Genomic DNA, 72,089 nt, shown 5'->3' on the forward strand with positions numbered 1-72,089 from the left:
TTAGCAAATTGATGCTCATTGATATGCCACATCAATTTGATGGAGGTGTGAATAAGGAATTGATTTTCCTCCCAAATTATCTTTATTAGTTTGATTTTATAATAGGTGACACAAATCAAAACTAGAAACTGATTTGTTTTAATTAAATGTAATTACTTGTATAGAATGTAACCTCAACATATACAAGGAATAACAACAATATCAACGAGCATATATTTTCACTTGCATAAAATATCAATCGGAATGGCATATATCATATGATGTTCTTAATCCTTTGACTCACTTTCATTGTAGATTGTGTTAGTTCTTTTATTACAAGACAAGATATGTATATATATCCACGTTTAACACACATAATATGCACTAATATAATTTAATAAATAAACAAAGTTAGTTTAAGAAAGGTTATTATTAATTTATTTGGCATGTTTTGTCAGTATCCTTTTCACATTGACCCATCAGAAGAAGTATGTGGCTAATGAAAGTAGGCAACAATAATAAATGTTTTATGAAAATAAAGGAATTCTTGTTTATCGTAGAAGAAGGGGAAAAGAAGGTGTAGTGTCTCAATATCCCAATATAGATAACAAGTTGGTGTAACAATAGATCAAATGATTGTATACAAATAAGTTAATGAACAGAACTAAACGTAGGAAACATGATGTGAAAGTGAAAGGGGCTGTTCGTGTGTGTTGTTTGTGCTATACGATTTTACAAATTAAAACAAGACAAAAGAATCTCTACAACCCAAAAAATCCACATTGATATCAACTTTTTGAATGTTGAATATTGAATTTTGTGTTCAGCATTATCACTGGCATTTTCATAGGACTCAATGACAAAAGGGACCCCTAATGAAAATAGTTTTAATATAGATGAGAAAGGTAGGGGCCTAAAGTTAAGAAATAGAAATTTTGTTTCTTTTTTTGGCAATTTGTGGAATCGTCACATCACTAAAAGACATTACAAAAACCCCATCTCCTGGCTTCTCACATTTTCTGCCATGACTTTGACATGTGACTATATCATGTGTCACTCTCATTTTTCTTCTTCAAGAGCTGCACCCACTAAAACGGGGATTTCATCACAGGGCCCCTTTTTTTCACTATATTTTTTTCTGTTCAATTTATTAACCTTCTCCTGATATCATGCTTTCAAGCTTCTTTGTGGATTCATGTTTTTGTATCTTCTCATCATTCTTATTTTATTTACACTTTTTTATTATATATATATATATATATATATATATATATATAACATAAAGTTGCATTGGTCTCTTATGTTGTAGATTACTGGTAGAAACTGAAATTGTAGACACCATTTTGCATACATTGCACTTTGTTCAAGTGTCTATTGTAGTTGATTACATGCAGTCACCAACTTGATCTTGAGAGTAAACAGAGAAATGATATTTGAACAACCACTTTTAAACAACTTTTGTGACAACTTTCTCTCTCATACTCACATTATACTTTTATTCTCTCTCTTCCTTTTTCTCTCTCTATTGTTATTGTCCAATAAGAAGAGAGAAAAAAAGGTTGTCATTAAAGTTGTTTGATTTTGGTTGTCAAAATATCACTCCTCGAGTAAATAATGTGATATTCCCAAAAAAATAGGTGATGTCGATACTTGAGTTTGTTTGGTTGGGTGATAGGATAGTTCATAGTTTAACTAAGTCTGAAAAAATAGGACAACCAATTGTCATTTACTTTATTTTATTGATTGAAACCAATTGTCACTGTCTCTTGTAGATTGGTCTTATAATGGATTCAAAATTCTCACGTGGTTTTTTGTTGATCAGTATTGATAAAAAATTATTGTGAAGATTTGTTTGTTTGGTTATGGTACATTCCTCTAAAAATGAATTGGACAAAAAAATAAATATAAAAAATACGTCTAAATAAAAAGTTACAAATTCTAGCTAGTGAAAATCAATTCGAAGAGAAAATCAAATAATTTTGCATCTTTAAAATCAATTGTCTATTTTTTATTATTATTAAGTAACCTAATAGCTAAATATTCACCTTATAAGATGAATAAAAAGTCACTTGAATGTAAACAATTTATATTTGAATACTTTTATTGAAAACTGAAAATTGAGTAGAATAACCAATCAAAAACTAAAAATCAATTTAAAAAATTATGAACGGAGATTTTTTGATTAATCAACATCAATACTTATCATTTTACCATTTATTTAGAGAATTCAAACACCCTTTAAGATTACGGTATTAAACTATTGAAGAATGTTAAGGACACTCTTTTCAACACTCTTTCTCTTATTGGATAAAATCAATGTATGACCTATCACTTTAAGTCGTACCAATTTCTAAAGTGTGAGACTCATCATGATTTAAACCAGTAAAAAAATGAGTGTTAGAGAGAGTGTTGCTAGCACTGTTCTAAACTATTACCACTAAGCTGAGTCATCACACACAAAAACCAAAAACTACGGGAAATAAATTCTACTCGACAATGTTCTTACATTATTTTTAGTTTGCATTTAGAAGGTTTTTATTTTGCATGTAGAAGGTTGAAATGATAGAACGAAAATTATGTTATGAATTTTTTTTATGTTTTAAGAATTATTCAATCTTCTTTATAAGAAAAACATATTAAATCCTTTTAAGAATATATTTTCAAAAACATCCATGAAATATTATTTAAGGCTTTTATATTAGTGGAAATGGAATATAAAACACCTTGAACTAAACAGATCCAAAAATTTCTAATTTCTTTTTGACCAACGTGCAAATTAAAGGGTTATAATTTTTCCTTTCCTCATTTTAATTTTGATCAACTATAGTGAAAAGTAAAAAAATATCTACTTGGTGGTAAAGTCAAGGATTGTCTTGTTTTTTTTTAATAGCAAAATTTGAAGTCAAGGATGTATTTTTTTTAATAGCAAAATTTCATTAAATAAACAGTTGAGATCTTGACCAAAAAAAAAAAAAACAGTTGAGATAAGTACAAGTGGTATTATAGCTTCAACAAAAGATTAGGTATAAATAATACTTCCCTTCCAACAAGCCCAAAAAATTTGAGGAAAAACCATAAAATAGCTCAAGTCACCTAACCATTCACTCTATTGGAAACAAGAACTATTCATAATAAATTCAAATCGTATTAATTGGTTTTTTTTTTTTCAAGTAGTTTAGTAGTTAGAAATTCACCCTATTAAGATGAATAAGTGGTGAATTTGGGGTTTCAGCCCTGACCCTTGTATATCGCAATGTTCATACTAAATGAGTTATGCTTACGAGGACGATTTCTTAATTTCTTAATTAGATAATCTATTAAAAAATGTGTTTTCATTCTTATTAATGTCTTCACTAAAGTTTTTTTGAGGAAAATGTTTTCACTAAAGTTAACTTGTTTGTGTTGAGTCCTAATTTGTACATCTATTGTGGTGTTTTCATTTGGAAATCATATAGTGAAAAAAACGAGATCAGTATTAAAAGATATAATGTAGTTGATGTAACAAAAGAGAAATGAAATAGGACATATATATATATATATATATATATATATATATATATATATATATATATAAGTAAAGTACAAGTTAATTTATTTTTGTGACAATATATAACGTACGGGTTATATAAAGATTACTTAAAAAAAAAAGGTTATGGTGTGTGTGTGTCTATATATATATATATATATATATATATATATATATATATATATATATATATATATATATATATATATATATATATATATTATTCATATGTACCTCGAGCGAACCCTAGTATATTAAAATAAATTTCTTTTGATCTTGTCAAAAAAGAAACTTTCTTTTGATGGTATTGATTGTCTTCCCACAAATTGCAACCCATAATGTTCCTACATTGATCACTTTCATATGAGGCAAAGAAGAGATAGGGATTGTCCGATTATCATAAATGCATTGCTAATTCAAGTTTCTTCCCATATCCCTCTATGCTACCCCATCCATATATGTCTAAGATGTGATTTCCCCCAACTACTAAAGTGGATTGTAATGAAGCTCATCGGAATTAGAAGCCCACCCTTTAAGTGAGATACTTAATTAAAAAGAATCCTTGCTAGCTATGGTTGAAAAAGTTGGGGTGTAAAATGCTAGCTAGTACTTATAAAGGATTATATATCGTCTTATTAATGTCTTCACTAAAGTTTTTTCTTTGTTTTTAAATTTGAAAACAAAAATTAGTTAGTTAAAGGAAACTTTGTAGCATAAATGTTGAAAAAAAAATAGTTAGTTTTCAAGTTTCCTAAAATTTTAGTGTATATCAAGAATTATATTTAAATTTAAAATAATTGAATTGGTAAGGGTGATTTTGTCCAAAAAGTAGTTAATCGGTAGTTAGCAAACGAGTTGAATTTATATAGTATAGATGATAAATAAAAAAGGTTAAAAATAGACACACAACTTCTTTTTCTCATACCCAGAGTTGTGTGTGTGTGTCACAGTTTCTTAAGAGTCAAGTAGTCCAAACTAAGACTTTCAACTTCAAAGTTTTGAGAGAAAATATTCCCAAAAAAGTTTAAATTTAATTAGAAATTTATAATATGTTAAAATGATGGTATATATGATGGTTGGTTTAGTGAGACCTAATCAAAATCACATGTTACCTAGAGAGGTGATTAGAACACTCAAAACATAAGGTTTTATGTCGTAGTCTAAGAAATCTAGGAATGGTTCTTTTAGTTGGTTTTTGAGGTATTACAATGCATAAAATCTTGTTTAGGATTGAAAAAATAATTTGAAACACTTATAGTTTTCGGTTAATAACTTCTGACCAATTTTAATAATATCTCTTTAAAGGAAGGACTAGATGTAACAATATTTGTTGTGAACTAGTATAAAAAATTCTGCCATTTTATCAATTCCTTCTCTTTATTTATAAATGTTCTTTATGTCTTCTCTTCAATAATTTTCTAATTAAATAACTCTAGTAAAAATGAAGCAAATCTCTTCGATAAAGAACTTAGTAAAACAAAAATATTTTAAATCTGTCAACACAATTCAATACGTTTTCTTGTATTTTTTAGAGCCTTTAAGAAGCAATGACACAACCTTTATGTAATTTTTTTGTGTCACCTACCTAAATGGATTTGTGTTCATATACCAGATTCCTTATTAAGTGTTCAAAGTAATGATACCATTGTGTTATAGTTATTTCATATTTTAAATGCATTGAGAGATGCAATGTGAGGATTTATGTTTATACGAGGGAATTATCAAGGATAAGTTAGTTTCTAAAAGTGTCTTTGAAAAGAGTATCATGCATCATGATACATACGTGAGTCATACTTGAATCCTTAAAATGAGATTGAGTATATGATTGATTATGCGATTTGTCTTTAATATATTTATATCTCTAATTATCCTTGTGTTTTACTTGGATATTTGTCTACATGCTAACATGCCATTATATTATCTAATATATTCATTCATGCTTACTCTACAACACATCTTACATGTGTAGCATGTCTTAAATTGTTACCACATATGCTCTAATATTTGTATACTTTTATACTTATGTATGTCATAAATACTTCCACGTGCCCCTACTTACCTCACATTGCTAAATTTTTACTATTTGTACATGTTAATGCTTTTAAACATGACATCTTATAATTAGAACAACATTTTGAATGCATATAACATATCCATATCATAAATGTTTCACAAGTTCGCGTATGTCAACCTAGCCACTTAATGTCCTATGATCTACGTGTTGGTGTAAGCCCTAGGACCATTAATTTTATTACAACTTTGTACCTGTATCAAAATATATATATTAATAATAATAATAATAATAATAATAATAATAATAATAATAATAATAATAATAATAATAATAATAATAATAATAATAATAATAATAATAATAATAATAATAATAATAATAATAATAATAATAATAATAATAAGGCATTTCTTTCAAATGTTTGTGTTTGCAAAGTGATAAGCTCCCAAGAGTAGTTAGTTTGTTTAAAGAAACATTAAGTATGACTTAATTGTGAAACACCGTTAAACATAATGACATTATTCTTAAAATATATGTAGTCAATGCATCATAGATAGATTAATGATCAAATCTCATGGATAGACTAATGTAAAGTAGGATATCATTAAAGCATAGAGACTATTATATGGGTAGATTGATGATCAAATCTCATGGATCATGGATAAAGATTTATAAAGTCTCCACATACATTTAAATATTGGGAGTAATATTTATATTGGATCGATCCTTTATAAGAATACTACATAGATTATTGTGTAAGTGTCATAAGTTATCCCCCATAGTGATAGTGGTGTATACCACTGATAGCTGGGAAAATTGTTGGTTATTACCTTGCACTTATCCCGCATAATCTATGAGAAATAGTGTTTTCACAACCTATAGCATCTAATAAGTGAATATTTAGGAAAATAGAAGTTTAATTAGGTTTTATAGTTAATTAGTCATTTTGAACTAGTAATGCTCGTTTTACTGGTTTTATGGAAAATGTTTATGATTTGATGTGGACATATGAGAAGATACAACGTTGAAAATGAGTCTGACGATGTATGAAGATGAAACACTAGGAAAATATCTACAGATGTATCGTTGTGGAATGTGCAGTACGATTGTACAAATATAAACTGTTGGGACCCTTGTCTACTATTGCTTAGGGGCTAAGTCGATGTGCTAGCACCAATCATTATAGTAAAAGAAATAAAAAGAATATGTTAAGTACCAAGAGGATAGGACAAGGACCCCTCATTAGGAAAAATTACCAAAGGACAACACTTATAGTGGTTGGACTTGTACTATAAAAGGACAGTCACATGTTAGTGTCAAGAATCTGAATTTCGGTAGATAGAATTGAGTAGTCAAGTTTCAGCTAAGGTTAGCAACCACTAGAGTTCTCACGCCATCTCATCTTTCTCATAGATGAGAATGAGTGCTAGTTCTTAGAGAATTAGAGTTAGAATTACTTTGGTAATGCTTAAACTCACGTCTTTCCTTTTTGGAGTGTAATTGTTTTCTAACTCTTGTTTATCTATTAATTCAGTTTTTCATGTCTACATCTATTTCTTCTTTATTTTCTCTATTGGTGGCTAAGCTCATCATGAGTTAAACCCCTTAAGTGATTTATACATGATGATGTTATGATTATCTTTGTGAGGGTGTTCATATCATTATAATTTCAAACAAAAGATGAATGTAAATTAAATCCCAAACAACATCATGCTTATTGTAGTTTTCTCAAGTCTACCTTTTATGTTAGATTAAGAGACATTGTGTGAAAATACTTTCTAAGTTGAAAGGTGATTGTGAACATTCTTTCTAGGTTGAAAGGTGAAAGATTGTACTAGACCATGTAGTTATTGAAAGAAAAGTTCAAAGTATAATGGTTACTCCCTTCATCCCTTTTTATAAGACTATTTTGCAAAAATTATGGGTATTAAGAAAAGTCGTTAAAGTAATAATTTGTTACGAATGTGTGTATGTTTTATCAAATTGTCCTTTGTGCATAGATACATTTAATGTTAATTTTTAATATTTCAAGATACATTGATAGTATTAATAAGGGGTGTATTTGGAAAAGGAGTAATAAATGCATCTATAAATATAAATTTATAGATGTTCTTGTATTTAGGGACAAATCTTATTTTGTAAATGGTCTTATAATTAAGAACAGAGGTATTGTCATTTTCAAACCAGTAAGGTGTTTAGCTCATGTTGAACTTCAACAAAAACATTATAACATGGATTATGATATTAACCTATCCAAATTATGTTGGAACAAAATGTGTTTAACATTACCACCTTAAGTTTTGATGATAACAAAGTATTAAAAAGTCAGTTGGATATGCTAATATGTGTTTAAGTATGCATGACCATAGACTAAAAATTTATAAGTCTTAAATTCAATTATTGGTTCTAGAAGAACAAAAGAGAGCAATGGAATTTGCAAAGGAAGCTTATGTTGCAAGACTGAGTCTGAAGACCGTCAGAGTCTGAAGTTCATCAGAGTTTGAAGTCAAGAAACTGGTGTTAGTTAAAGTTTGTTATTTTGAATACACAAGATTGCAGAAGGAATAGAAGTCTGGAGCAACGGCTATTTCAGAGGAATTAGAAGGCATTGGATACTTTTCCACGGAAGAGCGCAGAAAAAGGACATAGTACAATTGTACAACCACTATTCCACTACCATGTCTGCAATAGTACTATTACAGCTGTGTCTACACTGGTTGTTCTCCAAACAAGGAATGAATTTCAAATTATTCCCTCCTAGGACAATAACCAAATCAAGCAATAGATCATTGGTGATGATCAAGCTTTAACAACGACTCTTTTTGATGTGCTGGCAATCATCAACGTATCTCTCACACCTCTATATAAAGGATTGAAGACTTGAATATTGTAAGAGATTGAACAACATTTTCATAGTGTCAAAACTCTGCTGAAATTGTTGCACATCAAAGTTCACTTAGAATTTTTGAACAACTTTCATATCTTAAAAATTCTAGAGTCTTAAGAGTTTGTATCTGATTTGTATTTTGAACACCACTGATTGTATATCAAGTGTTTAACCTCAAACATTTTTCTTGTAATTGTGTTTGTTTAGAAGTCTCTTGCTTTTGTGCTTGAGCATAGAAAATCTCTTGCTTATGCGCTTGAGTATTTGGAAGTCTCTTGCTTATGTGCTTGAGCAATTGTAATCAGATATTGATTTTAGTGAACTGTCCTTGGAAGTGCAAGGGGGACAAGACTACTTCTGGATTGTGGAAGGAACCTGTATAATTGCTTTGTGTCTTTCTCTTGTCTCTCTCTCTCTCTCTCTCTCTCTCTCTCTCTCTCTCTCTCTATTTTTACATTATCCGCTGCATTAGATCTGAACTTTGTTCTTGAATCTGAACTCTATCAGACTCTGAACACTGGACTTAGTTTAAAAAGAAGAAAAAGAAAACACAATTCAACCCCCCCTTGTGTTTTACTCACCTTCAAATTACATCTCAAAAGATAAAACAGAAGAAAATCTACAACAGTACTATAATGCTTCTTCTCGCAAGTAATGCTTCAACAATCTTCATGTAATAGAATAAGATGGAGGGCATGTCTTTGTAACGTAGATGATGGAGGCTAGGGCACGAAAACTAGGTTTCTTTTGTGGATCCACACTTACGCCATCCTTAGACACAACATGACCCAAGAAATGGGTGCCATTGATCTTTGCTCATAAAATTTGGAGGCATCACTTATTTGACGAGACATGTGAAATTTACACTGATCATAAAAGCCTTAAGTATATTTTTCAACAAAAAGATTTGAATTTGAGGCAGAGGCGATGGATGAAGCTTTTGAAATATAATGATTGTACAATCGTGTATCATCCTAAAAAGAAAAATGTGGTTGTTGATGCCTTTAGTAGAAAATCTATGGGTTCAATAACATCAATTATGACACCTATAATATTCTTTTTGGGTATCCTTTGATGGTAAGGTCCTCTATAAGTTGTACACTCTGCTGTCTCTCAGGTTGCTTCAACAAATTTTGCAACTTTTTCTATAGCAATTTACTCAAATTTTCCAATTGCACTTGTACCTATACACAATCAACAAACCACACATATTTCCTTCCAAAAAAAAAAAGTTAAATACTAAAGTTAAATATAACACATATTTAGCTGAGTTGCTCTCAAGATAGGTTAGATAGAGATTATCCAATTTTAATTAAAGTGTTGCAAAGAAATTGGCGAACAACATTTCCTTCTAAAGTGACGGTTTTTATTTGGCGGTTGTTGTTGGATTGTTTAGCCACTAAGGATGCTTTTATGCGGTGGGATGTTTTTTTTGAAGAAGTTATGTGGTGGGATTTATTACGAGGGAAACAAATAATTTCTTTCAGCAATGGAAATATTTGAGAATGAAACCCCGTCCAAACGTGGTTGATTCCAATATGCCTCGACAAAAAGACACGAAAAGATAGGACAACCACAAAACAGACCTCGACAAAATCCTTAACCCACTGATTCCCAACCCTCAGAGCCATAATTTGATTCCTTTTTCCTCTTCTTGATGGATTTAGTTTCTCCTAGATGAAAATGTGTAATCTTGGGATGGGGAAGAATGCATTAATCATATAAGATACCAATTGTTTTGTGCTGGAGGTAATTATCAGATATATTATTAGTTGGTATTTAATAGAGATTTTTTTTATGTTGTATTTAATAGAGATATTAGTTGTTTTGGAGGTAATCTACTAACATATATATAAAAATTGAAGTACATCAAAATTTCATAATCATTCTTATTAAAACTCGTGATTTCTTTAATTTTATGTGCATAAAGGTCATTTTACAAAATTTAATTAATTTATTTTTAAAAAAATTAATCACGGATAATGCTCATCACAAGTGTAAGCAACTTCCATGGATAACTGAAACTAATTTTTTTGCTTTTAAAAAATTAATTACAGATAATGTTCATATCTACTAACAATATATAGAAATGAAAGTACAACAAAATTTCATAATCGTCCTTATTAAAACTCATGATCTCTTTAATGTCGATATTTTGAAAATAGTCACGAGTTTTTAAAATTTTCTCATATCGATTATCACATATTGATACATAAATATTTTCTTCAGCAAATATAAGCATACAAAATCCTCAACGAGTACGGTTTAAATACTTAACTTGTTTTAAATATAACATAAAAATTTATTTAATAGACACACTACATTAATGTTGATATTTTGAAAATAGTCATGAGTTTCCAAAATTTTATCATATCGACTTTCTCATACATGTATATAAAAATTTGTTTCTCCAGATATAAAAATTTAAAATCTACAACGAGAACGGTGCAAACATTTAACAATGTTTTGCATATAAAGAAAATTTAATCAATAGAAGCACTGCATTAATGTTGATATTTTGAAAATATTAACGAGTTTTTAAAAATTATCACATCGACTATCACATATCGATACATACAAATTTTCTTCTGCATATATAAGTATATAAATTCCTCAACGAGTACGGTTTAAATATTTAACGGTGTATGACAAAAAAAAATTATTTAACGGTGTTTAAATATAAAATAAACATTTATTTAATAGACACTACATTAATGTTGATATTTTGAAAATAGTCATGTGTTTCCAAAATTTTATCATATCGCCTTTCCGCTCTTTTTATTGCGCTAACGAGTGTATATTATCAACAATATTTTATAGAAATTTTGAGTGTAAATTACAAACGATATTTTATATGAAATTTTTTCTATAAATTAAAATTATAAGTATGGATATTTTTTCCAAAATTTTTTCTACAATATTAACAATCTAATTATTTTTTATATAATTATCACAATGTGATTTTACATCATATGACCGCCTCCTATATAGAGAATCAACTACTAACTTACTGGGGGTAAGAGTTTATCATTATTTATTTTTCAAGTCTAATTGTAAAATAGTTATTAATATCATTTATTATTAAAAAATTTCCTCTTCTCTCAACCTACTTGAGTTGGTCTAGTGGTGTTGCCTTGGGACATTAAAGTGTACCTCTCTTAGAAGTGGTTTCTGATTTAGAAAAGTAGGCTATACTATCTTGATTATGAGTGGTTTACTAATCCTCTAAAATATATCCACAAAGGATAGCTTTTCATTTTGCACTTGCATAGTACTGCTTGTATTCTCATTCAATTATAAATATGTATATTTATTTTTACAAATATAAATATATATTTTTGTTCTGCTACTAAATAAAAATAAAAATATATGGACCAGAAGGAACAAATACTTATTATATATCGGGACTAAAACCAGAAAATATGTATATATATGCATGATAGAACAAAAAAGTTATTTAAGGGTTTACCAATTCAATGCTGATTTTAATGATCAATAATATATATAAGTGATCAATAATATATGTATATAAGTGATAACTCTGTGTATTACTAATGTTTTAGTTTTAGGGTGCATTATAAAAGAGATATAATATTATATAGTAACAACAATACATAGGCAATTCTGGTTGGTTTAATTAATGTCAGTGTATTGTGCTGCTCATGTCTGCAAATAAAGCATGCAATAAAATGCAGCAAATTGTACTATAAGACTAAGTGGTAAAACCATCCCTTCTTTTTGACCTTACCTTTCTTCCTCTTCCTATTCCTATTCCTATTCCTATATATCACTCCCCTCATCTTTACAATTTCCTGTCTCAAAAATCTTCTCCCTCTCCCTCTACTATAACCTATACTTACCCTTTTCCTTGCATCCTTTGAAACATGAACCATGAAGAGAAAGTTACCATGGACTTGGTTCCACCATCTGATCAACACCTCTGTTACGTTCGTTGCAACTTCTGTAACACTGTCCTAGCTGTATGTAAACTTCACCTTTAATATTATTCATATATCAACCATCCATCATTCTCAACTTGTTAACTTCTTAGTGATTCATAATCATATTATTCTTTTTAATTTTTAAAATAATATCCTATACGAAATTATAGACGAAGTTTACATTTTAATACTGTCTCTAAATTTGGTCACTAGATCAATTTTTTTTTATTAGCTACATATATGGAGTTTATGAAATATCAAATATTATAAATTTTTCTAAAATATGTAGGGTTGTGGTTTGTTATGTTATGTAGGTTGGCATACCATGCAAGAGGCTGCTAGATACTGTGACAGTGAAGTGTGGTCACTGCAGCAACCTCTCTTTTCTCACCACAAGACCACCAAGTTCCAAAAATCAAACTGTTGATCACACCCTCAGTCTCCAGGTTCAATAATTTTGTTTAGTTTTTTTTTTAATTATTATTATGAACATAACATCTATATTTTTTGTTTTGAGGAAATAACATCTATATATATTTATTCAATAATTTTATTTAGTTTTTTTTTTTTTTTTTTCATATGATGAGTTTTATATGTATTGGTCCTTTTTATTAATTAATTAATTAATATGTAGAAAGAAAAGTAAGAATACTTTTGTTTGTAGCAGGGGATTTACAGTAGCAAAAAAGGCCAACCATCATCTTCTTCTTCACCAACTACATCAACTGAGTCACTGTCCCCTAGACCACCGCCATTTGTTGTCAAACGTAAGCAACCCTTTTCACCACCATTACTCTCTAAGGAAATATCAAATTACAATTTTATATTATATATATATATATATATATATATATATATATATATATATATATATTAAGATGCATTTTTCAACTATAACACACACAAAAAAACTTGTCATAATTTGTTATTTTATTATTTCTTTTGCAGCACCTGAGAAGAAGCACCGTCTTCCATCTGCATACAACCGTTTCATGAAGTAAGTGCAATAAAAATAAAAAAATAAAAACAGTGATGCGTGTGTATTTTGTCTTTAATTATTTCACTATTTTACTAGACTTAACCAACCATAACTACAAGATGGTAACACTGTTACATTCCCTTACCCTGTTTAAAATATATATACTATACTATATAGTTTACTAGTACTGTACACTTTATAACAAATGAATTTGATTTGATATACTTTTTATCTGTCAGAGAGGAGATACAGCGCATCAAAGTAGCCAACCCTCAGATCCCACATCGAGAAGCTTTCAGTGCTGCTGCCAAAAATGTTTGCATTTTTTATCCTCTTTTATTTTTTTATTAGGGTTAAATATATATATATATATATATATTTCAAGATTAATTATTATGACAGTCCTAAACTAACTTGTATCACACAACTTTATCACAGTGGGCTAGGTACATACCAAATTCACCAACCAGTTCAATTTCTGCAACTAAAAGAAACATTGTAAGAATTAATTAATACTTGTTTGTTATTTCTATGCATATTCCAAGAGTATAGTATTCTGGTTAATTTTTTTTGTATGCTTATTTGTGCAGGAATGAAAGAGCTATGACATCAATGAAGATTTGGAGTAAAATGGAGCAAGTAATTTAGGTGTCACCTAGTTTTAAATAAATTATTATAAATACTGCTAATTTGTATCGGTTTCTTCTAATTACCTCTAGGGTGGAGGATTTTATTTATGTTCTGAGACCAGTTTAATGATGGTTAGACTTATATTAATATTTTATGTATGGAATGTTTGATGTTGTATGAGTACAAGAGATTTTCTAAGTGTGTGTTTGCGTAAGTAATTGAATTCCCTTCCTTTGCAAAGATTGTTGTTTAGACAAAGCAATTGAATTATCTTCTTTTATTAAACTAATAAAATTTTCTTCTCTATTAATATCTTTTATATTTTAGATTATACATTTTAATTTAGAGAAATTTAATTAAAATTGTAATAATTTTTATATATAAACAATTATATAACAGTCATATAAAAAGTAAATAATTGTATATTTTTACCCAACAGAAGCTTAAATTGATAAAATGTAACTTACAAAATTAGAATGAAAATAAATTAAACAAAAGATTTGTAGTAAAAGTAAAACTTATATTATAAGAATTGTAAATATATACATGTTATCTGTATAGTATCTAATTTTATTTGAGTTTGGCTTGGTGCTGTTGGTTTAGGATCTTGTAGTGTGTTCCTCTCAAAGTCTTAGAAATATAGTGTCTAATTTTTTCTCCAATTCAAGAATGTCATAGAACAAAAATATAATCATTGCATTGATAAATGACATCCTATTCAATGTTTAAAATGTTTATGAACCAACATAAACGAGGGAGTGGCTACAACCCAGTCGCTTAGGCTTTAGTTCACTTATGTTTTTCTTAAAAAAATATTTATAACATCATTTAAGAAAAATAAATAAATTAAGGAACACTAGTTTAAATATTAAAATACATCTAACGGTATTTTTGGCTTTTGATATCGTATTTAAATATTTATTTTGAATTTGCTAGAAATAAAATTAAATAAAATATGAAACGTAATTTTGAACGGAAATCACCTTAAAATAAAAAAGAAATATGAAAACTTGATTTCAAGAGCAACAATAGCACACTTGGATGGAGTAAATTTTTCATTAGTTTTTGTTAAAGAAATTATTAAAGTGTTTTTTTAAGAAGGGACCAAAAGTAGTGATTGAAAATTTTATAAGGATTAAAAGTTGAAGGAAAATTTTAGAGGAATTAAAACGAAAAGTTGGTATATTTATAGGGACCAAAAACATATTTAACTCTTTTAAGAAAAATTGAAGCTCAAGTCTGCTGAACCGTTCTACTAAATGCCTACAACAATCGTATATACGCAAATAATGTTTCGTAGTCCAACTCAAATCGTCATCTTTCAATTATCAGTTGCAAACATTAGATCACGAAGTTACTCAATTGAGAAATTGTAGAAAGAAAAAATCATTAAATAATGTCTATTTTAAAAATAAATAAAAAATATGAAATGTATTTTTGTGTATACCTAAATAATATGTCCAAAAGTTTGTAAACTTCTTCGTTCATACACATACATACCAGATCAATTAATCAAAGCATAAATCGCATAACAGGTCCATTTACACTACCACTCTCCTTCACGGTAATTTTGGGATTCAGGAGTAGAACTCGACCCTTGAAGAACTAGCTTTTTAAGGAAGAATTTCACAAGTACTTGGATACTTAAGATCAATCGGTATTAATCCGTTAAGGGGTTGGGTAGTTCACTTGATTGAGCTAAGGGATTTAAGGAGTCAAAAGTTTAGGGTTCGAATTCCAAAGAAAATACTAATATAACAATTAACATACTCACATTGTCATTAAAAAAAATGATTGTCAATGGCTCATTGGCTTGGAAAGGAATTCCTACAAAGGTCTGACCCAAAAAATTGAGTATGATAAATAAAAGAGAGCTTTATGGTAGATTCACAAATTTAAGTGTGTTGGTGCATTTGATTTCTGAATCAATAATTTAACGAACATTTCTATGAACATAATAAGTACTTGTCGACTTTTGTATTATAGGAAAGATTATTTCCTGAGAAAAAAAAAAATTATTCCATTGGTTATAAGCATCATACTAAAGGTATACAATTTATCTTAAAAAATATTCGATATTCATTATTCTGGGTGATAAAATTCAGAAAAGAAAAAAAAATTATTTCGTGAAACTAGATGATTAATATTTAGTTATTACTATCATTTTAAATGATAGAAAATAGTTTTATTCAAAAAAGAAACTTTTAACTACTAATTTAAAGACTAAATATACTTATTCGTATCGAATTATTTGAATGCTTCGTAGAAATCGTTCAATAAAGTATTTATTTCTTTTTTTACAAATGTTCAATAAAATATTGTTCATGGGAAGTTTTGAAGTTTTTATTTTTCATGTTCGACCTTCAATCTAAGGGACACAAAACTAAAGCCTCTTCTTAACTCTTAAGCCTAAAAAATTACTGCAATAAGTTTTTGAAAAAAAAAATATATATTATGCCTTGGTTCGATGCATAATATATTCAGTAGACATGTCACTTCTCCACAGTCAAAATGTATGAGCTCTGGCCACTAAAGCTCCGGCCATAATAGAGTTTAAGAGTTATCTGATTAGCCCGATGTTGAAAGGGATTCATTCCCATACATTACCATCACTCAACACCATAATTAGACTCTCTTCATAACAGTGAGGTTACAATCTTAAAATAAAGGTTTTTTCAAAGTAATTTTCATTCAAAAAAAATTAATTTTTCTAGTATCACAGGTAGGTAGCCTGTCGTATCTTAATTTTTTGTTTAAAACTGTTACTAAAATATAAAACTCTGTTAACAAAAAACAAATTATCATTTTTATCATCTCTCAGAATAAAGTTCTTTTTTTAGAGGAGAAAAAAATCGCTTATATCTTCGAAACAAATTTTAATAGTCACTAATTTTAAAAAGGCCTTGCCTGAGTTAGATCCCATTAGTTAGTCTTTTTTTTTTTTTTTGTAAAGTAGCCTAATGGTTAGATTCACACACATTATGTGTGGAGAAGTGGAGAATCTGAGGATCGAACCCCGGCTCCTACACAAATTATCCCTGGTAGTTTACTTTCATTTTTATTACCTTTATAATATTGAGAAATTTTGCTAGGAACCAAATCCAAATAATTATGCATAAACATTCTCTTTTTATTTTTTTTATTTTGGCATAATAAGCAAATGTAAAATAAGGAACTGGTTTTCATAAGTTAAGGCTTGCAAATATAGAATAATGAATTGTATGTTAATTGTAAGAATGAAGTAATGTTTATGCAGAGGAATACAATTCATTATTCTTCATTTTTTATCATATTACTGAATTGGCTTTCATGTTTTTTCTAGTATAAAATGTTAGTATGTTAATCGTAACATCTTTAATGTCTTGGATCAACCAAGTGAGCTACAGGAAAATGATTGAAGTATTATACGATAATTTATCATATTTCAACTTTTTTAATATGTCAAATATATTTCAAAACATAGACTTAGCTCTCCAAAAAAAGTGGTCTACAGGAAATGATTATCCTAATTTTAAATTTAAATATCCTACAAAATCTTGATGGCCAAACCATTCAATCATGAAATACAAAATGTCACTACACTCCAATCAGTAACATTAGAGAGAATCCATTTACAAATTCTAATACCCTTTGTTGCTCTTTCTGAGTGACCTATATTTACATGCTTGTATACTTCACAAGGAATATTTCTCTGCAGCATCCTTCAACTTCTTTACCTGGCACAGAAGAGAGGAATTTCCCTCGCATGCCTCGATCAATACTTTCATCCTGGAATCTAACCAGCGCTCTTCATGAAGTAGACCATCCAGCTGCTCATCCATGTTAGATGTTGATTGCTTGTTATGGGAAATGAGGTTCATTAACATTCCCTGTAACAGAAATTTTGTCAGCAACGGTTGCATACACCACAAGGCCAACTACACCATCATGCAAGTATATGCAGGAGCAATATAGCTCACTAAAATAGTGAAATAATATTTTGACAAATCTGACAAAAAATTGGATGATTAACAGTTTAAAGATATGGTTAATTACGTTTAGTTGATAGCTAATGAATATAGCAATGTATTTCAACTCATTCACTATCCACAACCATTAACTAACCACGATTTTAAGGTTTCCATATATACGTGATATCCATTAATCATCCAAATTGTGTTCAAATATACATGATATCTATCGAGTGCGAAACATTCAAAATCATTGTTACTTGTGTTCAGTAGACGGTCAATGAGTTGTGATACCTTGTTATATCCATTAGCCATCTACTGAACATAATTAACATATACTTGAACTGTAATTAATCATCCTAATTGTCAAAAAAATGTTTCATTTTGTATCCAAATAGCACAGCTCTTAAATAAGGATGAATAAGATACACCATAATCTTATCTTCCACTTTCATCCATGGCAAATACACGCAAACACACAACATTTACTTGATATGTGTTTGGCAGCACAGATTTTCAATGGAAATTTCTCTAAGTAACCATCCATCCATCCATCCATCAGGTAAAAAACATTTAAAACATGCTCACCTCATGTTGCTGCTTCCCAGCATAATCTCTCAAGAGAGACCTAACAAGCCTGTTGCGCAGCAATAACTTATCCACAGGACAAGCATTAAATATGAATGAGGAAAGGTGATGGACAGCCACAGTATACGAAACTGATCCTCGAATCTCAGCCCTGTCAAGGGCATCAGAAACCCATGACTTAGCATAAGCCTCCAAGATCTCTTCATTATCCTGCAGTGGAACAGTACGTTATGAATGTTTGATAGAAATGCAGTATATCCAATGAATGACTTGCATACTCTGCCAGTTTAAATTATGCTGGTGGACCCCTCTTACATATTAATGTGAAAAGAAAATTGGTCCACCTACCTAGCCATTAGATTCCAATTGTTGCAACTAAAAGAAATTACAGATAACATTAACAGAAAAGAAAAACAAGAGTTACAGACAACAGAGCAATTCACATTCCTTGTACGATAACTTGCTTGACAAGCCTTTCATGTCAGTGTCGAACTTCAAAAAAAACACGAAAGATACAGCCTTAGAATTCTTCTCTACAAAAAAACATGTCACAAAAGATACACCCTATCGATATGTGCGTGTTTGGTGCAAAGAGACTTTCGACAATATATTATGATCTTTGTGTTTATTGTTTAGGAATATTGCAAAGGCATATCATATCGTATCATAATATGTAAATGAGAATAATATTTCCCATATTCTGTAATACTGTATACATGTTAGTTGAAACACAATATTCAACATATGTCACCCACTTATTTCTTTCTCAACATGGTATCTAGAGATCACTGGTACAGAGGCTATAACCTCTAGTGTAATACAATTTCCATATTTCCCTATTTGTGGTTGGGCTTATGAATCATTGATGATTGTTTCGTCATCCAGATCTTCATTATTCTACTCATCCTTAGAATACTCTTCGATTTCATTATTAAATACCACCACAACAGCTATATCTAACTGAGATACCAGATGTGCATATAAAATTCTTTTAACACTTTAAAGAATTCACCCAACAACTTTTTTCTTTTACCGATTTTAGCTTCAATACAAGAAAAAAAGTCTACTGTACTCTGTAGCAGATGTTCTATGTTTTAAACCACACTTTAAACACAAATTTTCAACAAATTATAATCATAACATACAAATGACATTTATATCTTCGATTTTAAAAAAAGAATGAGTATCAAAAGCATAAGATATATTATGTGTAGACAATGTTCTGTAGTAAAATAACTGAGAATTAATTGTTTACCTCTGCAGGTTCAAGATATCCTTCAGCGCCCGAAAAACATTTCTCTAAAGGTGGTAAAAGTTCAAGAACACGAGCATTAGACAGTGTATTCCACGTGGCAAGTCGAATAGAACTTTCAACACAGCGGTGTAAATATACTGAAACTTGCCGTCCAAAAATCAGATCGCCATAAGATATGGAAGAAAACTGCTCTACAAGGTCTTCAATAAATGTCGAGTAACTTTCGTGAATATCGGATTTGAACCTCAGGAACTCAATATGCTTTTTATCATCCGAAATAGCTTCTTTATTTTGGTTAAACCTCTCCTTATCAAGAAGCTCACCGTAAAGATCCTGTAAAGCTTCAAAAGTTTCCCTGCCCTGATCTTGTCCCAGTATTTCCATTCCAACATGGAAATTGACAGATAATGAATGTAACTTCCATGTCAATGATACACGCTGAATAGGAGAAGGAATGCCAGTTCCTTGAAAATTGGACATTGTTTCAATGCCTAAAACAAAGAAAAGTCCACATTTGGCCACTTCAAGCAAATTAGCGGGATCATGTGTGTTATGTACACTACCAACTTTTTGAGGACCAGCACGCTTAGTATGGGGAATTGTTGAGATTGGACTAAGGTAAAAGTGGACCGGAAGTGGTAAGTTCTGTCGAGCCCATTCTACCATCAAAGAATTACAGCAAGGACTTGTTGTAGAAGACATATCTGAGTCTTCATATATCGTATCCAAACGCGCATCAGCTTTTGGAGTGGCCTGAACGCCAGAAGAACTACTGCCATCCACGGTTTTAGACTTCACCCTTACAGATAACCATCTACTCCTGAAATGAGATGATAACATCCGACTGAAGTGCATGTAGTCGTCGTCTTCATATTGCCACCCAAAGGCTTTACCCCTCCTGTTAAGGAGAAAATTACGAATACAGAGGTCAAGGTACTTCAAAATAGAGACATGGAACAATAGATCCAATGTCTTCTCTATAACAACCATATCCGCAGGTCCTGCAGTTAAACATAATCCCAATGCAGTGTTAACCCGTTGCATGGTGAAGGTCATTTGTTCAGTTTCGGGAGCATCATTAGATGCATTTTCAAAAATTTGCAGCAAGCGGACGAGCAATCTAGCATCTGTTTGAACAGGTAAAACTGTTTTCGACCAAAATCCTCCACCATGGGCACCCCATCCAACTCCCAAGCCTGGAGCTGGTCCTCCTCTGCCGAATATTTCAATGGACTGCATTCGCTGCCACCCTGAAGAAGCTGAAAACGTGAAAACATCAAGCATAGACCTTAATTCAACCAAACACCTACTAACTATGCCTTCCTCAAGCACTTTTCCTTCTTTCGATAGACTTTGTTCTGTGCCTGTGGGACTACAAATGCCAGTCTTGGCAGACCTTATCAGGTTATCAATTTTAGTAATAACATTGATTATTCCATTTAGACAACAGGTTGATGCCAATGACATTTCAACATCCCCCTTCTGCCTCAAATGAATCAGTTCCTTCATAAAAGATTCATCACCAGAATCTCTTCCGGATTTTGTCACAGAGGCAACTGGAAAGCCCAAATGCCAATAATTGATCAACTCAAGTCCAATCTTTGGGACAAATTCCGGAAGCCATGGCACATGCCCATTAGCTTCCTGTAGGCTGATAGCATCCCCCAATGTCACCTTTTCAAGAACTCTGAAAAGCATGTGAGTCACAGCTGCGTACACCCATAGCAAAGGAGTTGCCGAGAGATCTCTTAAAGTGAAGTGATTCACCCCTTCTTCCTGTCCCTCGAACAATTTATATACTTCTGGATCACTTCTTGTTGCAATCCACTTTATGGCTAAGTCAACCATCGGACCAACATAGCTCCAAGACCAGAACTCTGCATCATCAGTGGACTCGGGATGTTGATTTGTTAGACACTGTTGCGAAAATAAATTTGGAAGTCTTCCGGCCAAAGACTCCAAAACAAGATATGCCTCCCTAGATATGCAAGTAGATTCGTTCAGAACATTGTTTTTTGTAAGTTTTTCGAATGAAGGAAGATCCAACCAAAAACACAAGGCAGGGAATATCTGGGAGAAGTGAGACACACAATAACCATATCGAATGCAGACCCTCCAGAAACGCAATTGTTCAATGGTCAGTGCAGACTTGAGTTTACATTTTTCCTTCCCTAACTTCAGCCAGTCGTCAATGGACAAAGGAAGTTGATATAAGTTCCAAGTCATGGCATTGAAGTACCCATTCTTTATAAACTCTAAACAAGTTTTGCGGTCCAAACGAGCCAAGACCTTTTCCAAAATCAAATGAAACATTAGTGATGATTCTCTAACTGCAAATGCAAAAATAATTTAACATAACAAGGAAATGATCCATATATGAAGCAATCAATAAAATGGAATTAAATTATCACTCACCTTCAAGAGTTTTACAGATTTTATCATGGAAGATCGAATTTCATAATTGCCAACAGTAAATCTTTGCACAATTGTCTGAATAAGTCTTTCGCACTTCAGCACTGCATTGGCACATGAAGGTGAATGCCTTACTATGGCAATCAGTATAGAAACAATACATTCTTCCAAAGCTGCAGTAGGATCTGTCTGCAACCATAGGAAATAATGAGTTTGACATTGAAGTTTACAGACTCTAAAGCAGAAACTAAACCTTAGTGCTTATATCTTGGTTGAGATCCCACATCAACTACTGATATGGACAACATTTTCCTAATGAAATTGAGGCAATCCTCACCCACTGAACTACCTTTCAGGTTTATGTTAAGCCTAGGCAAATATCTAAGATAGTATAAGAGTCTGTTTTAGATCTGCTATTGGGGATCTTGCATTTGTCCACACTTCAGATGTCTAGTCCTGAGCATGACGGGGTGAATTGAGATCACACATCAACAACAGATAAAATCAATGTTTTTATTATAAAATTTGGACAATCCTCACCACTTGAGCTAGCTTTTAGGATTAAGTTAGACCTAACCCGAATTCTAATTGTCCTACAAAAATCTTATGATATGAAATGTTTCATCATGAATAATTATTTTTTACCTCCAAAAGATAACGAAGTCTAGGAAGTATCCCCATGCGAACTAGACCGGCCGTAAAATCTTGTCCAGCAACAAATACATCATCTTGAATTGTGTGTTTATCGTCACTCTCATTATCCATAAAATCCTCGCTAAAAGGTTGAATGTTAGAAGGTTTTGCACTGTACTTCCAGTATCCCCCTTGAAGGAATCCAAGAGAAATATCTGGTCTGCTCCTGAAAACCGGGGCTGTGCAAATATCTTTGTCACAAGTTGCCATGTTCTGGAGGTAAAAGAATTACAGATGAATATAATTCGTAACACAGAATAACAGTATAAGATTAAATTTATAAATATATAAACCATGTTTACCTCTGAGATATCAAAGTAGTTCTCATTCACATCACAACTCAATGCAGATTGAACAACCTTTGCACAGGCCAACACCACAGAATTATGGTTATCATCAAGACACATCCTGAAAAATCAGAGCACAAGGCCATTACAAGAAGCCCATATAATGGGAAATGTAATTATATACCAATAAAACTAAAGATTCTAAGTATTTATCAGTGGCTATGTATCAAAAGGCAAAGCTACTCAGATAGCAAATGCATCAAAACATAACAGTACAATCTAATTGCAAAATTTATACATAATGACAAGATAGAGAGTTATCATTTCGGATAGCATTATTTTGCATTCAGTAGCCAAATAAAAATCCTTTCAAGGATCACCAACATGTATCCTTGTTATTTACTGCATGAGAACAAAAGGCTTGAATCAAGTAAGCAATCTAGATTCTCAATCATCCAATTTGACTTTTGGACACAGATAGCAAAAGCTTGTGTGCATAAGAATTCATCTGGAGAGAATGAAATTGTTGAAATTATAAGAGGAAGAGAGAGAACAAACTATGATTAGAAATTTAGAAATTTTTATTTGACATATGGTTTGTAATGATGTGTTACAAAAGACAAAATACCGTCCCTTATTCATACTGATACTAGACTCTAAATTCTAATCAAATATGAAAACAAATCAAATTGGAAACTTGAGGCATTGCATATGGGCTTTGATGGTGGGGTGATTTCAGGAGCCAGCCAATCTACACATACCAGACCTAATGGATGTAACGGTTAGGTGAAAGACACATATGCAAGAGAGAATACAATATAGAGAGAGGATGACGGAAGGGATCATGACAAGAGAGACAGCTAATAAAAATGGAAAAAATAACAAATGAAACAATTTCAAGCTCCAGATTTGAATGGACTTGTGAACAAAATAGTCCCAGGACAGGTCAAGATGGATGCTGCTGCTTTGGTGGACTTAGAATTTGGGCTCTAAGCCAGTTTAACATGAATACTTCTCACTCATGTTTACAAGGATATTTGAATACACACACACACACACACACAAGTATAATCTACGGAGGAAACAGAATCATAATAATTTCACTACATTCTTTCAAAAAAAAAAAATAATAATAATAATTTCACTACATATATATAAACAGGCATTTTAGTCGACTGTTAAAAGTAGATGATGAAACCAACTTAGGCATAAAGCAAAAATCACCTAAGTGATAACGCGAGCTCTGGTTGAGGACCAAGTGCATAAGTCCAAACAGCCTCCCAGTCATCTGATTTGTCGACTTTGTTCCCCTTTTTTGTCATATTTCCAGTTCTGTCTTTACAAATATAGCATAGTGCCTTGTCAAGAACGGATGAAAGGAGATGCAATGCAAGGGCTCTTTGTCCAGGAATCTAAAAAAATAACATTTTGCAGAAAATATGATACTAAGTGGAAAATATTAGAGTTTATTTATTATTTTGCATCAAGAATTGTGAATCCATCCCAATCGCAACCAACTAAAAAATACATCACATAACATACCACACTTCTAGTAAGTTCCAGTGCTTCTTTAATTGTATAACCAGCTGCACCAGGATCTCCCTCAGTTCTCAAATAGTCACGTTCAGCGATATTATCTGCATCATAGCAAGAAGAATTGTCATACAAAGAATTTCAAGAATAATCAGCATACCAATTAATAATATTCAGGACACACTAACATCTGACCGATATTATTCCTAACAGAAAATACAGAATAATAGGTATATCTGTGGATGCAAAAATTAATATTCACAGCTCCAACATTTTTTTCCGCAAATGTTAACATCTGACATGACGTATATAGAACAATAACCAATCAATGTGAACTATGAACTTGAAATATTAGAAAGCAAAGGAAACCACCAGGAAACCATAGTATAGAGTGCGACGTAACCAATATTCTAACTTCTAGCCTAAAGATAACAAGGGGGCATAGTTCACTCGATGCTCACAGACAGCCTGTGACCTTGCAAAGTCATTTATCTAAACCTCTCAAGGTCACACAGAAATGCCAACTATTTTTAGTTCATGTGCATTTAAAAGTGTAGACAATTAAAAAATGACCACAGATTGTTGGAAAAACTGAACTGCGTAAGTTGGGGAAAAAATGGTTTTATCAAGATAAGGATTCAAACATTAAAAAATACATATTATCAATAGCTGTGTATTAGTTTCCCACATGATCAAAATACCAAATAAGAAGGGCCCATATCTACAATTAAGATTGCATATTATCACCAGCGGAGCATTTATTTAATAGATACCTGAAAGAAAAAACAAGGAACATCCTATATTTATATCTATATACAAGGTTTTAAATCTATATATGCAAGGTTGAAGGTTCTAACGTGTGTCTGTGGTTCCAACACAATCATTGATATAAATCATAAGTTACAGATATATCTAGCCACAACTAAGATCGTGATGCAGTTACAGATGCAAGGATCATACATAGCATTAGTTTGACATTAGAACTCAAAAGCTAGACAAAGAAACCTAAAAAGAATGAATGAAGTCATACCATACACAGGCTCCTGTTCAGTATCGACAACATCCCCAGCCAATGAAAATCGTAACTCTCTAATGGCCTCAACTCTATTGCTCCAAGCATTCCATGAGCTACTACTTGTGGTGGTTGAAGTCTTTCCACTAACATTCTTATCATCCAGTTGTTTTTTGGATGGTAGTGCCATTATAGTATGGGAGATGTCATCCTCTGTCGGCAAATGTTTAGCTCCTTGAGTACTCTTAACTTGTTGATTAACAGATTCAGCGACAGCACCCACGTCTGATTTTAAACTATTGGGTTTCTTCAATTTCTCCTTCCCTCTTTTTTGCAGTACTTTCAACAACGCAGGACTTATCTTCTCCATTATATCAGCCTTGGCTTCTTCAATCTCCTCAGCTGACATTTGCTGGATCCGAGCTCGATTCTCTGAATCAATTTCACTCTCAAGAGACGTCGACTCTTGTTCATGCATGAAGTAGTTTTTTTCAGACGCGGAACTATGATCAGTCATTCTGTCGGAAAAAATCTTGTCTCGTTCAGCTGCAAATTCTTTTTCTTTCTTGTCATCCTTATTTGAAGTATCTAATTCCATGGAAGTGGCTGAATTGATAAAACCACCATCTGATTTAACTAACTGTGGCTTCACATCGACTTCCATCGAAGCAAAAACACTATCAACTGAATGAGATGAGATTTTCTTGGATGTATTCTTACCGCCATTTTCATTCTTCTTTCTCCCTGTAGTCGGGCCATAGCTTGATACATCCTTTTCCAAATCCTTCCCTAAGAAAGATTTATCATCTTGAGTAAACTCTCTCCATTTCCCAAAATCCATACCCTTTGTTTTCTTCCTTTGTACTGGATTAGCAAAGGCAGCAGCTTTCTCAAACCCCATAAAATCTGTGTCATCTTCATCTTCAACGTCATTGTCACCATCATCATTATCATGATCATAACCTCCTTTACTATTAAGTGGACGCCAATGCTGTAAAAACACCAAATTCTAAGTATCAGTCCATGAGCTTACTACACATTACACAGACAGACTACATTAACAATAAACTTAAATAACAATTGCTAGCAACACATCTCTCCAACGTTATATTCGTTGAAACCCTAACCCAAAATTCAGATATGCAACCTTCTCCTTTTTCCTCTCCTTGAAACTATCATCAAACCCTCCCCTCTTACTTCTTCTCTAATGCCTTCAACCATTGTTACAAACCCTCTCCTTTTTCCCCTTGCCGTGGTGTTTCCCATGACCCACCACCACAACAATCAACATATTCTCATCTTCCTATTATTTGATTGAAGCCATCAAATTATGTGTGTAGGCAAAACCAATTCATCCAACAGGGACAAAGCCTTTCCAGATCTGAAACTACAATCAATCCATACTTAAACCCCAAAACAGATACGAGACCAACAAGAATACAAACTCGAATTCGATAAAGGAAATGACAGGTTGAGTGTTAAAGAAGGACAAGAAATAGAGAGCTTGGAATGAGTTGAGTTGAAACAAGAACACATGAAGCATTTTTATCAACAGATGGAGAGATGAAGAGGATTTGAGTTGGAACAAGAACATTGTGGGTAGTTTGTAAAAAAGAGCAGTACTCGAATCCCTTTTGAAGAAGGAGAAACAGCTCACGTGGAAGAGGAGGAAGAAGAAGGTCGCAGGTAGAAGATGGAGATTTTTTATATTTTTTTGGTACTGAATATGGAGATTTAAGCCAAAGAAGAAACAAAATATATATTTTGTGTTTTTGATTTATTACCATTTTTCATTTCTTTAAAAAAAGAATTTTGATTTATTTTCAAAGTTAAAATAATTTAAATTATGTTTAATTTAATGTTTCAGAATTTATTTTAAATTAAAATTCAACAAAAGCCACATGTTAGGTGAGTAGATAATAAAAGAATGGGAAAATAAAGAAATTACACAGTCAGCGTGACATGTCATCAGATTCTGCTGACATGTTTTAATGAGGGACCAAAAGTGGAAGAATCTGAAATGATAGGGATGAAATCTAAACTTTTTTTTTACAAGGACCAAAACCGGAATTCACTAATATTACAAGGACTAAAAGTGGTATTAACCCTAATATTTTTCATCATATTTACACAACAAAATAAATAACATCTTCATAATCGTATCAATATCTCAACAACATAATTCAAATCTCAGATACGTCAAACTAAAATAACAAAGTCTCCATAAACTCTAACATAGTATATAAATAGAATAAATCTAAAAAAAATGTCTTAATCAGAGCCCTAATCTAGACTCCAAAAACAAGGAAAAAAGGAGGCCTCAAGCTACTCCTCGATACTCATGTTGTCTCAAGCGTCCCTGACCTGCACATCTACACCATTTTACAATGACGAGGCGGTTAACCAAACAACAACTGGAGGATAAGTTTACATTCAACATTAAGAAACTACAAATTCAAGTATAGGATAATACGATTTCAAATATCACATATACATACTTTCAGAAATCAGCAACATTAATCATACTAGATTTTCTTACATCAATCTCCATTCATCTTAATCATCAAATTACGCCAACATCATCAAGTAGAAAATATAATTCTATATTCAACTCCACTTATTTCACATAAAGCACATAATCCACATCAATGCATATAATTCACATAACTCACGTCCTTCGTATGCATGTAATGCTCTAGACACGACTCTACATGAATGTGGTACTATTTTGGATGTCGGAGTTGTTTTACGGATTGATCCGCCATCAACACTTATCATCGACACTTATCATCAACACTTGACTTGACCATGTATGCATGATCATATGACTCAACATTGCATATATTCATACAAATCATCAACACTTTATACATGTATATGTTCATCGTCACTTTTCAACATCAACACTTTTCATCATCATTTATGCATATACATATGCACACCAACATGAGTTATCATCATAAATAAATCATCTTCACCAAAATCATCATCAAAGATATTCACCACCAAAAACATATAACACATCAAGAAACACATTCTTCAATTATCACATTTTGCATTTAAAGACGATTAAACACCTTCACCTAATTAATCAATACATCATGTGCATATCAATCACTAATCAATCACTATTTATCATATTATCATGAACATAAATTCATTTGCAAGCTATCATGCCTTAATTCATCATTTTGCCAAAGTTCGTCTATTTTTTCACATTTCATAAAAATCCAAATTTCACTATCATAAATATCCTTACCAAACCTACATGCTTCTTCTACATTCATATTCTTAGTAATTAAATCATAACAGCAACATTTCATTTGAGAAAAATCTTACTTTGATTCCATTCCAAATTCATGTTCATATATATATATATATATATATATATATATATATATATATATATATATATATATATATATATATATATATATATATATATATATTCAAGTTCATTTCAATTTAACAAAACTTAATCAATTTCAAGCAAACATGATTACATAAACTCAATTCATCAAAACACAATTGAAACAACACATAAGGAACATGTAGGGATGTCCGAAATTATCCCGACAGGTCAAAACATGCAAAACAGCAAGTATTGTTCAACACTCGCTCTCCATGGCGCAGCATCTACTCACCCAGCGAGCACCCTGTTCCTGGGAAGCCCGGAAAATGGGTTTCCTCTCGGGAAACCCTCTCAAAAACTTCCCAAAACCCCATTTTTGATCTCATTTACCAAAATCATTTTACAAACTTCTTCCAATGTTAACATAGTTTAAAAGAACGTTCAAAACACGGATACAATCTTTAAATTCTTGAATTCTTCATCAATTTTCCAAAATTCACAATAACCCACAATTTCATCCAAAACCCACTTTTAACACAATCATTTGCATAGATTTCAACATACAAATGTACCCAATCATATAACAAGTATTAAGAACATGATTTGAACAATAATCATCATTCTCACTCATTTAAGCTAAATCTTCAAAAAGAAGTTATTCTATAACTTCATACATGAACTTAATCACATAAACAACTTAATTTCACAAAGTTCTACATACTCATAATCAAAATAATCGAATAGCACGAAAATCATTTAATCATAACATCAATTTCATGAAAATTACTTAATCAAACATAACTCATAACTACTCTATCACTCATAATCACTTAATGGTAAATATAAATTTTTCCTCTTACCTTAACCTCCAAAAGCAACTTTAATCTTCACTCTAATCTCCCTCTTGATCTTTCCCCCAAACTAGATCTCTCTTTCTCTTGAATTCTCCTCTTCTGCCTCTTTCTCTCTATTTCCCTCTCTTTGCCTCTTTTCTCAGAATGAACAAATGACCTCTTAACCTAATTTCACAGACTATATCTCTTATATACATTGGGCTTAGTCACACTCACTAATGGATTTAGTAACTTTCTATCACTCACAAAATGTTACTACACAATTACTTCATTAAAACCCCCATGATTACCCATACACCACTGTTATATTAATTACCCCAAGTTACTACTATTCTCATTAAATAACTCTCCATACCCAAAATTACTAAAATACCCTTAATATTTCTAAAATCCAAATGGGCAGCAAATAGAACACACTAAACAATTAAATAATAAATAAAGAAATTAAATAATTAAAATCCTAAAATCGGGTCGCTACAAATACCTTGTACTATAATCTTCATTATAGTGAAAGAAGTCCCTCTGATGGAGATGGGAAAATCACTCTGAATAGGGAGGACTAGATTAGATATCAAGTCGATAGTAAACCATGATAAATTCGTCGTGTCGTTTCTTTGCCTCTCTTTTATATTTTGTATACTTTGTATTTTACATCGAGTTCTTTATGGTTTAACTTCATCTGTTTTCCATGTCTTAAAATGAAGAATGTAAGTAAATGTTTTGATAAAGATCTATTATACTTAACATTTAGTTAACAAGTTTCTTTAACAACACCCCCCCCCCCCCCCCCCCCCCCCTCCTCCTTGTGCTTTCACCCGCCTTCAGACATTTCTTTTGTTGTTCATCAAGTAACTTAATTCTTGCATTCTCCCTGCCATTTGTCACTGGTTTGTGCATGTTTCTTGAATCGTCATTGATCTCATGAAAAAATCATAAGCAAGCGAGAGTCTCTAAATCTTATACCGATTCTGAGTATCGTGCTATGTTTAGTGCTTGTTCGAAAATAATTTGGCTTCGTGGTCTTTTGGTTGAACTTGGATTTGCTCAAACAAAGCAAACCTCACTTTATGCTAACAATACAAGTGTCATTTAAATTAGGAAGCAGATCCTCTCCTGCCTCTCTCTCATGCTTTTTGTCCTGCTCTTTCATCTGAACCATCCACCAATTAATTGGTGTTGTTGACTGCTATATTTGACTGAAATCAACGGTCTAGATTGCGCAACACCGTCATGCAGCAGTAGAGGATCCGGGTCCTTTAGATTATTGCAAATCCTGTTTTTTATTAACACATCAAACATATCGAAGTCGATTGTCATTCAATTTGTGACGCCTATGATAACAGACTAGTATCACTTCCTCGTGTTAGTAGTCAATTACAAGCTGCAAATATTCTTACCAAGATTGTTTCGCACTCTCGTTGTAAATATGTTGTTAGCAAATTGATGCTCATTGATATGCCACATCAATTTGATGGAGGTGTGAATAAGGAATTGATTTTCCTCCCAAATTATCTTTATTAGTTTGATTTTATAATAGGTGACACAAATCAAAACTAGAAACTGATTTGTTTTAATTAAATGTAATTACTTGTATAGAATGTAACCTCAACATATACAAGGAATAACAACAATATCAACGAGCATATATTTTCACTTGCATAAAATATCAATCGGAATGGCATATATCATATGATGTTCTTAATCCTTTGACTCACTTTCATTGTAGATTGTGTTAGTTCTTTTATTACAAGACAAGATATGTATATATATCCACGTTTAACACACATAATATGCACTAATATAATTTAATAAATAAACAAAGTTAGTTTAAGAAAGGTTATTATTAATTTATTTGGCATGTTTTGTCAGTATCCTTTTCACATTGACCCATCAGAAGAAGTATGTGGCTAATGAAAGTAGGCAACAATAATAAATGTTTTATGAAAATAAAGGAATTCTTGTTTATCGTAGAAGAAGGGGAAAAGAAGGTGTAGTGTCTCAATATCCCAATATAGATAACAAGTTGGTGTAACAATAGATCAAATGATTGTATACAAATAAGTTAATGAACAGAACTAAACGTAGGAAACATGATGTGAAAGTGAAAGGGGCTGTTCGTGTGTGTTGTTTGTGCTATACGATTTTACAAATTAAAACAAGACAAAAGAATCTCTACAACCCAAAAAATCCACATTGATATCAACTTTTTGAATGTTGAATATTGAATTTTGTGTTCAGCATTATCACTGGCATTTTCATAGGACTCAATGACAAAAGGGACCCCTAATGAAAATAGTTTTAATATAGATGAGAAAGGTAGGGGCCTAAAGTTAAGAAATAGAAATTTTGTTTCTTTTTTTGGCAATTTGTGGAATCGTCACATCACTAAAAGACATTACAAAAACCCCATCTCCTGGCTTCTCACATTTTCTGCCATGACTTTGACATGTGACTATATCATGTGTCACTCTCATTTTTCTTCTTCAAGAGCTGCACCCACTAAAACGGGGATTTCATCACAGGGCCCCTTTTTTTCACTATATTTTTTTCTGTTCAATTTATTAACCTTCTCCTGATATCATGCTTTCAAGCTTCTTTGTGGATTCATGTTTTTGTATCTTCTCATCATTCTTATTTTATTTACACTTTTTTATTATATATATATATATATATATATATATATATAACATAAAGTTGCATTGGTCTCTTATGTTGTAGATTACTGGTAGAAACTGAAATTGTAGACACCATTTTGCATACATTGCACTTTGTTCAAGTGTCTATTGTAGTTGATTACATGCAGTCACCAACTTGATCTTGAGAGTAAACAGAGAAATGATATTTGAACAACCACTTTTAAACAACTTTTGTGACAACTTTCTCTCTCATACTCACATTATACTTTTATTCTCTCTCTTCCTTTTTCTCTCTCTATTGTTATTGTCCAATAAGAAGAGAGAAAAAAAGGTTGTCATTAAAGTTGTTTGATTTTGGTTGTCAAAATATCACTCCTCGAGTAAATAATGTGATATTCCCAAAAAAATAGGTGATGTCGATACTTGAGTTTGTTTGGTTGGGTGATAGGATAGTTCATAGTTTAACTAAGTCTGAAAAAATAGGACAACCAATTGTCATTTACTTTATTTTATTGATTGAAACCAATTGTCACTGTCTCTTGTAGATTGGTCTTATAATGGATTCAAAATTCTCACGTGGTTTTTTGTTGATCAGTATTGATAAAAAATTATTGTGAAGATTTGTTTGTTTGGTTATGGTACATTCCTCTAAAAATGAATTGGACAAAAAAATAAATATAAAAAATACGTCTAAATAAAAAGTTACAAATTCTAGCTAGTGAAAATCAATTCGAAGAGAAAATCAAATAATTTTGCATCTTTAAAATCAATTGTCTATTTTTTATTATTATTAAGTAACCTAATAGCTAAATATTCACCTTATAAGATGAATAAAAAGTCACTTGAATGTAAACAATTTATATTTGAATACTTTTATTGAAAACTGAAAATTGAGTAGAATAACCAATCAAAAACTAAAAATCAATTTAAAAAATTATGAACGGAGATTTTTTGATTAATCAACATCAATACTTATCATTTTACCATTTATTTAGAGAATTCAAACACCCTTTAAGATTACGGTATTAAACTATTGAAGAATGTTAAGGACACTCTTTTCAACACTCTTTCTCTTATTGGATAAAATCAATGTATGACCTATCACTTTAAGTCGTACCAATTTCTAAAGTGTGAGACTCATCATGATTTAAACCAGTAAAAAAATGAGTGTTAGAGAGAGTGTTGCTAGCACTGTTCTAAACTATTACCACTAAGCTGAGTCATCACACACAAAAACCAAAAACTACGGGAAATAAATTCTACTCGACAATGTTCTTACATTATTTTTAGTTTGCATTTAGAAGGTTTTTATTTTGCATGTAGAAGGTTGAAATGATAGAACGAAAATTATGTTATGAATTTTTTTTATGTTTTAAGAATTATTCAATCTTCTTTATAAGAAAAACATATTAAATCCTTTTAAGAATATATTTTCAAAAACATCCATGAAATATTATTTAAGGCTTTTATATTAGTGGAAATGGAATATAAAACACCTTGAACTAAACAGATCCAAAAATTTCTAATTTCTTTTTGACCAACGTGCAAATTAAAGGGTTATAATTTTTCCTTTCCTCATTTTAATTTTGATCAACTATAGTGAAAAGTAAAAAAATATCTACTTGGTGGTAAAGTCAAGGATTGTCTTGTTTTTTTTTAATAGCAAAATTTGAAGTCAAGGATGTATTTTTTTTAATAGCAAAATTTCATTAAATAAACAGTTGAGATCTTGACCAAAAAAAAAAAAAACAGTTGAGATAAGTACAAGTGGTATTATAGCTTCAACAAAAGATTAGGTATAAATAATACTTCCCTTCCAACAAGCCCAAAAAATTTGAGGAAAAACCATAAAATAGCTCAAGTCACCTAACCATTCACTCTATTGGAAACAAGAACTATTCATAATAAATTCAAATCGTATTAATTGGTTTTTTTTTTTTCAAGTAGTTTAGTAGTTAGAAATTCACCCTATTAAGATGAATAAGTGGTGAATTTGGGGTTTCAGCCCTGACCCTTGTATATCGCAATGTTCATACTAAATGAGTTATGCTTACGAGGACGATTTCTTAATTTCTTAATTAGATAATCTATTAAAAAATGTGTTTTCATTCTTATTAATGTCTTCACTAAAGTTTTTTTGAGGAAAATGTTTTCACTAAAGTTAACTTGTTTGTGTTGAGTCCTAATTTGTACATCTATTGTGGTGTTTTCATTTGGAAATCATATAGTGAAAAAAACGAGATCAGTATTAAAAGATATAATGTAGTTGATGTAACAAAAGAGAAATGAAATAGGACATATATATATATATATATATATATATATATATATATATATATATATAAGTAAAGTACAAGTTAATTTATTTTTGTGACAATATATAACGTACGGGTTATATAAAGATTACTTAAAAAAAAAAGGTTATGGTGTGTGTGTGTCTATATATATATATATATATATATATATATATATATATATATATATATATATATATATATATATATATATATATATATATATCATATGTACCTCGAGCGAACCCTAGTATATTAAAATAAATTTCTTTTGATCTTGTCAAAAAAGAAACTTTCTTTTGATGGTATTGATTGTCTTCCCACAAATTGCAACCCATAATGTTCCTACATTGATCACTTTCATATGAGGCAAAGAAGAGATAGGGATTGTCCGATTATCATAAATGCATTGCTAATTCAAGTTTCTTCCCATATCCCTCTATGCTACCCCATCCATATATGTCTAAGATGTGATTTCCCCCAACTACTAAAGTGGATTGTAATGAAGCTCATCGGAATTAGAAGCCCACCCTTTAAGTGAGATACTTAATTAAAAAGAATCCTTGCTAGCTATGGTTGAAAAAGTTGGGGTGTAAAATGCTAGCTAGTACTTATAAAGGATTATATATCGTCTTATTAATGTCTTCACTAAAGTTTTTTCTTTGTTTTTAAATTTGAAAACAAAAATTAGTTAGTTAAAGGAAACTTTGTAGCATAAATGTTGAAAAAAAAATAGTTAGTTTTCAAGTTTCCTAAAATTTTAGTGTATATCAAGAATTATATTTAAATTTAAAATAATTGAATTGGTAAGGGTGATTTTGTCCAAAAAGTAGTTAATCGGTAGTTAGCAAACGAGTTGAATTTATATAGTATAGATGATAAATAAAAAAGGTTAAAAATAGACACACAACTTCTTTTTCTCATACCCAGAGTTGTGTGTGTGTGTCACAGTTTCTTAAGAGTCAAGTAGTCCAAACTAAGACTTTCAACTTCAAAGTTTTGAGAGAAAATATTCCCAAAAAAGTTTAAATTTAATTAGAAATTTATAATATGTTAAAATGATGGTATATATGATGGTTGGTTTAGTGAGACCTAATCAAAATCACATGTTACCTAGAGAGGTGATTAGAACACTCAAAACATAAGGTTTTATGTCGTAGTCTAAGAAATCTAGGAATGGTTCTTTTAGTTGGTTTTTGAGGTATTACAATGCATAAAATCTTGTTTAGGATTGAAAAAATAATTTGAAACACTTATAGTTTTCGGTTAATAACTTCTGACCAATTTTAATAATATCTCTTTAAAGGAAGGACTAGATGTAACAATATTTGTTGTGAACTAGTATAAAAAATTCTGCCATTTTATCAATTCCTTCTCTTTATTTATAAATGTTCTTTATGTCTTCTCTTCAATAATTTTCTAATTAAATAACTCTAGTAAAAATGAAGCAAATCTCTTCGATAAAGAACTTAGTAAAACAAAAATATTTTAAATCTGTCAACACAATTCAATACGTTTTCTTGTATTTTTTAGAGCCTTTAAGAAGCAATGACACAACCTTTATGTAATTTTTTTGTGTCACCTACCTAAATGGATTTGTGTTCATATACCAGATTCCTTATTAAGTGTTCAAAGTAATGATACCATTGTGTTATAGTTATTTCATATTTTAAATGCATTGAGAGATGCAATGTGAGGATTTATGTTTATACGAGGGAATTATCAAGGATAAGTTAGTTTCTAAAAGTGTCTTTGAAAAGAGTATCATGCATCATGATACATACGTGAGTCATACTTGAATCCTTAAAATGAGATTGAGTATATGATTGATTATGCGATTTGTCTTTAATATATTTATATCTCTAATTATCCTTGTGTTTTACTTGGATATTTGTCTACATGCTAACATGCCATTATATTATCTAATATATTCATTCATGCTTACTCTACAACACATCTTACATGTGTAGCATGTCTTAAATTGTTACCACATATGCTCTAATATTTGTATACTTTTATACTTATGTATGTCATAAATACTTCCACGTGCCCCTACTTACCTCACATTGCTAAATTTTTACTATTTGTACATGTTAATGCTTTTAAACATGACATCTTATAATTAGAACAACATTTTGAATGCATATAACATATCCATATCATAAATGTTTCACAAGTTCGCGTATGTCAACCTAGCCACTTAATGTCCTATGATCTACGTGTTGGTGTAAGCCCTAGGACCATTAATTTTATTACAACTTTGTACCTGTATCAAAATATATATATTAATAATAATAATAATAATAATAATAATAATAATAATAATAATAATAATAATAATAATAATAATAATAATAATAATAATAATAATAATAATAATAATAATAATAATAATAATAATAATAATAATAATAATAAGGCATTTCTTTCAAATGTTTGTGTTTGCAAAGTGATAAGCTCCCAAGAGTAGTTAGTTTGTTTAAAGAAACATTAAGTATGACTTAATTGTGAAACACCGTTAAACATAATGACATTATTCTTAAAATATATGTAGTCAATGCATCATAGATAGATTAATGATCAAATCTCATGGATAGACTAATGTAAAGTAGGATATCATTAAAGCATAGAGACTATTATATGGGTAGATTGATGATCAAATCTCATGGATCATGGATAAAGATTTATAAAGTCTCCACATACATTTAAATATTGGGAGTAATATTTATATTGGATCGATCCTTTATAAGAATACTACATAGATTATTGTGTAAGTGTCATAAGTTATCCCCCATAGTGATAGTGGTGTATACCACTGATAGCTGGGAAAATTGTTGGTTATTACCTTGCACTTATCCCGCATAATCTATGAGAAATAGTGTTTTCACAACCTATAGCATCTAATAAGTGAATATTTAGGAAAATAGAAGTTTAATTAGGTTTTATAGTTAATTAGTCATTTTGAACTAGTAATGCTCGTTTTACTGGTTTTATGGAAAATGTTTATGATTTGATGTGGACATATGAGAAGATACAACGTTGAAAATGAGTCTGACGATGTATGAAGATGAAACACTAGGAAAATATCTACAGATGTATCGTTGTGGAATGTGCAGTACGATTGTACAAATATAAACTGTTGGGACCCTTGTCTACTATTGCTTAGGGGCTAAGTCGATGTGCTAGCACCAATCATTATAGTAAAAGAAATAAAAAGAATATGTTAAGTACCAAGAGGATAGGACAAGGACCCCTCATTAGGAAAAATTACCAAAGGACAACACTTATAGTGGTTGGACTTGTACTATAAAAGGACAGTCACATGTTAGTGTCAAGAATCTGAATTTCGGTAGATAGAATTGAGTAGTCAAGTTTCAGCTAAGGTTAGCAACCACTAGAGTTCTCACGCCATCTCATCTTTCTCATAGATGAGAATGAGTGCTAGTTCTTAGAGAATTAGAGTTAGAATTACTTTGGTAATGCTTAAACTCACGTCTTTCCTTTTTGGAGTGTAATTGTTTTCTAACTCTTGTTTATCTATTAATTCAGTTTTTCATGTCTACATCTATTTCTTCTTTATTTTCTCTATTGGTGGCTAAGCTCATCATGAGTTAAACCCCTTAAGTGATTTATACATGATGATGTTATGATTATCTTTGTGAGGGTGTTCATATCATTATAATTTCAAACAAAAGATGAATGTAAATTAAATCCCAAACAACATCATGCTTATTGTAGTTTTCTCAAGTCTACCTTTTATGTTAGATTAAGAGACATTGTGTGAAAATACTTTCTAAGTTGAAAGGTGATTGTGAACATTCTTTCTAGGTTGAAAGGTGAAAGATTGTACTAGACCATGTAGTTATTGAAAGAAAAGTTCAAAGTATAATGGTTACTCCCTTCATCCCTTTTTATAAGACTATTTTGCAAAAATTATGGGTATTAAGAAAAGTCGTTAAAGTAATAATTTGTTACGAATGTGTGTATGTTTTATCAAATTGTCCTTTGTGCATAGATACATTTAATGTTAATTTTTAATATTTCAAGATACATTGATAGTATTAATAAGGGGTGTATTTGGAAAAGGAGTAATAAATGCATCTATAAATATAAATTTATAGATGTTCTTGTATTTAGGGACAAATCTTATTTTGTAAATGGTCTTATAATTAAGAACAGAGGTATTGTCATTTTCAAACCAGTAAGGTGTTTAGCTCATGTTGAACTTCAACAAAAACATTATAACATGGATTATGATATTAACCTATCCAAATTATGTTGGAACAAAATGTGTTTAACATTACCACCTTAAGTTTTGATGATAACAAAGTATTAAAAAGTCAGTTGGATATGCTAATATGTGTTTAAGTATGCATGACCATAGACTAAAAATTTATAAGTCTTAAATTCAATTATTGGTTCTAGAAGAACAAAAGAGAGCAATGGAATTTGCAAAGGAAGCTTATGTTGCAAGACTGAGTCTGAAGACCGTCAGAGTCTGAAGTTCATCAGAGTTTGAAGTCAAGAAACTGGTGTTAGTTAAAGTTTGTTATTTTGAATACACAAGATTGCAGAAGGAATAGAAGTCTGGAGCAACGGCTATTTCAGAGGAATTAGAAGGCATTGGATACTTTTCCACGGAAGAGCGCAGAAAAAGGACATAGTACAATTGTACAACCACTATTCCACTACCATGTCTGCAATAGTACTATTACAGCTGTGTCTACACTGGTTGTTCTCCAAACAAGGAATGAATTTCAAATTATTCCCTCCTAGGACAATAACCAAATCAAGCAATAGATCATTGGTGATGATCAAGCTTTAACAACGACTCTTTTTGATGTGCTGGCAATCATCAACGTATCTCTCACACCTCTATATAAAGGATTGAAGACTTGAATATTGTAAGAGATTGAACAACATTTTCATAGTGTCAAAACTCTGCTGAAATTGTTGCACATCAAAGTTCACTTAGAATTTTTGAACAACTTTCATATCTTAAAAATTCTAGAGTCTTAAGAGTTTGTATCTGATTTGTATTTTGAACACCACTGATTGTATATCAAGTGTTTAACCTCAAACATTTTTCTTGTAATTGTGTTTGTTTAGAAGTCTCTTGCTTTTGTGCTTGAGCATAGAAAATCTCTTGCTTATGCGCTTGAGTATTTGGAAGTCTCTTGCTTATGTGCTTGAGCAATTGTAATCAGATATTGATTTTAGTGAACTGTCCTTGGAAGTGCAAGGGGGACAAGACTACTTCTGGATTGTGGAAGGAACCTGTATAATTGCTTTGTGTCTTTCTCTTGTCTCTCTCTCTCTCTCTCTCTCTCTCTCTCTCTCTCTCTCTCTATTTTTACATTATCCGCTGCATTAGATCTGAACTTTGTTCTTGAATCTGAACTCTATCAGACTCTGAACACTGGACTTAGTTTAAAAAGAAGAAAAAGAAAACACAATTCAACCCCCCCTTGTGTTTTACTCACCTTCAAATTACATCTCAAAAGATAAAACAGAAGAAAATCTACAACAGTACTATAATGCTTCTTCTCGCAAGTAATGCTTCAACAATCTTCATGTAATAGAATAAGATGGAGGGCATGTCTTTGTAACGTAGATGATGGAGGCTAGGGCACGAAAACTAGGTTTCTTTTGTGGATCCACACTTACGCCATCCTTAGACACAACATGACCCAAGAAATGGGTGCCATTGATCTTTGCTCATAAAATTTGGAGGCATCACTTATTTGACGAGACATGTGAAATTTACACTGATCATAAAAGCCTTAAGTATATTTTTCAACAAAAAGATTTGAATTTGAGGCAGAGGCGATGGATGAAGCTTTTGAAATATAATGATTGTACAATCGTGTATCATCCTAAAAAGAAAAATGTGGTTGTTGATGCCTTTAGTAGAAAATCTATGGGTTCAATAACATCAATTATGACACCTATAATATTCTTTTTGGGTATCCTTTGATGGTAAGGTCCTCTATAAGTTGTACACTCTGCTGTCTCTCAGGTTGCTTCAACAAATTTTGCAACTTTTTCTATAGCAATTTACTCAAATTTTCCAATTGCACTTGTACCTATACACAATCAACAAACCACACATATTTCCTTCCAAAAAAAAAAAGTTAAATACTAAAGTTAAATATAACACATATTTAGCTGAGTTGCTCTCAAGATAGGTTAGATAGAGATTATCCAATTTTAATTAAAGTGTTGCAAAGAAATTGGCGAACAACATTTCCTTCTAAAGTGACGGTTTTTATTTGGCGGTTGTTGTTGGATTGTTTAGCCACTAAGGATGCTTTTATGCGGTGGGATGTTTTTTTTGAAGAAGTTATGTGGTGGGATTTATTACGAGGGAAACAAATAATTTCTTTCAGCAATGGAAATATTTGAGAATGAAACCCCGTCCAAACGTGGTTGATTCCAATATGCCTCGACAAAAAGACACGAAAAGATAGGACAACCACAAAACAGACCTCGACAAAATCCTTAACCCACTGATTCCCAACCCTCAGAGCCATAATTTGATTCCTTTTTCCTCTTCTTGATGGATTTAGTTTCTCCTAGATGAAAATGTGTAATCTTGGGATGGGGAAGAATGCATTAATCATATAAGATACCAATTGTTTTGTGCTGGAGGTAATTATCAGATATATTATTAGTTGGTATTTAATAGAGATTTTTTTTATGTTGTATTTAATAGAGATATTAGTTGTTTTGGAGGTAATCTACTAACATATATATAAAAATTGAAGTACATCAAAATTTCATAATCATTCTTATTAAAACTCGTGATTTCTTTAATTTTATGTGCATAAAGGTCATTTTACAAAATTTAATTAATTTATTTTTAAAAAAATTAATCACGGATAATGCTCATCACAAGTGTAAGCAACTTCCATGGATAACTGAAACTAATTTTTTTGCTTTTAAAAAATTAATTACAGATAATGTTCATATCTACTAACAATATATAGAAATGAAAGTACAACAAAATTTCATAATCGTCCTTATTAAAACTCATGATCTCTTTAATGTCGATATTTTGAAAATAGTCACGAGTTTTTAAAATTTTCTCATATCGATTATCACATATTGATACATAAATATTTTCTTCAGCAAATATAAGCATACAAAATCCTCAACGAGTACGGTTTAAATACTTAACTTGTTTTAAATATAACATAAAAATTTATTTAATAGACACACTACATTAATGTTGATATTTTGAAAATAGTCATGAGTTTCCAAAATTTTATCATATCGACTTTCTCATACATGTATATAAAAATTTGTTTCTCCAGATATAAAAATTTAAAATCTACAACGAGAACGGTGCAAACATTTAACAATGTTTTGCATATAAAGAAAATTTAATCAATAGAAGCACTGCATTAATGTTGATATTTTGAAAATATTAACGAGTTTTTAAAAATTATCACATCGACTATCACATATCGATACATACAAATTTTCTTCTGCATATATAAGTATATAAATTCCTCAACGAGTACGGTTTAAATATTTAACGGTGTATGACAAAAAAAAATTATTTAACGGTGTTTAAATATAAAATAAACATTTATTTAATAGACACTACATTAATGTTGATATTTTGAAAATAGTCATGTGTTTCCAAAATTTTATCATATCGCCTTTCCGCTCTTTTTATTGCGCTAACGAGTGTATATTATCAACAATATTTTATAGAAATTTTGAGTGTAAATTACAAACGATATTTTATATGAAATTTTTTCTATAAATTAAAATTATAAGTATGGATATTTTTTCCAAAATTTTTTCTACAATATTAACAATCTAATTATTTTTTATATAATTATCACAATGTGATTTTACATCATATGACCGCCTCCTATATAGAGAATCAACTACTAACTTACTGGGGGTAAGAGTTTATCATTATTTATTTTTCAAGTCTAATTGTAAAATAGTTATTAATATCATTTATTATTAAAAAATTTCCTCTTCTCTCAACCTACTTGAGTTGGTCTAGTGGTGTTGCCTTGGGACATTAAAGTGTACCTCTCTTAGAAGTGGTTTCTGATTTAGAAAAGTAGGCTATACTATCTTGATTATGAGTGGTTTACTAATCCTCTAAAATATATCCACAAAGGATAGCTTTTCATTTTGCACTTGCATAGTACTGCTTGTATTCTCATTCAATTATAAATATGTATATTTATTTTTACAAATATAAATATATATTTTTGTTCTGCTACTAAATAAAAATAAAAATATATGGACCAGAAGGAACAAATACTTATTATATATCGGGACTAAAACCAGAAAATATGTATATATATGCATGATAGAACAAAAAAGTTATTTAAGGGTTTACCAATTCAATGCTGATTTTAATGATCAATAATATATATAAGTGATCAATAATATATGTATATAAGTGATAACTCTGTGTATTACTAATGTTTTAGTTTTAGGGTGCATTATAAAAGAGATATAATATTATATAGTAACAACAATACATAGGCAATTCTGGTTGGTTTAATTAATGTCAGTGTATTGTGCTGCTCATGTCTGCAAATAAAGCATGCAATAAAATGCAGCAAATTGTACTATAAGACTAAGTGGTAAAACCATCCCTTCTTTTTGACCTTACCTTTCTTCCTCTTCCTATTCCTATTCCTATTCCTATATATCACTCCCCTCATCTTTACAATTTCCTGTCTCAAAAATCTTCTCCCTCTCCCTCTACTATAACCTATACTTACCCTTTTCCTTGCATCCTTTGAAACATGAACCATGAAGAGAAAGTTACCATGGACTTGGTTCCACCATCTGATCAACACCTCTGTTACGTTCGTTGCAACTTCTGTAACACTGTCCTAGCTGTATGTAAACTTCACCTTTAATATTATTCATATATCAACCATCCATCATTCTCAACTTGTTAACTTCTTAGTGATTCATAATCATATTATTCTTTTTAATTTTTAAAATAATATCCTATACGAAATTATAGACGAAGTTTACATTTTAATACTGTCTCTAAATTTGGTCACTAGATCAATTTTTTTTTATTAGCTACATATATGGAGTTTATGAAATATCAAATATTATAAATTTTTCTAAAATATGTAGGGTTGTGGTTTGTTATGTTATGTAGGTTGGCATACCATGCAAGAGGCTGCTAGATACTGTGACAGTGAAGTGTGGTCACTGCAGCAACCTCTCTTTTCTCACCACAAGACCACCAAGTTCCAAAAATCAAACTGTTGATCACACCCTCAGTCTCCAGGTTCAATAATTTTGTTTAGTTTTTTTTTTAATTATTATTATGAACATAACATCTATATTTTTTGTTTTGAGGAAATAACATCTATATATATTTATTCAATAATTTTATTTAGTTTTTTTTTTTTTTTTTTCATATGATGAGTTTTATATGTATTGGTCCTTTTTATTAATTAATTAATTAATATGTAGAAAGAAAAGTAAGAATACTTTTGTTTGTAGCAGGGGATTTACAGTAGCAAAAAAGGCCAACCATCATCTTCTTCTTCACCAACTACATCAACTGAGTCACTGTCCCCTAGACCACCGCCATTTGTTGTCAAACGTAAGCAACCCTTTTCACCACCATTACTCTCTAAGGAAATATCAAATTACAATTTTATATTTATATATATATATATATATATATATATATATATATATATATATATATTAAGATGCATTTTTCAACTATAACACACACAAAAAAACTTGTCATAATTTGTTATTTTATTATTTCTTTTGCAGCACCTGAGAAGAAGCACCGTCTTCCATCTGCATACAACCGTTTCATGAAGTAAGTGCAATAAAAATAAAAAAATAAAAACAGTGATGCGTGTGTATTTTGTCTTTAATTATTTCACTATTTTACTAGACTTAACCAACCATAACTACAAGATGGTAACACTGTTACATTCCCTTACCCTGTTTAAAATATATATACTATACTATATAGTTTACTAGTACTGTACACTTTATAACAAATGAATTTGATTTGATATACTTTTTATCTGTCAGAGAGGAGATACAGCGCATCAAAGTAGCCAACCCTCAGATCCCACATCGAGAAGCTTTCAGTGCTGCTGCCAAAAATGTTTGCATTTTTTATCCTCTTTTATTTTTTTATTAGGGTTAAATATATATATATATATATATATTTCAAGATTAATTATTATGACAGTCCTAAACTAACTTGTATCACACAACTTTATCACAGTGGGCTAGGTACATACCAAATTCACCAACCAGTTCAATTTCTGCAACTAAAAGAAACATTGTAAGAATTAATTAATACTTGTTTGTTATTTCTATGCATATTCCAAGAGTATAGTATTCTGGTTAATTTTTTTTGTATGCTTATTTGTGCAGGAATGAAAGAGCTATGACATCAATGAAGATTTGGAGTAAAATGGAGCAAGTAATTTAGGTGTCACCTAGTTTTAAATAAATTATTATAAATACTGCTAATTTGTATCGGTTTCTTCTAATTACCTCTAGGGTGGAGGATTTTATTTATGTTCTGAGACCAGTTTAATGATGGTTAGACTTATATTAATATTTTATGTATGGAATGTTTGATGTTGTATGAGTACAAGAGATTTTCTAAGTGTGTGTTTGCGTAAGTAATTGAATTCCCTTCCTTTGCAAAGATTGTTGTTTAGACAAAGCAATTGAATTATCTTCTTTTATTAAACTAATAAAATTTTCTTCTCTATTAATATCTTTTATATTTTAGATTATACATTTTAATTTAGAGAAATTTAATTAAAATTGTAATAATTTTTATATATAAACAATTATATAACAGTCATATAAAAAGTAAATAATTGTATATTTTTACCCAACAGAAGCTTAAATTGATAAAATGTAACTTACAAAATTAGAATGAAAATAAATTAAACAAAAGATTTGTAGTAAAAGTAAAACTTATATTATAAGAATTGTAAATATATACATGTTATCTGTATAGTATCTAATTTTATTTGAGTTTGGCTTGGTGCTGTTGGTTTAGGATCTTGTAGTGTGTTCCTCTCAAAGTCTTAGAAATATAGTGTCTAATTTTTTCTCCAATTCAAGAATGTCATAGAACAAAAATATAATCATTGCATTGATAAATGACATCCTATTCAATGTTTAAAATGTTTATGAACCAACATAAACGAGGGAGTGGCTACAACCCAGTCGCTTAGGCTTTAGTTCACTTATGTTTTTCTTAAAAAAATATTTATAACATCATTTAAGAAAAATAAATAAATTAAGGAACACTAGTTTAAATATTAAAATACATCTAACGGTATTTTTGGCTTTTGATATCGTATTTAAATATTTATTTTGAATTTGCTAGAAATAAAATTAAATAAAATATGAAACGTAATTTTGAACGGAAATCACCTTAAAATAAAAAAGAAATATGAAAACTTGATTTCAAGAGCAACAATAGCACACTTGGATGGAGTAAATTTTTCATTAGTTTTTGTTAAAGAAATTATTAAAGTGTTTTTTTAAGAAGGGACCAAAAGTAGTGATTGAAAATTTTATAAGGATTAAAAGTTGAAGGAAAATTTTAGAGGAATTAAAACGAAAAGTTGGTATATTTATAGGGACCAAAAACATATTTAACTCTTTTAAGAAAAATTGAAGCTCAAGTCTGCTGAACCGTTCTACTAAATGCCTACAACAATCGTATATACGCAAATAATGTTTCGTAGTCCAACTCAAATCGTCATCTTTCAATTATCAGTTGCAAACATTAGATCACGAAGTTACTCAATTGAGAAATTGTAGAAAGAAAAAATCATTAAATAATGTCTATTTTAAAAATAAATAAAAAATATGAAATGTATTTTTGTGTATACCTAAATAATATGTCCAAAAGTTTGTAAACTTCTTCGTTCATACACATACATACCAGATCAATTAATCAAAGCATAAATCGCATAACAGGTCCATTTACACTACCACTCTCCTTCACGGTAATTTTGGGATTCAGGAGTAGAACTCGACCCTTGAAGAACTAGCTTTTTAAGGAAGAATTTCACAAGTACTTGGATACTTAAGATCAATCGGTATTAATCCGTTAAGGGGTTGGGTAGTTCACTTGATTGAGCTAAGGGATTTAAGGAGTCAAAAGTTTAGGGTTCGAATTCCAAAGAAAATACTAATATAACAATTAACATACTCACATTGTCATTAAAAAAAATGATTGTCAATGGCTCATTGGCTTGGAAAGGAATTCCTACAAAGGTCTGACCCAAAAAATTGAGTATGATAAATAAAAGAGAGCTTTATGGTAGATTCACAAATTTAAGTGTGTTGGTGCATTTGATTTCTGAATCAATAATTTAACGAACATTTCTATGAACATAATAAGTACTTGTCGACTTTTGTATTATAGGAAAGATTATTTCCTGAGAAAAAAAAAAATTATTCCATTGGTTATAAGCATCATACTAAAGGTATACAATTTATCTTAAAAAATATTCGATATTCATTATTCTGGGTGATAAAATTCAGAAAAGAAAAAAAAATTATTTCGTGAAACTAGATGATTAATATTTAGTTATTACTATCATTTTAAATGATAGAAAATAGTTTTATTCAAAAAAGAAACTTTTAACTACTAATTTAAAGACTAAATATACTTATTCGTATCGAATTATTTGAATGCTTCGTAGAAATCGTTCAATAAAGTATTTATTTCTTTTTTTACAAATGTTCAATAAAATATTGTTCATGGGAAGTTTTGAAGTTTTTATTTTTCATGTTCGACCTTCAATCTAAGGGACACAAAACTAAAGCCTCTTCTTAACTCTTAAGCCTAAAAAATTACTGCAATAAGTTTTTGAAAAAAAAAATATATATTATGCCTTGGTTCGATGCATAATATATTCAGTAGACATGTCACTTCTCCACAGTCAAAATGTATGAGCTCTGGCCACTAAAGCTCCGGCCATAATAGAGTTTAAGAGTTATCTGATTAGCCCGATGTTGAAAGGGATTCATTCCCATACATTACCATCACTCAACACCATAATTAGACTCTCTTCATAACAGTGAGGTTACAATCTTAAAATAAAGGTTTTTTCAAAGTAATTTTCATTCAAAAAAAATTAATTTTTCTAGTATCACAGGTAGGTAGCCTGTCGTATCTTAATTTTTTGTTTAAAACTGTTACTAAAATATAAAACTCTGTTAACAAAAAACAAATTATCATTTTTATCATCTCTCAGAATAAAGTTCTTTTTTTAGAGGAGAAAAAAATCGCTTATATCTTCGAAACAAATTTTAATAGTCACTAATTTTAAAAAGGCCTTGCCTGAGTTAGATCCCATTAGTTAGTCTTTTTTTTTTTTTTTGTAAAGTAGCCTAATGGTTAGATTCACACACATTATGTGTGGAGAAGTGGAGAATCTGAGGATCGAACCCCGGCTCCTACACAAATTATCCCTGGTAGTTTACTTTCATTTTTATTACCTTTATAATATTGAGAAATTTTGCTAGGAACCAAATCCAAATAATTATGCATAAACATTCTCTTTTTATTTTTTTTATTTTGGCATAATAAGCAAATGTAAAATAAGGAACTGGTTTTCATAAGTTAAGGCTTGCAAATATAGAATAATGAATTGTATGTTAATTGTAAGAATGAAGTAATGTTTATGCAGAGGAATACAATTCATTATTCTTCATTTTTTATCATATTACTGAATTGGCTTTCATGTTTTTTCTAGTATAAAATGTTAGTATGTTAATCGTAACATCTTTAATGTCTTGGATCAACCAAGTGAGCTACAGGAAAATGATTGAAGTATTATACGATAATTTATCATATTTCAACTTTTTTAATATGTCAAATATATTTCAAAACATAGACTTAGCTCTCCAAAAAAAGTGGTCTACAGGAAATGATTATCCTAATTTTAAATTTAAATATCCTACAAAATCTTGATGGCCAAACCATTCAATCATGAAATACAAAATGTCACTACACTCCAATCAGTAACATTAGAGAGAATCCATTTACAAATTCTAATACCCTTTGTTGCTCTTTCTGAGTGACCTATATTTACATGCTTGTATACTTCACAAGGAATATTTCTCTGCAGCATCCTTCAACTTCTTTACCTGGCACAGAAGAGAGGAATTTCCCTCGCATGCCTCGATCAATACTTTCATCCTGGAATCTAACCAGCGCTCTTCATGAAGTAGACCATCCAGCTGCTCATCCATGTTAGATGTTGATTGCTTGTTATGGGAAATGAGGTTCATTAACATTCCCTGTAACAGAAATTTTGTCAGCAACGGTTGCATACACCACAAGGCCAACTACACCATCATGCAAGTATATGCAGGAGCAATATAGCTCACTAAAATAGTGAAATAATATTTTGACAAATCTGACAAAAAATTGGATGATTAACAGTTTAAAGATATGGTTAATTACGTTTAGTTGATAGCTAATGAATATAGCAATGTATTTCAACTCATTCACTATCCACAACCATTAACTAACCACGATTTTAAGGTTTCCATATATACGTGATATCCATTAATCATCCAAATTGTGTTCAAATATACATGATATCTATCGAGTGCGAAACATTCAAAATCATTGTTACTTGTGTTCAGTAGACGGTCAATGAGTTGTGATACCTTGTTATATCCATTAGCCATCTACTGAACATAATTAACATATACTTGAACTGTAATTAATCATCCTAATTGTCAAAAAAATGTTTCATTTTGTATCCAAATAGCACAGCTCTTAAATAAGGATGAATAAGATACACCATAATCTTATCTTCCACTTTCATCCATGGCAAATACACGCAAACACACAACATTTACTTGATATGTGTTTGGCAGCACAGATTTTCAATGGAAATTTCTCTAAGTAACCATCCATCCATCCATCCATCAGGTAAAAAACATTTAAAACATGCTCACCTCATGTTGCTGCTTCCCAGCATAATCTCTCAAGAGAGACCTAACAAGCCTGTTGCGCAGCAATAACTTATCCACAGGACAAGCATTAAATATGAATGAGGAAAGGTGATGGACAGCCACAGTATACGAAACTGATCCTCGAATCTCAGCCCTGTCAAGGGCATCAGAAACCCATGACTTAGCATAAGCCTCCAAGATCTCTTCATTATCCTGCAGTGGAACAGTACGTTATGAATGTTTGATAGAAATGCAGTATATCCAATGAATGACTTGCATACTCTGCCAGTTTAAATTATGCTGGTGGACCCCTCTTACATATTAATGTGAAAAGAAAATTGGTCCACCTACCTAGCCATTAGATTCCAATTGTTGCAACTAAAAGAAATTACAGATAACATTAACAGAAAAGAAAAACAAGAGTTACAGACAACAGAGCAATTCACATTCCTTGTACGATAACTTGCTTGACAAGCCTTTCATGTCAGTGTCGAACTTCAAAAAAAACACGAAAGATACAGCCTTAGAATTCTTCTCTACAAAAAAACATGTCACAAAAGATACACCCTATCGATATGTGCGTGTTTGGTGCAAAGAGACTTTCGACAATATATTATGATCTTTGTGTTTATTGTTTAGGAATATTGCAAAGGCATATCATATCGTATCATAATATGTAAATGAGAATAATATTTCCCATATTCTGTAATACTGTATACATGTTAGTTGAAACACAATATTCAACATATGTCACCCACTTATTTCTTTCTCAACATGGTATCTAGAGATCACTGGTACAGAGGCTATAACCTCTAGTGTAATACAATTTCCATATTTCCCTATTTGTGGTTGGGCTTATGAATCATTGATGATTGTTTCGTCATCCAGATCTTCATTATTCTACTCATCCTTAGAATACTCTTCGATTTCATTATTAAATACCACCACAACAGCTATATCTAACTGAGATACCAGATGTGCATATAAAATTCTTTTAACACTTTAAAGAATTCACCCAACAACTTTTTTCTTTTACCGATTTTAGCTTCAATACAAGAAAAAAAGTCTACTGTACTCTGTAGCAGATGTTCTATGTTTTAAACCACACTTTAAACACAAATTTTCAACAAATTATAATCATAACATACAAATGACATTTATATCTTCGATTTTAAAAAAAGAATGAGTATCAAAAGCATAAGATATATTATGTGTAGACAATGTTCTGTAGTAAAATAACTGAGAATTAATTGTTTACCTCTGCAGGTTCAAGATATCCTTCAGCGCCCGAAAAACATTTCTCTAAAGGTGGTAAAAGTTCAAGAACACGAGCATTAGACAGTGTATTCCACGTGGCAAGTCGAATAGAACTTTCAACACAGCGGTGTAAATATACTGAAACTTGCCGTCCAAAAATCAGATCGCCATAAGATATGGAAGAAAACTGCTCTACAAGGTCTTCAATAAATGTCGAGTAACTTTCGTGAATATCGGATTTGAACCTCAGGAACTCAATATGCTTTTTATCATCCGAAATAGCTTCTTTATTTTGGTTAAACCTCTCCTTATCAAGAAGCTCACCGTAAAGATCCTGTAAAGCTTCAAAAGTTTCCCTGCCCTGATCTTGTCCCAGTATTTCCATTCCAACATGGAAATTGACAGATAATGAATGTAACTTCCATGTCAATGATACACGCTGAATAGGAGAAGGAATGCCAGTTCCTTGAAAATTGGACATTGTTTCAATGCCTAAAACAAAGAAAAGTCCACATTTGGCCACTTCAAGCAAATTAGCGGGATCATGTGTGTTATGTACACTACCAACTTTTTGAGGACCAGCACGCTTAGTATGGGGAATTGTTGAGATTGGACTAAGGTAAAAGTGGACCGGAAGTGGTAAGTTCTGTCGAGCCCATTCTACCATCAAAGAATTACAGCAAGGACTTGTTGTAGAAGACATATCTGAGTCTTCATATATCGTATCCAAACGCGCATCAGCTTTTGGAGTGGCCTGAACGCCAGAAGAACTACTGCCATCCACGGTTTTAGACTTCACCCTTACAGATAACCATCTACTCCTGAAATGAGATGATAACATCCGACTGAAGTGCATGTAGTCGTCGTCTTCATATTGCCACCCAAAGGCTTTACCCCTCCTGTTAAGGAGAAAATTACGAATACAGAGGTCAAGGTACTTCAAAATAGAGACATGGAACAATAGATCCAATGTCTTCTCTATAACAACCATATCCGCAGGTCCTGCAGTTAAACATAATCCCAATGCAGTGTTAACCCGTTGCATGGTGAAGGTCATTTGTTCAGTTTCGGGAGCATCATTAGATGCATTTTCAAAAATTTGCAGCAAGCGGACGAGCAATCTAGCATCTGTTTGAACAGGTAAAACTGTTTTCGACCAAAATCCTCCACCATGGGCACCCCATCCAACTCCCAAGCCTGGAGCTGGTCCTCCTCTGCCGAATATTTCAATGGACTGCATTCGCTGCCACCCTGAAGAAGCTGAAAACGTGAAAACATCAAGCATAGACCTTAATTCAACCAAACACCTACTAACTATGCCTTCCTCAAGCACTTTTCCTTCTTTCGATAGACTTTGTTCTGTGCCTGTGGGACTACAAATGCCAGTCTTGGCAGACCTTATCAGGTTATCAATTTTAGTAATAACATTGATTATTCCATTTAGACAACAGGTTGATGCCAATGACATTTCAACATCCCCCTTCTGCCTCAAATGAATCAGTTCCTTCATAAAAGATTCATCACCAGAATCTCTTCCGGATTTTGTCACAGAGGCAACTGGAAAGCCCAAATGCCAATAATTGATCAACTCAAGTCCAATCTTTGGGACAAATTCCGGAAGCCATGGCACATGCCCATTAGCTTCCTGTAGGCTGATAGCATCCCCCAATGTCACCTTTTCAAGAACTCTGAAAAGCATGTGAGTCACAGCTGCGTACACCCATAGCAAAGGAGTTGCCGAGAGATCTCTTAAAGTGAAGTGATTCACCCCTTCTTCCTGTCCCTCGAACAATTTATATACTTCTGGATCACTTCTTGTTGCAATCCACTTTATGGCTAAGTCAACCATCGGACCAACATAGCTCCAAGACCAGAACTCTGCATCATCAGTGGACTCGGGATGTTGATTTGTTAGACACTGTTGCGAAAATAAATTTGGAAGTCTTCCGGCCAAAGACTCCAAAACAAGATATGCCTCCCTAGATATGCAAGTAGATTCGTTCAGAACATTGTTTTTTGTAAGTTTTTCGAATGAAGGAAGATCCAACCAAAAACACAAGGCAGGGAATATCTGGGAGAAGTGAGACACACAATAACCATATCGAATGCAGACCCTCCAGAAACGCAATTGTTCAATGGTCAGTGCAGACTTGAGTTTACATTTTTCCTTCCCTAACTTCAGCCAGTCGTCAATGGACAAAGGAAGTTGATATAAGTTCCAAGTCATGGCATTGAAGTACCCATTCTTTATAAACTCTAAACAAGTTTTGCGGTCCAAACGAGCCAAGACCTTTTCCAAAATCAAATGAAACATTAGTGATGATTCTCTAACTGCAAATGCAAAAATAATTTAACATAACAAGGAAATGATCCATATATGAAGCAATCAATAAAATGGAATTAAATTATCACTCACCTTCAAGAGTTTTACAGATTTTATCATGGAAGATCGAATTTCATAATTGCCAACAGTAAATCTTTGCACAATTGTCTGAATAAGTCTTTCGCACTTCAGCACTGCATTGGCACATGAAGGTGAATGCCTTACTATGGCAATCAGTATAGAAACAATACATTCTTCCAAAGCTGCAGTAGGATCTGTCTGCAACCATAGGAAATAATGAGTTTGACATTGAAGTTTACAGACTCTAAAGCAGAAACTAAACCTTAGTGCTTATATCTTGGTTGAGATCCCACATCAACTACTGATATGGACAACATTTTCCTAATGAAATTGAGGCAATCCTCACCCACTGAACTACCTTTCAGGTTTATGTTAAGCCTAGGCAAATATCTAAGATAGTATAAGAGTCTGTTTTAGATCTGCTATTGGGGATCTTGCATTTGTCCACACTTCAGATGTCTAGTCCTGAGCATGACGGGGTGAATTGAGATCACACATCAACAACAGATAAAATCAATGTTTTTATTATAAAATTTGGACAATCCTCACCACTTGAGCTAGCTTTTAGGATTAAGTTAGACCTAACCCGAATTCTAATTGTCCTACAAAAATCTTATGATATGAAATGTTTCATCATGAATAATTATTTTTTACCTCCAAAAGATAACGAAGTCTAGGAAGTATCCCCATGCGAACTAGACCGGCCGTAAAATCTTGTCCAGCAACAAATACATCATCTTGAATTGTGTGTTTATCGTCACTCTCATTATCCATAAAATCCTCGCTAAAAGGTTGAATGTTAGAAGGTTTTGCACTGTACTTCCAGTATCCCCCTTGAAGGAATCCAAGAGAAATATCTGGTCTGCTCCTGAAAACCGGGGCTGTGCAAATATCTTTGTCACAAGTTGCCATGTTCTGGAGGTAAAAGAATTACAGATGAATATAATTCGTAACACAGAATAACAGTATAAGATTAAATTTATAAATATATAAACCATGTTTACCTCTGAGATATCAAAGTAGTTCTCATTCACATCACAACTCAATGCAGATTGAACAACCTTTGCACAGGCCAACACCACAGAATTATGGTTATCATCAAGACACATCCTGAAAAATCAGAGCACAAGGCCATTACAAGAAGCCCATATAATGGGAAATGTAATTATATACCAATAAAACTAAAGATTCTAAGTATTTATCAGTGGCTATGTATCAAAAGGCAAAGCTACTCAGATAGCAAATGCATCAAAACATAACAGTACAATCTAATTGCAAAATTTATACATAATGACAAGATAGAGAGTTATCATTTCGGATAGCATTATTTTGCATTCAGTAGCCAAATAAAAATCCTTTCAAGGATCACCAACATGTATCCTTGTTATTTACTGCATGAGAACAAAAGGCTTGAATCAAGTAAGCAATCTAGATTCTCAATCATCCAATTTGACTTTTGGACACAGATAGCAAAAGCTTGTGTGCATAAGAATTCATCTGGAGAGAATGAAATTGTTGAAATTATAAGAGGAAGAGAGAGAACAAACTATGATTAGAAATTTAGAAATTTTTATTTGACATATGGTTTGTAATGATGTGTTACAAAAGACAAAATACCGTCCCTTATTCATACTGATACTAGACTCTAAATTCTAATCAAATATGAAAACAAATCAAATTGGAAACTTGAGGCATTGCATATGGGCTTTGATGGTGGGGTGATTTCAGGAGCCAGCCAATCTACACATACCAGACCTAATGGATGTAACGGTTAGGTGAAAGACACATATGCAAGAGAGAATACAATATAGAGAGAGGATGACGGAAGGGATCATGACAAGAGAGACAGCTAATAAAAATGGAAAAAATAACAAATGAAACAATTTCAAGCTCCAGATTTGAATGGACTTGTGAACAAAATAGTCCCAGGACAGGTCAAGATGGATGCTGCTGCTTTGGTGGACTTAGAATTTGGGCTCTAAGCCAGTTTAACATGAATACTTCTCACTCATGTTTACAAGGATATTTGAATACACACACACACACACACACAAGTATAATCTACGGAGGAAACAGAATCATAATAATTTCACTACATTCTTTCAAAAAAAAAAAATAATAATAATAATTTCACTACATATATATAAACAGGCATTTTAGTCGACTGTTAAAAGTAGATGATGAAACCAACTTAGGCATAAAGCAAAAATCACCTAAGTGATAACGCGAGCTCTGGTTGAGGACCAAGTGCATAAGTCCAAACAGCCTCCCAGTCATCTGATTTGTCGACTTTGTTCCCCTTTTTTGTCATATTTCCAGTTCTGTCTTTACAAATATAGCATAGTGCCTTGTCAAGAACGGATGAAAGGAGATGCAATGCAAGGGCTCTTTGTCCAGGAATCTAAAAAAATAACATTTTGCAGAAAATATGATACTAAGTGGAAAATATTAGAGTTTATTTATTATTTTGCATCAAGAATTGTGAATCCATCCCAATCGCAACCAACTAAAAAATACATCACATAACATACCACACTTCTAGTAAGTTCCAGTGCTTCTTTAATTGTATAACCAGCTGCACCAGGATCTCCCTCAGTTCTCAAATAGTCACGTTCAGCGATATTATCTGCATCATAGCAAGAAGAATTGTCATACAAAGAATTTCAAGAATAATCAGCATACCAATTAATAATATTCAGGACACACTAACATCTGACCGATATTATTCCTAACAGAAAATACAGAATAATAGGTATATCTGTGGATGCAAAAATTAATATTCACAGCTCCAACATTTTTTTCCGCAAATGTTAACATCTGACATGACGTATATAGAACAATAACCAATCAATGTGAACTATGAACTTGAAATATTAGAAAGCAAAGGAAACCACCAGGAAACCATAGTATAGAGTGCGACGTAACCAATATTCTAACTTCTAGCCTAAAGATAACAAGGGGGCATAGTTCACTCGATGCTCACAGACAGCCTGTGACCTTGCAAAGTCATTTATCTAAACCTCTCAAGGTCACACAGAAATGCCAACTATTTTTAGTTCATGTGCATTTAAAAGTGTAGACAATTAAAAAATGACCACAGATTGTTGGAAAAACTGAACTGCGTAAGTTGGGGAAAAAATGGTTTTATCAAGATAAGGATTCAAACATTAAAAAATACATATTATCAATAGCTGTGTATTAGTTTCCCACATGATCAAAATACCAAATAAGAAGGGCCCATATCTACAATTAAGATTGCATATTATCACCAGCGGAGCATTTATTTAATAGATACCTGAAAGAAAAAACAAGGAACATCCTATATTTATATCTATATACAAGGTTTTAAATCTATATATGCAAGGTTGAAGGTTCTAACGTGTGTCTGTGGTTCCAACACAATCATTGATATAAATCATAAGTTACAGATATATCTAGCCACAACTAAGATCGTGATGCAGTTACAGATGCAAGGATCATACATAGCATTAGTTTGACATTAGAACTCAAAAGCTAGACAAAGAAACCTAAAAAGAATGAATGAAGTCATACCATACACAGGCTCCTGTTCAGTATCGACAACATCCCCAGCCAATGAAAATCGTAACTCTCTAATGGCCTCAACTCTATTGCTCCAAGCATTCCATGAGCTACTACTTGTGGTGGTTGAAGTCTTTCCACTAACATTCTTATCATCCAGTTGTTTTTTGGATGGTAGTGCCATTATAGTATGGGAGATGTCATCCTCTGTCGGCAAATGTTTAGCTCCTTGAGTACTCTTAACTTGTTGATTAACAGATTCAGCGACAGCACCCACGTCTGATTTTAAACTATTGGGTTTCTTCAATTTCTCCTTCCCTCTTTTTTGCAGTACTTTCAACAACGCAGGACTTATCTTCTCCATTATATCAGCCTTGGCTTCTTCAATCTCCTCAGCTGACATTTGCTGGATCCGAGCTCGATTCTCTGAATCAATTTCACTCTCAAGAGACGTCGACTCTTGTTCATGCATGAAGTAGTTTTTTTCAGACGCGGAACTATGATCAGTCATTCTGTCGGAAAAAATCTTGTCTCGTTCAGCTGCAAATTCTTTTTCTTTCTTGTCATCCTTATTTGAAGTATCTAATTCCATGGAAGTGGCTGAATTGATAAAACCACCATCTGATTTAACTAACTGTGGCTTCACATCGACTTCCATCGAAGCAAAAACACTATCAACTGAATGAGATGAGATTTTCTTGGATGTATTCTTACCGCCATTTTCATTCTTCTTTCTCCCTGTAGTCGGGCCATAGCTTGATACATCCTTTTCCAAATCCTTCCCTAAGAAAGATTTATCATCTTGAGTAAACTCTCTCCATTTCCCAAAATCCATACCCTTTGTTTTCTTCCTTTGTACTGGATTAGCAAAGGCAGCAGCTTTCTCAAACCCCATAAAATCTGTGTCATCTTCATCTTCAACGTCATTGTCACCATCATCATTATCATGATCATAACCTCCTTTACTATTAAGTGGACGCCAATGCTGTAAAAACACCAAATTCTAAGTATCAGTCCATGAGCTTACTACACATTACACAGACAGACTACATTAACAATAAACTTAAATAACAATTGCTAGCAACACATCTCTCCAACGTTATATTCGTGATTGGTTGAAATTCACAAGGGTTCCAATAATGAAGAGGTTGCTGGAGATAGTGTTAGAGTGTGTTGAAATTGCTGGAGATTGAAGACGTGTCTAATGTCCAACACTTACTCAACACCAACACAAGTAGTCGACTTCCGGATCGTTCGTGTCGTATGGATCGTTGTGGTTTGTGGTTGTGTCGGTGGATGTGGTTTTGCCGGTGGATGGGTTGCTTTTCAGATCCAGTTTCTCTGTTTTGCTTGTTATGGTGGAAGAATCCCTCCGAGGTTTTTGCGTGTTTTGTTTTTTGCGGGATCGCCGTTTGTGTTTCAGTTTTGGTGGTCTCGGTGTGGGTCGGTTGTTCCGGTTGAGTCGTTGGTGGTGTTTATGGGTGGCTGCCTTTCGTCGTCGTCTTCGTGTTGTTTGCTGTTTGGGCCTTCGTGAATATGGTATGTGTTTTCTTAGATCTTGTTCAGTAGAGGCTGGGGTGGTTGCAGATCTGGACTCTTTTTGCAGTGGTAGTTTCAAAAACCCGAAAGGGTCTGTTCGTTTAACCCGTAAGGGTCCGGTTCGATTAACCCGTAAGGGTGGTTACTGACGTATTGAACTCATCCCTCGATCTGAGTTTTTACGCGTTGTTTGTTCGAAAGAGCATTTATGCCTGCTGTTGATTCAGGGGGTTGTTGGCACTTGGTTTGGTTCCGTGTTGACGGCCAATCCATTCGCCTATTTCAAAACTCTAACTGTTCTATGCGGATGTCCACTTTTCACACTTTTTTTGTAATCTGGTTTCGCGCCCCTTCGCGGGTTCGCTAGGTTGCGTCAGTGATTAGTGTATTTTTTGTTAGGATAGATTAGAGTTGTACCACTTGGACATATTTATCACGATGTATCCCCGTTTGGGTTAATCCTGGGTCAGGTCCAATGCCCTCCCAGTCTTTGTATCTGTTTGTTTTTATTTATTATATTCTCTATTTGGCTTAAAAAAAAAAAAAAGTAGTCGCATTCAATCACTTCTATTTTCATAAATTATTACATGGTCTCTACTTTGCAGCACCAACACTTATGATCAAAGGTGTGTCCGGTATCCAACATGTGTCAGTGTCTGACACATGATTACAATCGATTATGTCATTTTTTTTTCCAAATAATTATCGATGTCAATATGTATGTCTCGTGTTCGTGTCAGTGCTTCATAGGTTCCTACGTGGTGTCAGTGTCAGTGTTGTGTCTAGTGTGTCGGCAAATATCAATTCATTATTTTGTAACAACCCTTTTGACTCAAAATCATTAACTAATTGTTTTATTACATTACTAAAAATATAAAAAAGGTTGAAACTTTATAAGAAAAAGGGTGATGGGGTTACTTACAGGACCATGAGAACGATGACGAGCAACAGGAAAAGGAACAACAGTGGGTTTAGGAAAAGAGTAGTCAGTAGTGGTTTTCTTTTGCGTGCCACTATCATCGATACCCTTTTCAACAATGGAACCAACCAACTGAAATGCAATCTGTTGTTGTTGTTGTTGTTGTTGATTTATTTGTATTGAGCTTGTGTTTAGAATCTTCACCTTCTTCTTCGCTTCGCCATTTTGTTTCTCCATAACTGTCAAAAAAAGTAAGTCATTAAATCTCAGAAATTTTCATAAACCCAAAAGTATCAGTGTAAAAAATTGAACTTAGAAGCTAGCTGTAAAAAATTGTGAGTATTCCAATTGACTGAAACCATTTCCGTTGCTTAAGGGATCGGTGTCCAGGAATAATGAAAAAAATCGAATTTTGAACAGATGAAAAAAATCCAATTGAAATAAATAATAGTTAAGATTCAAAATAGAGTAGAACCCATTATCTTCAACAAAGAAACCCATTCAGAACAGATAAAAAAAAAAGTAGCAAAAAGCTCAATACAAAGCGGCAAAGAAAAATAAAGTGTGTGCAAGGACTCACCGTGTTCTACGTTGGAACAGTTGCGAAAATCAGTTGAAGAATTTGTAGGGTTTAGAATGAGGTTTAAGGAGGAAGAGATGGAATACCCGAGTCAAATTGATTTCTGAGAAAGGTGCGAGTCCTTTTCACTGTGTGTTTGTTTCAATTCTGTTGTTTGGAATGCAGAGAAGTTGAGACGAGAGAGACAATTTTCATGGGACCCACACCTTTTTCTTCTAGTCTTCTCTAAACTGCGAAGAAAGCAAACGAGAGGTGCTCATATTGTTCCAAATTCCATTTCTATCCTTCTGTTTGGGTGAGGAACTAATTTGCGTGTTGAGATGAATCTGAAAAGAACGATGAGGAGAAGAATTGAATGGTCATTCGAGACAAAGAATTGAAGGGATGTTCTAATTAAATAACTACAAAAATTAATTTTGAAAAATGATTTAGATTAATCAAATTACTCAAAATTATTTTGATGGAATTTTCTATGATTCAAGGGCATTTTGGTACTTTTGTAAATAATCAACACTTATCACTACCAAAATAAATAATCAACACTTCTCTCTTTTTTTTTTCATTAATCTCTTACTAGCGTCCAGACGGGCACTTCCGTGTCCGTCTGTCCGCTTTTTCTACTGACGTATGTATTTACTTGAATACGTTTCTTTGTATAAATTAATATACACTATCATACACAAATAATTCTTTAACACCATGTAGAAGAGTAATATATAAAACTTATTACATAAAAAATAAAAATTTGATGAATAGAGATGTTTGACACTAAGAAAGGTTTGCTCTAAAAAATTAAAATGTTGGACAATGAAACAGAGTGGTTTGAGACTCAAGAACACAACCACATTGATAAAAATAAGTAAAATTTAGAAATCCAACCACAAAGAAGTCATGATATTTGTCAAAAGTTTATGTTTCTTGAAATATTTTGGACCGCCAAACCAAAATTTAACATTACAAAGTAGAAAAATAAATAATGAAACAATTTTCCCAAAAAATAACTCTTACAAAATATATGATCCTCAATTTCATATGGCTCTATTAGGTGGCAGTCAACTTCATTGAAAACTATGTAGAACCTACTTTTTCATGACATCCTTCTCAACATCATCAATATATGTTCTCCGTGTAATTAAACTCCAACAATTATCATCAGTAGAAAAAGAAAAATATTGCGAGGTTGAAGCCACAATAACAAAAACATTCATTCAAATACGAAACCCGTAAATTTTCATGCAATCTCTATCTCTACATCAGGGCCGTCCCGATGAAATAGAAGGTTCGGCTCTATTTAAAATAGGCCCCCAATAAAATAAAAACGCAATTTTTTGTGTAGCTAAGCTTTATTAAAAAATCAGAATCAGAAGGGATTCTAAACACGAAACGAAATACAAAAAAATTAAGCGAAAGAGAGATAGAATTTACTAACTGCGTCGTTTGGATTTGTCACTTATCCGTTGTGGGAAAGGGAAAAACGAATGGTTTATGTGAAAAAGAAATGATTGTTGTGATTCTTTCAATGAAATAGGTTTTCAAATTGACTGCTTAAGTGATTATACAAATTGGGGGTTGTTTGATAGTACCAGATTTATGTCCAGATAGGATAACTAAATTCTAGAAAAAACTCAAACGTGTAAAAAAGTAACACATATATTTTTTATTTAAGTGGGGGCGAGTATTAGAGTTAATTTTTTTTTAGGCCCATAGCTTTTGGAGGCCCGACTTGATTGAGCACCTTGCACTCCCTCAAGGTCGGGCCTGCTCTACACATACATGGAAATTCATTGATATATGAGAGTTGCTTTTTTGACAACGAATACTTCCAATTGACACATGGAAATGACCTTAATACCCCTGGCGGTAGTTAACAACCGCTGGTAAACACGCCGGTTGTTAACTACCGCTGAGACCCAGCGGCTGTTAACTACCGCTGAGCTCTGTATGTTAAACACGCAGAAAACTTCCAGCAAGTTAACAACACAGACTTGCATATTCAAACCAACACAAACCCAACTTCACCCCACATTCAATTGCACGGATTAGAAGCAAATTTCTTCAAGTAATCACACAAGTAAGTAACTTTCTTTCTATTTACATGTAATGTAGGTTGTTTAGGGTGTTAGTTTTCAAATTTTTTAGCAATATGTTTAGGGTTTAGGTTAGGTTTAGGTTAGGTTTAAAAATTGCAAATTATGATAGAATTAGATGTTGTTTATGATTGTTTAAGCTGACATTGTTGTTTAGAGTAGGTTTAGGTACAATGTAGTTGAATTTGATTTTGAATTAACACTAATTGTGCTAGTATTTTAAAATGCACTTAAGGTGTTTGATGAAAAGCCTAAGTGAAATAATCTTGCTTTTTTTGTGATTTTTTTTCCAAATATGTTAAATTTAATAATGTATATATGTATCTGGTATTATGGTTATGAATTGCGATTAGTGTTGGTGTTGGTTATGAGTTGTTTATGAGTTGGCTATGAATTGAGATTAGCGTAAGTGTTGGTTATTAGTGTTGGTTATTAGTTGTTTTTATAAAGAACTTAAAACTACTCTGAGTAATGCATGTATATGTACAATGTTCTGTTACGGATTCAATATATTATTAAGTATGTGTATGTGTAAATATGAGATGTTTTAAAATATGTGTATGTGTACTTCTAAATTTTCTTTGAAGTACATGCATTCTCTAAATATGTGTATCTGTACATGCATTCTCTGAATTGATAGAACTAATATTAATATATGTTTTTAAAATTCGTTTTGTACAGATATGGCTAGGGATACAGATGAGCAGCAGCGGGTAATTAGAGAGGATAGGATGCGGAGAGGTAAAGAGGCGAGTACCGCTAGTGCTCGGAGAGAAAGGAGTGCTGATGACCCGTATGTCCCTAAGCCTCGGAAGCGCAGGGACCCGAGGATTCATGGAGAGGGCTCACAGTCACAGGCACATGTGGATGACTCCTCCCAGGTGGTTGATCCGACACCAGCGCATGATTATGCTGGGTATGCGGATGAGGATTTTGCTGGATATGATCGGATGGAGGAGGAGAGGATGTTTTATCAGCCGCCGCCGGAGCCCGAGGCACAGGATGAGGAGATGGGAGATGATGAGGGGGTGCCAGAGGATGTAGTGGCAGATTATATGGAGGCACAGAATGGTATTCCCGAGGGTGAGCCTGAGCGTCAGCCTCGGCCACGACGAGGTGGTCGTGTTCAGCAGATACCGCCCTATCCTGCTGGAGAGGCTCCCTTTCCTGGAGGACCTCAGACCTTGGCATTGTTGTCCGACTACTCAAGGCACGTGGCGAACCCTCTTTGGGTGAACCACAATAATGTAAGTGTTTAAATTGTTTAAAATTCTTTAAATGTTTTAATTAATTATATTAGGTAGCGTAAGTGATTTAACTAATTAAAATTAGGTAGCGTAAGTTGTTTAATTAATTAATATAACGAAGCGTAAGTGATTTAATTAATTAAAATTAGGTAGCGTAAGTTGTTTAATTAATTAATATAACGTAGCGTAAGTGATTTAATTAATTAATATAACGTAGCGTAAGTGATTTAATTAATTAATATAACGTAGCGTAAGTGATTTAATTAATTAAAATTACGTAGCGTAAGTCTTTTATTTATTAAATATAATGTAGCGTAAGTTTTTGAATCATTTAAAATAGTGACAATGTCTTATTTAACTTGAATTTCAGATGTGACATGATCAAGCGGGTTATAAGTGTGTAAACGCAGAGAAGAGGTTGAAGGAGCTTGATAAGCCGGAGGAGGCTTTGAGATGGTTTTGGGAGCCTGTGGAGGGGTCTGGCCTCCTTGGTTTGATACACGTTGGGTATGCGACTGTGACCCATGCGATGATACGTGCTCTGTGCGAGAGGTGGCATACGGAGACGAGTAGTTTTCATCTACCTGTGGGGGAGATGACGATCACTCTTGACGATGTGCATAATCTTCTGCACATTCCTATTTACGGCCGCATGTTGGAGCACGATGAGTCGATGGATCGGGACCGATCGATTGATATGATGACCAGGCTTTTGGGCAAGTCAGATGCTGATGCCAGAGATCAGGTTAGGGAGGAATCTCCTGGTCATATCCGTTATCCCGCACTGAAGCGGGTTTATGAGGAGCACCAGACTGAGGCTAGACGACTTGAGCATCCACATTCGAGGGAGGAGATGCATGAGAGAGCCAGGAGGAGGGCGTGCTGTGTGAGGAGTTTCCTTTTATATCTTGTCGGTTGTGCGCTGTTCACTAACAAAACGAACAGACACATCGACTTGATATATCTGGATTGCAAGGCGGACTTGGGGCGATTGGGAAGTGATCGTGGGGAGGGATGACCTTAGCTTACCTCTATGATTATCTGGATGATTCTGTTATCTTGAATAACAGAACGATGGCTGGCTCTGCGACTCTTTTGATGGTAATATTTATCTTAATTTCTTTATGAATTTATTTTATAAATTTTATTATCATGTTAGACTATTTTATAATGTTTTAGATTTATTGAATATTTAACTCGAATAATTTATTTTGTTAGACTATTATTTATTTTGTTAGACTATTATTTATAATGTTAGACTATTATTTATTTTGTTGCAGGGATGGATTTTGGAGCATTTGCCAGGTCCTTACCCAAGGAGGCGTAACCCGGATTGGGACCCGCGGACACTATGTGCTGGGAGATGGCTCACTACCAAAGGCCATACGAGTGTGCACCATTACCGCGTAGTCCTGGATCGCTTGGAGGTGGATGACGTCAGGTTTTCTACCTATGGTGATCGCAGAGACGTCCACCCATTTCAGATGTTGTGCACTTACTATAACAAATGGAAGAATTGTGTAACGAAAAAATACTATAACAAAAAAACTAAAGTTCCACAAAAGCCATGTACATTTCCAGAAACGTACAAATGTAGATAATGAAACATGAACAAATGTGAGATAATTATTTGTTTTTTTGTTTGATATATAGCTACAAATGATATAACAATGCTCCCTTAACTTGTCTCCCTCACACATCCTCTTTGTCTCACTTATTCATTTCCTCTCTCTTTCTCTGTCCCCCTCCCTCTGTACCTCTCTTCACATAAGAGCTTACCAGTGCATTTTTTTATTGGATGAAGCTAGGAAAAACATATAATTAATTGATCAATATAATCACGTAAGAACTAATAAACGCACCGAATATGAAATCAAATAAAAAAAAAAAGAGGAAGATGATAGCATGCAATAGGGACCGTTTGACAACAATTGTTAGTATTGAATTTGTTTCTTTTTTATCGTCAAAGCAATGCCAAATATGTTGTGAGGTTGAATGAAAATAATATGTAAAATCGTCAAAGCAATGCCATATATGTAAAATGTGAAGTTGAATGAAATAGAAAAATTAACTTGAAATTAATTGAAAAATGGAATAAATGAGAAAATAAATAAATTGATTCAAAGCAAATAGTTTGAGAAATTAAAAAAAAAATGAAAGATCGGGGCACTACCCTCAACGATACCACCACCAACATCGATGTCAGTGCAGGATAGTGGGTTGTCGGTCTCGCCGTCATATATCCACGCCTCTCTTCCTATCTCCGCTTCCATGTTGTTGTTGTTGAAGGCACAAAGTTTTTCCATCTTCTTCCTACCTTTTTTTTTTTTGAAGGAATCTTCTTCCTACCTATTCCACTTTTTCAAATCTCTTTTTATTTTTTTTTACCAAGTTTTCATATCTCTCATTATATCAATAGGTTGCGCCCAACTGCTATTACATAGCACAAATTTTCATCAAGTTGTGGATGTTAACACTATGTACTTTTTTTTGTTGTGGTTTGTGTGATTGGAAGTTGGAATTGAAAAGGAAACTACATACAAAATTTATGTAACCGTGCATTTCTCTCTGGTGTGGGGGTTAAATTTTGTAACCCACCATCCTAGATCAATTACTCATATAATGTTTCCTCTTTTCAAAGTCTTGACATTCGGTACCAATGATTGATTGTAAATCATGAAAATACATAAAATTATATACCAAATATGAGCAAATAAACTATACGATAAACACTTCAACGCTAGTTATACTTAAGATAATTTAATTAATCTTCACAAATTTGTTATGGTAACTTGGTAAGCATGTAAGCAAAATGGAAATGCATCGAAGCAAAATGGTAACACAATTGAAAACTTATAATATTGACTATTCATGAATGGTCAAAACTTAGAGAAATCAAACCTTACAACACATGCATCCAAAAAGACTCAAGTTCAAAGATTATTCAATAAGCAGATGGAAAAAAAATTGAAAATAAAGAATAGTGTAGATTTACGTGAGTGGGGAAAAAAACTGAAAATAAAGAATAGTGTAGATTTACTGAAAATAAAGAATAGATATTTACGTGAGTGTGATTAGTGGGGAATGCAGATTTTTTCTTTAATAACTGCTACTGTGTGTGGTTATTAGTGGGAAGTAAGGGCATTTTGGGATTAAACAAAAAATGCTACACCAAAAAATAGTATTGCCTTTATTTATAGGTATAGATATCAAACAACACATCAAATTTACTCAATTTCTAACCTCTTTCTCTCTTTCCACACAAATTTTTTTTTTTTTGTCTAGTAGCTTAGTTGCTAGAATTCACCTTATAAGGTGAATAAGTGGGGTGTCCGGGGTTCGAACCCCGACCCCTGCATATAACAATGCCAACTGATCTCTCTTCACAACTTTTCTTCTAAACCAAACACACCATTTATGTTTTGTTTTTGTCACCTTCTTTCCTCCTGACTATTACTTTTCCCACCCAAATCATTTTACGCACGTCCTATTTTTTCTCGAAAACGACCTTGAGATTTTCGGATTTTAGAATCTGAACTGAGTTTTTCCTTTGTCATGGAGTGGAAAAAATGAGTTTTTCACCAATACGGATTTTATAATCCAAAAACCCAAAAAAAACAAAAAAATAGGGCGCGTTCATTGATTTTTTCGGAATATAGAATCCCAACACCCTTATTCAAGGGAAACACAGCTCAAATTATATAATCCGAACTATATTAACACAAATTTTGAACATGTTTGTAACATGAATAGTCATTTTAAGGACCATATTAGTCTTCTTAACTGTCATAATTCTGTTTTAGGTCATTGTTAGTTGTTCCCAGTAAAAAAAACTATATGTTGTGTTTATGTGTTGACATCCTTCATATTGTATTTTCTGTTTCTGTTTAATAATGAACATATGTTTTGTTTCTGTGTTGACATCGTTCAGATTATATAATGCGAACGTGTATTTTAAAGTTTCAGATAATATAATCTGAAAAAGTGTCAACTTATGCACTTAATTTCGTATTTGAAATGGTATAATGATGAGTTTGACACCTTTAAAATTTTATAATCGAAACTGATATTACATTTTTTCAGATTATATTTTCTGAATCGTATTTAAACTAGATTTGGATAAACCAAAGTAACCGGTTATTTTTCTGAATTTATAAGGGATTCATATTATATAATCAAAAAGAAGTTCAAATTACATAATCTTAACGATAAAATTTTTGAGAATATTGAAGGGTGCGTGGGAAGAGAAAATGATGGGAAAATAAATTTTCAAGAAAAGAAAAAAAGACAATCTTGACTTAAAAAAAACAATCTTGCCTACCTAAACATATATTTTTACAAGTGGAAAACTACTTTTCTCCACGGAAGTAAATAACTACCTTTTCAAGACACAACCAAAGATCTCTATTTAAGTAGGTGTTTCCACCCTTTTTTTTTGAAGCAAATTTCCACCCTTTTTTTTTGAAGCAAATTTCCACCCTTTTAAATTGATAAAATGATTTTTATCAGTTCAAATTTTTCCTTGTCGTTAATCTAAGATAATCAAAATTGATCCGAACATTAAAATGAGATCATACAACGCGGTCACTGGTTTAACCACAGTGTATACCGTTTTCTAAATTAAATAATGATAAATATATTCCTCGACAAAGATATTGTGTCATTTATTGAGTCACCATGTCATTGTTTAAATCACACAACGCTAAACCAAAATAAACAAGAATACTTGGTCTTTTAAAAAATTATACTGGTATTAAATCAGATTGAGATCTCAATCATAGATTAAGAGCACTATTATCAATATTTTAAAAATCAACTCTATCATTGATTCGATAAAGAAACTTGTTCATGAGGTCACCCATAAGATAACCAAACAACTGGACCATCAGTATGAATAAATTGGTCACATCACCCATACTTTGTAAAAAAACTAGTGTAACGCCCCGTGCCAAGCACGGGATACATTTTATTTAAAATTATTTAACAGGGTTTACACATAAATAATTTTTTTTTAGATATTATTTGATTTTTTTAGTTTGATTTCATTTCAGAATTTTGACATTATGTAGTATTTTATCTTCATATTTAAAATTGAGACAATAAATCACCGTTTATTGGGACAAAAAAGTTAAATTTTATAAAGATATAACTATTTTTGTAAGAGTGATAAAATAGTGAGAAAAAGTATAACAATGCTTCAAATATAAAAATACTATAAATAATTACTAAATTCATAAAAATATATCTAATTAGTAAGAGGTATGATTACCTCTATTATAATCTACCATTATGGCTCTGCCCTCTCTTTAGAAATCTTCTGCTGCCTCACCCCCTTTTTTCCAAACCTTCATCACTCACGATGTACCAGCATGCAACGATGGTGCGATGAATGGTGTCGTCCTTCTGCACCACCCTTTTTCCGGTTTCCACAACAATCTGCGTCGTTGGTTGCTGAGTTGTTGGTATTCGTAAACCGTTGGTTGTCGTCGATGATCTTGTTTTGTTCTGTGTGTTGGCTTCTCAATGGCAGAACCCCGCGATGGTTTGGTCGAAACCCAAAAGGGTCCATTCTTTATCCTCTATTTTGCCACCGTTTTGGACCTTTTTCGCCGCCGTGTGGATTGGTTATGGTGGGCCATTCGAATCCGCCGTCTCCTCCCTTTCTTTGGAGGTGGTTGCGGTACTGTGTTGGGCCAACAATGACTGTTAATTTGATGTTGATCATAGAGTAAACAGTTGGTGCGTGTGTATTTGCTAATTACCGTGTTGGCGGTCGAATCTACTCTCCACTCTCAAGAATATGTCTGTGTTTCGTATCCCATTAATCCTTGATTGACATGGGACTGTGTGGACTCGAAAGAGTGGTTAATGCTTGTTGTCGTTGCAGGGAGTTGATGGTACGTGGTTCGATTTTGTGTTGACGATCGATCAATTCGCCAAATTATAGACGCGCTTGGTCCTCACAAACGTCTATCGTTAATGGTATTCGTTTGTTAGAATTAATTAGGGTTGAATCCACTTTATTGATCTTTTTTTGATGTATTACTCGTTAGGGTGGATCCACTTGGATTGACTGGGTCATGCTTTTTGTCCTTCCAAGTTTTATATAATTTTTCCCTTTTTTTAATAATATATATGAATAAGGTAAAAAATTCTTCATGAGAATAAAAAAATATTAAAAATAAAACTTACATGAATTAAAATGTATATTATGATAGATAACATTAAATAGAGTCAAAGTAAGTGTGTGTCTGTGTGTGTGTGTGTGTGTCTATATATATATATATATATATATATATATATATATATATATATATATATATATATATATATATATATATATATATATATTAATTTAAGATAAAAAAAATGTAATTGTTTATTCTTTATATCTAAGATTGGAGAGAGTCCCTAAAAAATATTGGAGAGACTATTTCTCTCGGAAGCAAATTATCTCTAGTTTAGAAAACAATTTTCTTTAATTTTCTCCCTACATTTTTTTTAATTAGAGATCAAGGGTCACAAATTAAAACATTCTAACCTAATTTCGTTATACTTTAGTGTAGTTATGATTTCGAATTCATCGTTTCCCCTTTTTTCCAAGCAAACACTTCCTCCTTCCTAAAGTTCCTAACCAAAACCCACAAACTAAAACCTCCATCAAACATGGGGAAGAAAAAGGTAGGAGATCTATGTCAACCCACTCAATTTCATGCAAGTTCTTCAACTCCTCAACGGTGATCCTAAGAGTAAGGTTAAAAAATTCTTCTGGTATGCTAATGCGAGATAGATCAGGCAACTAAAAATAAAGGTAATTGTTTTACCATTTATTAGAAAATGTATTTACTAAAAGGATTGTGGAAAAAAAATCTCCTTCATCAAAATAAGCATACATTTTCTTTAGTTCTTTTTGTCTCCATAATTTAACGGTTGAATTTGATCATAGTTGATTGAAAAGAATTTTGTAACATCGTTTTCCAATCTCTAAAGAAACAAATAAATTGGTTCAAGTAAATGAATAAATATGTACGTTTCAATGGTATTAAATAATTAAGTTGATAGTTATAAATTCTTACCTAGGAACAACTTAACTTTTGCCAACAAAATTGTCAGATTCGCCTTTTTAAATTTACCGGAAGATAGAAAAAGAGTACATTCAAACTGATATCTTTTAAAAATTAATTGACAAATAATTAAAATAACAATTAAATATCATAACGTATTATATATTAAAAATAAAAACAAATCGAGTTCACCCATTCGAATTTAATTCAATGTTCTTGTAATGTATCTTTGTATTCTCCTTCAATACCCACCACAATTGGTTTAATTTCTTTCATTTTTCAAGGCTAACTTAAGTAAAATTTATTATATTGAATCATTATTATTTTAGTGTGGAGGGAGAGTGAAAGCTAGGAAAGTCAATTGGGTTAAGTGAGATAAGGTATGTCTTGGTCGATGTAGTTGTTGCTTGGGGGTTCGTATAGTGCAGAAGTTTAACTTATCTTTGTTACGTGAATGGTTTTGGAGGCTAATATGGATCAATGAGTTTGCATTTTAAAGTTTTAGCTTCTTAGAATAGGTTTGGGGGGGGGGGGGGGGGGGGGTGGGGAGTTCATGTGAAGAGTGGGGACAATTAGGCATATGTGTGGTAAAATTACTTCCATGGTGTTAAAATAGGGGCGGAGATGGGGATTAGAAATTGGTTTGATGACAACTTGATGATATTGGAGAGTGATGAGAAAAATACTCCTTTTTTTGTTGTTGCCATGATTCGTGGTTGTAGATTGGTCCTTTGTGTGATATATTTAGAAGAACTTTTGAGTTATATCAAAATAACTCTATGCCATTTAAAGAGATCTGTAGGTTAGGGTTGGATGGGGTGGAGACGATGTCATAGAATTTTTCTTGGAAGGAGGTGCAGGGGATATATTGTTGTTATTTGTTGGACAACATTATTTTTAAGGCTAACGTTTTTGATAAGTTTCTTTAAAGTTGATCATGGTGAAAGGTACCCTGACAAAGAGATATATCATCTAAAGATGCAGGTGGAGCATGATGAACCTATGGCTCTAAAAAAATCTCATTATGAACAAAGTAGCTCCTCTAAATGTCTCTCTCTTTTCGTGGAGGCTCTTAAATATCTAAATTCTAACAAATGACAACTTAGCTTGATGGAGTATTTAAAATAATATTTTTAAAACGATACCTATTTAAAATTGTCAAAGATTATACAAATATTAATAAAATACAATAGTACATGTCTTAAAAAATTACAATCACAAAAAAATCAAACCTACCCATTTGAATCCAATTCAATGACATTCATCTTAGTTTTTACACCTTCTCTTTCGTACTCTCTTTCAACTCCAACTCCAGTCATGACTCCAATTACATCTGCATATATAACACATATTAAATTATAGATCAAATTATTATTTATTATTATAAGAATATAACATACAATTGAATCATATTAAACAAAACATTTTATTAATTAAATTCTCAAACTTATTGTGCTATTTTTGTAAACAAAAATAATATTTATAAAAATTTATAGGAAGAAAATTATAGTCACTTACCAACCAAGTAGTTGTTGTCGTAAGATTCATTGAAAACATCAGGTGCATGTGTAAACGAATACACGTTTGTTGGAACAAAAACAATTTTAGATAGTTTGACTTTTGTGTTGATTGTGAAATTCAG

General features: G+C 32.0%; 6 protein-coding genes across 8 annotated transcripts in view; 3 read left to right on the forward strand and 3 right to left on the reverse strand.

The window, feature by feature from the left end:
• The first annotated feature begins 12,013 nt into the window (after window positions 1-12,013).
• Window positions 12,014-14,196, forward strand: LOC146921899 (protein CRABS CLAW-like). 2 transcript variants are annotated; one of them, XM_085715135.1, is made up of 7 exons: window positions 12,014-12,386; window positions 12,662-12,793; window positions 13,015-13,114; window positions 13,296-13,344; window positions 13,566-13,641; window positions 13,765-13,824; window positions 13,917-14,196. In XM_085715135.1, the coding sequence occupies exons 1-7, from the start codon at window positions 12,291-12,293 to the stop codon at window positions 13,920-13,922; spliced, it is 519 nt and encodes a 172-aa protein (XP_085571261.1). In that variant the 5' UTR covers window positions 12,014-12,290; the 3' UTR covers window positions 13,923-14,196. The 2 variants fall into 2 exon arrangements, with proteins under 2 accessions (XP_085571261.1, XP_085571260.1); XM_085715134.1 differs by having other exon boundaries at window positions 12,152-12,386; window positions 13,012-13,114.
• Window positions 14,197-17,492: 3,296 nt separating this feature from the next.
• LOC146921900 (transcriptional elongation regulator MINIYO-like) lies at window positions 17,493-26,907 on the reverse strand. Its single transcript, XM_085711404.1, has 10 exons — window positions 26,884-26,907; window positions 25,705-26,695; window positions 24,684-24,778; window positions 24,366-24,553; window positions 23,157-23,262; window positions 22,807-23,067; window positions 22,165-22,350; window positions 19,750-22,038; window positions 18,495-18,704; window positions 17,493-17,825 (listed from the first exon to the last, which is right to left on the reverse strand). Exons 1-10 carry the CDS (start codon window positions 26,905-26,907, stop codon window positions 17,631-17,633), a joined length of 4,545 nt encoding a protein of 1,514 aa, XP_085567530.1. The 3' UTR covers window positions 17,493-17,630.
• A 16,424-nt stretch (window positions 26,908-43,331) lies between these two features.
• LOC146921901 (protein CRABS CLAW-like) lies at window positions 43,332-45,515 on the forward strand. 2 transcript variants are annotated; one of them, XM_085715137.1, is made up of 7 exons: window positions 43,332-43,704; window positions 43,980-44,111; window positions 44,333-44,432; window positions 44,615-44,663; window positions 44,885-44,960; window positions 45,084-45,143; window positions 45,236-45,515. In XM_085715137.1, exons 1-7 carry the CDS (start codon window positions 43,609-43,611, stop codon window positions 45,239-45,241), a joined length of 519 nt encoding a protein of 172 aa, XP_085571263.1. In that variant the 5' UTR covers window positions 43,332-43,608; the 3' UTR covers window positions 45,242-45,515. The 2 variants fall into 2 exon arrangements, with proteins under 2 accessions (XP_085571263.1, XP_085571262.1); XM_085715136.1 differs by having other exon boundaries at window positions 43,469-43,704; window positions 44,330-44,432.
• A 3,296-nt stretch (window positions 45,516-48,811) lies between these two features.
• On the reverse strand, window positions 48,812-60,147 carry LOC146921902 (transcriptional elongation regulator MINIYO-like). Its single transcript, XM_085715138.1, has 11 exons — window positions 60,050-60,147; window positions 59,473-59,708; window positions 57,024-57,996; window positions 56,003-56,097; window positions 55,685-55,872; window positions 54,476-54,581; window positions 54,126-54,386; window positions 53,484-53,669; window positions 51,069-53,357; window positions 49,814-50,023; window positions 48,812-49,144 (listed from the first exon to the last, which is right to left on the reverse strand). Exons 2-11 carry the CDS (start codon window positions 59,704-59,706, stop codon window positions 48,950-48,952), a joined length of 4,737 nt encoding a protein of 1,578 aa, XP_085571264.1. The 5' UTR covers window positions 59,707-59,708; window positions 60,050-60,147; the 3' UTR covers window positions 48,812-48,949.
• Window positions 60,148-62,819: 2,672 nt separating this feature from the next.
• LOC146921903 (uncharacterized) lies at window positions 62,820-64,342 on the forward strand. The gene is made up of 3 exons (XM_085711405.1): window positions 62,820-63,383; window positions 63,781-64,267; window positions 64,329-64,342. Exons 1-3 carry the CDS (start codon window positions 62,820-62,822, stop codon window positions 64,340-64,342), a joined length of 1,065 nt encoding a protein of 354 aa, XP_085567531.1.
• A 6,103-nt stretch (window positions 64,343-70,445) lies between these two features.
• LOC146921904 (replication protein A 70 kDa DNA-binding subunit A-like) overlaps window positions 70,446-72,089 on the reverse strand; it is a 2,019-nt gene continuing 375 nt past the window's right edge. The window contains exons 2-4 of the mRNA XM_085710802.1: window positions 71,966-72,089; window positions 71,684-71,780; window positions 70,446-70,551 (exon numbers count right to left, since the gene is read on the reverse strand). The exon at window positions 71,966-72,089 is cut by the window's right edge and continues 144 nt beyond it. Coding sequence (XP_085566928.1) covers window positions 70,446-70,551; window positions 71,684-71,780; window positions 71,966-72,089 — 327 coding nt within the window. The remainder of the gene's footprint in view (window positions 70,552-71,683; window positions 71,781-71,965) is intronic.

This window comes from Medicago sativa, chromosome 5, assembly GCF_051527215.1.
Source record: "Medicago sativa cultivar Bolivia chromosome 5, Bolivia_mono, whole genome shotgun sequence".
Taxonomy (NCBI): Eukaryota; Viridiplantae; Streptophyta; class Magnoliopsida; order Fabales; family Fabaceae; genus Medicago; species Medicago sativa.

What these genes read in the sequence shown, in the direction of transcription:
- LOC146921899 (XM_085715134.1), top strand. Translation starts at nt 12,291, where the DNA reads ATGAACCATGAAGAGAAAGTTACCATGGACTTGGTTCCACCATCTGAT. An exon ending in TCTGTAACACTGTCCTAGCT is followed by an intron (nt 12,387 to 12,661) that starts GTATGTAAACTT and finishes TATGTTATGTAG; the next exon opens with GTTGGCATACCATGCAAGAG. An exon ending in TCAGTGCTGCTGCCAAAAAT is followed by an intron (nt 13,642 to 13,764) that starts GTTTGCATTTTT and finishes ACTTTATCACAG; the next exon opens with TGGGCTAGGTACATACCAAA.
- LOC146921900 (XM_085711404.1), bottom strand. Translation starts at nt 26,907, where the DNA reads ATGGTTGAAGGCATTAGAGAAGAA. An exon ending in TGAACAGGAGCCTGTGTATG is followed by an intron (nt 24,779 to 25,704) that starts GTATGACTTCAT and finishes GCTATGATGCAG; the next exon opens with ATAATATCGCTGAACGTGAC. An exon ending in TGGAACTTACTAGAAGTGTG is followed by an intron (nt 24,554 to 24,683) that starts GTATGTTATGTG and finishes TTATTTTTTTAG; the next exon opens with ATTCCTGGACAAAGAGCCCT.
- LOC146921901 (XM_085715136.1), top strand. Translation starts at nt 43,609, where the DNA reads ATGAACCATGAAGAGAAAGTTACCATGGACTTGGTTCCACCATCTGAT. An exon ending in ACCGCCATTTGTTGTCAAAC is followed by an intron (nt 44,433 to 44,614) that starts GTAAGCAACCCT and finishes TTTCTTTTGCAG; the next exon opens with CACCTGAGAAGAAGCACCGT. An exon ending in GCATACAACCGTTTCATGAA is followed by an intron (nt 44,664 to 44,884) that starts GTAAGTGCAATA and finishes TTTATCTGTCAG; the next exon opens with AGAGGAGATACAGCGCATCA.
- LOC146921902 (XM_085715138.1), bottom strand. Translation starts at nt 59,706, where the DNA reads ATGGAGAAACAAAATGGCGAAGCGAAGAAGAAGGTGAAGATTCTAAAC. An exon ending in GTCATCGTTCTCATGGTCCT is followed by an intron (nt 57,997 to 59,472) that starts GTAAGTAACCCC and finishes GTGTTTTTACAG; the next exon opens with CATTGGCGTCCACTTAATAG. An exon ending in GATATCTTGAACCTGCAGAG is followed by an intron (nt 50,024 to 51,068) that starts GTAAACAATTAA and finishes GTTCCACTGCAG; the next exon opens with GATAATGAAGAGATCTTGGA.
- LOC146921903 (XM_085711405.1), top strand. Translation starts at nt 62,820, where the DNA reads ATGGCTAGGGATACAGATGAGCAGCAGCGGGTAATTAGAGAGGATAGG. An exon ending in TTTGGGTGAACCACAATAAT is followed by an intron (nt 63,384 to 63,780) that starts GTAAGTGTTTAA and finishes GCGGGTTATAAG; the next exon opens with TGTGTAAACGCAGAGAAGAG.